A 70,804-nucleotide genomic window follows, 5' to 3' on the forward strand; every position below is an offset into this window, starting at 1 on the left:
CAAAGGATGTGAGGCCTCCGCTCGCGATGAGGTTGGGAACTAGGTCTTTCTCTGTGGTCTACACAGGTGATTCAGACATCCTTTCGTCTTGGGAGATGAAAGACGAGCCTGCATTCAAGTCACTGCAGGGATATTCGGCCTTATTTCGAGTCAGGGCATCGCGGTGTCTATTCCACTTGAGGCCGCAAACTCAGGGTCCCTCTCACATACCTAGAGCTGAGAGAAGCCTCCTCTTGAGGTGCTTGTGGTAAGGTGGTATTCCTCTGGAGTCGAAGCCAGGGACTAACCTCTCATCTCGAGTTGATTTTTGGTCCACGGAGCTCTTTCGTGTTGCTCCAGTGACCTCAGGATCCCTCTAGCCTTGAAACAGTGTTCTTGGGGTTTCTGTGGAGTGCCATCAAGGAAATCAAGGCTCCTTTCATGTGTGATGTGCAACACGCAGTTGCTCTGCATGCAGTGCAGGGGAATCGGGCCTCATCTCACGGCGAGGGGGAAGTCTCATGGTTTTTCTCGAGTTGCGGCGGGAACCTGGGGTATATTCTCGAGTTACGACTGGGATGGCCCTTCCACCCATGTGTTTGTTCAGCGACGTCAGGACTCCTGCCTAGTTGCGAGGGACAACTCGGGATTCTCCTCGAGGCTTGGCAGGGCAATTGGGACGCCTCTCCAGCTGAGGCGGGAGACCAAGGGTCCCTTTCCACGTGCCACAGGAATCCTGGGACTCCTATCAAGTTTCACGAGGAGTCAGGCATCGTCTCCTTTGGAGGCACTGATCTCCGCGTACCTCTGGAGTTTTCAAAGGATGTGAGGCCTCCGGTCGCGATGAGGTGTGGAACTAGGTCTTTCTCTGTGGTCTCCACAGGGGATTCAGACATCCTTTCGTCTTGGAAGATGCAAGACGAGCCTGCATTCAAGTCACTGCAGGGATATCCGGCCTTATTTCGAGTCAGGGCATCGCGATGTCCATTCCACTTGAGGCCACAAACTCAGGGTCCCTCTCACATACCTAAAGCTGAGAGAAGCCTCCTCTTGAGGTGCTTGTGGTAAGGTGGTATTCCTCTGGAGTCGAAGCCAGGGACTAACCTCTCATCTCGAGTTGATTTTTGGTCTATGGAGCTCTTTCGTGTTGCTATAGTGACCTCAGGATCCCTCTAGCCTTGAAACAGTGTTCTTGGGGTTTCTCTGGAGTGCCATCAAGGAAATCAAGGCTCCTTTCATGTGTGATGTGCAACACTGAGTTGCTCTGCACGCAGTGCAGGTTCATCAGGCCTCATCTCGCGGTGAGGGGGAAGTCTCAGGGTTTTTCTTGAGATGCGGCGGGAACCTGGGGTATATTCTCGAGTTACGACTGGGATGACCCTTCCACCCACGTGTTTGTTCAGCGACGTCAGGACTCCTGCCTAGTTGCGAGGGACAACTCGGGATTCTCCTCGAGGCTTGGCAGGGCAATTGGGACGCCTCTCCAGCTGAGGCGGGAGACCAAGGGTCCCTTTCCACGTGCCACAGGAATCCTGGGACTCCTATCAAGTTTCACGAGGAGTCAGGCATCGTCTCCTTTGGAGGCACTGATCTCCGCGTACCTCTGAAGTTTTCAAAGGATGTGAGGCCTCCGGTCGCGATGAGGTGGGGAACTAGGTCTTTTTCTGTGGTCTCCATGGGGGATTCGGACATCCTTTCGTCTTGGGAGTTGCAAGATGAGCCTGCATTCAAGTCACTGCAGGGATATCCGGCCTTATTTCGAGTCAGGGCATCGCGGTGTCCATTCCACTTGAGGCCGCAAACTCAGCACATAGCTAGAGCTGAGAGAAGCCTCCTCTTGAGGTGCTTGTGCTAAGGAGGTATTCCTCTGGAGTCGAAGCCAGGGACTAACCTCCCATCTCTAGTTAATTGTTGGTCCACGGAGCTCTTTCGTGTTGCTACAGTGACCTCAGGATCCCTCTAGCCTTGAAACAGTGTTCTTGGGGTTTCTCTGAAGTGCCATCAAGGAAATCAAGGCTCCTTTCATGTGTGATGTGCAACACGGAATTGCTCTGCACGCAGTGCAGGGGAATCGGGCCTCATCTCGCGGCGAGGGGGAAGTCTCATGATTTTTCTCGAGTTGCGGCGGGAACCTGGGGTATATTTTCGAGTTACGACGGGGATGGCCCTTCCACACACGTGTTTCTTCAGCGACGTCAGGACTCCTGCCTAGTTGCGAGGGACAACTCGGGATTCTCCTCAAGGCTTGGCAGGGCAATTGGGATGCCTCTCCAGCTGAGGCGGGAGACCAAGGGTCCCTTTCCACGTGCCACAGGAATCCTGGGACTCCTATCAAGTTTCACGAGGAGTCAGGCATCGTCTCCTTTGGAGGCACTCATCTCCGCGTACCTCTGGAGTTTTCAAAGGATGTGAGGCCTCCGGTCGCGATGAGGTGGGGAACTAGGTCTTTCTCTGTGGTCTCCACAGGGGATTCAGACATCCTTTCGTCTTGGGAGATGCAAGACGAGCCTGCATTCAAGTCACTGCAGGGATATCCGGCCTTATTTCGAGTCAGGGCATCGCGGTGTCCATTCCACTTGAGGCCGCAAACTCAGGGTCCCTCTCACATACCTAGAGCTGAGAGAAGCCTCCTCTTGAGGTGCTTGTGGTAAGGAGGTATTCCTCTGGAGTCGAAGCCAGGGACTAACCTCTCATCTCGAGTTGATTTTTGGTCCACGGAGCTCTTTCGTGTTGCTCCAGTGACCTCAGGATCCCTCTAGCCTTGAAACAGTGTTCTTGGGGTTTCTCTGGAGTGCCATCAAGGAAATCAAGGCTCCTTTCATGTGTGATGTGCAACACGAAATTGCTCTGCACGCAGTGCAGGGGAATCGGGCCTCATCTCGCGGCGAGGGGGAAGTCTCATGATTTTTCTCGAGTTGCGGCGGGAACCTGGGGTATATTCTCGAGTTACGACGGGGATGACCCTTCCACCCACGTGTTTGTTCAGCGATGTCAGGACTCCTGCCTAGTTGCGAGGGACAACTCGGGATTCTCCTCGAGGCTTGACAGGGCAATTGGGACGCCTCTCAAGCTGAGGCGGGAGACCAAGGGTCCCTTTCCCCGTGCCACAGGAATCCTGGGACTCCTATCAAGTTTCACGAGGAGTCAGGCATCGTCTCCTTTGGCGGCACTGATCTCCGCGTACCTCTGGAGTTTTCAAAGGATGTGAGGCCTCCGGTCGCCATGAGCTGGGGAACTAGGTCTTTCTCTGTGGTCTCCACAGGAGATTCAGACATCCTTTCATCTTGGGAGATGCAAGACGAGCCTGCATTCAAGTCACTGCAGGGATATTCGGCCTTATTTCGCATCAGGGCATCGCGGTGTCCATTCCACTTGAGGCCGCATACTCAGGGTCCCTCTCACATACCTAGAGCTGAGAGAAGCCTCCTCTTGAGGTGCTTGTGGTAAGGTGGTATTCCTCTGGAGTCGAAGCCAGGGACTAACCTCTCATCTCGAGTTGATTTGTGATCCAAGGAGCTCTTTCGTGTTGCTCCAGTGACCTCAGGATCCCTCTAGCCTTGAAACAGTGTTCTTGGGGTTTCTCTGGAGTGCCATCAAGGAAATCAAGGCTCCTTTCATGTGTGATGTGCAACACGCAGTTGCTCTGCATGCAGTGCAGGGGAATCGGGCCTCATCTCACGGCGAGGGGGAAGTCTCATGGTTTTTCTCGAGTTGCGGCGGGAACCTGGGGTATATTCTCGAGTTACGACTGGGATGGCCCTTCCACCCATGTGTTTGTTCAGCGACGTCAGGACTCCTGCCTAGTTGCGAGGGACAACTCGGGATTCTCCTCGAGGCTTGGCAGGGCAATTGGGACGCCTCTCCAGCTGAGGCGGGAGACCAAGGGTCCCTTTCCACGTGCCACAGGAATCCTCGGACTCCTATTAAGTTTCACGAGGAGTCAGGCATCGTCTCCTTTGGAGGCACTGATCTCCGCGTACCTCTGGAGTTTTCAAAGGATGTGAGGCCTCCGGTCGCGATGAGGTGTGGAACTAGGTCTTTCTCTGTGGTCTCCACAGGGGATTCAGACATCCTTTCGTCTTGGAAGATGCAAGACGAGCCTTCATTCAAGTCACTGCAGGGATATCCGGCCTTATTTCGAGTCAGGGCATCGCGATGTCCATTCCACTTGAGGCCACAAACTCAGGGTCCCTCTCACATACCTAAAGCTGAGAGAAGCCTCCTCTTGAGGTGCTTGTGGTAAGGTGGTATTCCTCTGGAGTCGAAGCCAGGGACTAACCTCTCATCTCGAGTTGATTTTTGGTCTATGGAGCTCTTTCGTGTTGCTATAGTGACCTCAGGATCCCTCTAGCCTTGAAACAGTGTTCTTGGGGTTTCTCTGGAGTGCCATCAAGGAAATCAAGGCTCCTTTCATGTGTGATGTGCAACACTGAGTTGCTCTGCACGCAGTGCAGGTTCATCAGGCCTCATCTCGCGGTGAGGGGGAAGTCTCAGGGTTTTTCTTGAGATGCGGCGGGAACCTGGGGTATATTCTCGAGGTACGACGGGGATGGCCCTTCCACACACGTGTTACTTCAGCGACGTCAGGACTCCTGCCTAGTTGCGAGGGACAACTCGGGATTCTCCTCAAGGCTTGGCAGGGCAATTGGGATGCCTCTCCAGCTGAGGCGGGAGACCAAGGGTCCCTTTCCACGTGCCACAGGAATCCTGGGACTCCTATCAAGTTTCACGAGGAGTCAGGCATCGTCTCCTTTGGAGGCACTCATCTCCGCGTACCTCTGGAGTTTTCAAAGGATGTGAGGCCTCCGGTCGCGATGAGGTGGGGAACTAGGTCTTTCTCTGTGGTCTCCACAGGGGATTCAGACATCCTTTCGTCTTGGGAGATGCAAGACGAGCCTGCATTCAAGTCACTGCAGGGATATCCGGCCTTATTTCGAGTCAGGGCATCGCGGTGTCCATTCCACTTGAGGCCGCAAACTCAACACATAGCTAGAGCTGAGAGAAGCCTCCTCTTGAGGTGCTTGTGGTAAGGAGGTATTCCTCTGGAGTCGAAGCCAGGGACTAACCTCTCATCTCGAGTTGATTTTTGGTCCACGGAGCTCTTTCGTGTTGCTCCAGTGACCTCAGGATCCCTCTAGCCTTGAAACAGTGTTCTTGGGGTTTCTCTGGAGTGCCATCAAGGAAATCAAGGCTCCTTTCATGTGTGATGTGCAACACGGAATTGCTCTGCACGCAGTGCAGGGGAATCGGGCCTCATCTCGCGGCGAGGGGGAAGTCTCATGATTTTTCTCGAGTTGCGGCGGGAACCTGGGGTATATTCTCGAGTTACGACGGGGATGACCCTTCCACACACGTGTTTGTTCAGCGACGTCAGGACTCCTGCCTAGTTGCGAGGGACAACTCGGGATTCTCCTCGAGGCTTGACAGGGCAATTGGGACGCCTCTCCAGCTGAGGCGGGAGACCAAGGGTCCCTTTCCCCGTGCCACAGGAATCCTGGGACTCCTATCAAGTTTCACGAGGAGTCAGGCATCGTCTCCTTTGGCGGCACTGATCTCCGCGTACCTCTGGAGTTTTCAAAGGATGTGAGGCCTCCGGTCGCCATGAGCTGGGGAACTAGGTCTTTCTCTGTGGTCTCCACAGGGGATTCAGACATCCTTTCATCTTGGGAGATGCAAGACGAGCCTGCATTCAAGTCACTGCAGGGATATTCGGCCTTATTTCACATCAGGGCATCGCGGTGTCCATTCCACTTGAGGCCGCATACTCAGGGTCCCTCTCACATACCTAGAGCTGAGAGAAGCCTCCTCTTGAGGTGCTTGTGGTAAGGTGGTATTCCTCTGGAGTCGAAGCCAGGGACTATCCTCTCATCTCGAGTTGATTTGTGGTCCACAGAGCTCTTTCGTGTTGCTCCAGTGACCTCAGGATCCCTCTAGCCTTGAAACAGTGTTCTTGGGGTTTCTCTGGAGTGCCATCAAGGAAATCAAGGCTCCTTTCATGTGTGATGTGCAACACGGAGTTGCTCTGCATGCAGTGCAGGGGAATCGGGCCTCATCTCACTGCGAGGGGGAAGTCTCATGGTTTTTCTCGAGTTGCGGCGGGAACCTGGGGTATATTCTCGAGTTACGACGGGGATGACCCTTCCACCCACGTGTTTGTTCAGCGACGTCAGGACTCCTGCCTAGTTGCGAGGGACAACTCGGGATTCTCCTCGAGGCTTGGCAGGGCAATTGGGACGCCTCTCCAGCTGAGGCGGGAGACCAAGGGTCCCTTTCCACGTGCCACAGGAATCCTGGGACTCCTATCAAGTTTCACGAGGAGTCAGGCATCGTCTCCTTTGGAGGCACTGATCTCCGCGTACCTCTGAAGTTTTCAAAGGATGTGAGGCCTCCGGTCGCGATGAGGTGGGGAACTAGGTCTTTGTCTGTGGTCTCCATGGGGGATTCGGACATCCTTTCGTCTTGGGAGTTGCAAGATGAGCCTGCATTCAAGTCACTGCAGGGATATCCGGCCTTATTTCGAGTCAGGGCATCGCGGTGTCCATTCCACTTGAGGCCGCAAACTCAGCACATAGCTAGAGCTGAGAGAAGCCTCCTCTTGAGGTGCTTGTGCTAAGGAGGTATTCCTCTGGAGTCGAAGCCAGGGACTAACCTCTCATCTCTAGTTAATTGTTGGTCCACGGAGCTCTTTCGTGTTGCTCCAGTGACCTCAGGATCCCTCTAGCCTTGAAACAGTGTTCTTGGGGTTTCTCTGAAGTGCCATCAAGGAAATCAAGGCTCCTTTCATGTGTGATGTGCAACACGGAATTGCTCTGCACGCAGTGCAGGGGAATCGGGCCTCATCTCGCGGCGAGGGGGAAGTCTCATGATTTTTCTCGAGTTGCGGCGGGAACCTGGGGTATATTTTCGAGTTACGACGGGGATGACCCTTCCAACCACGTGTTTGTTCAGCGACGTCAGGACTCCTGCCTAGTTGCGAGGGACAACTCGGGATTCTCCTCGAGGCTTGGCAGGGCAATTGGGACGCCTCTCCAGCTGAGGCGGGAGACCAAGGGTCCCTTTCCACGTGCCACAGGAATCCTGGGACTCCTATCAAGTTTCACGAGGAGTTAGGCATCGTCTCCTTTGGAGGCACTGATCTCCGCGTACCTCTGGAGTTTTCAAAGGATGTGAGGCCTCCAGTCGCGATGAGGTTGGGAACTAGGTCTTTCTCTGTGGTCTACACAGGTGATTCAGATATCCTTTCGTCTTGGGAGATGCAAGACGAGCCTGCATTCAAGTCACTGCAGGGATATTCGGCCTTATTTCGAGTCAGGGCATCGCGGTGTCCATTCCACTTGAGGCCGCAAACTCAGGGTCCCTCTCACATACCTAGAGCTGAGAGAAGCCTCGTCTTGTGGTGCTTGTGGTAAGGTGGTATTCCTCTGGAGTCGAAGCCAGGGACTAACCTCTCATCTCGAGTTGATTTTTGGTCCACGGAGCTCTTTCGTGTTGCTCCAGTGACCTCAGGATCCCTCTAGCCTTGAAACAGTGTTCTTGGGTTTTCTCTGTAGTGCCATCAAGGAAATCAAGGCTCCTTTCATGTGTGATGTGCAACACGGAGTTGCTCTGCACGCAGTGCAGGGGAATCGGGCCTCATCTCACGACGAGGGGGAAGTCTCATGATTTTTCTCGAGTTGCGGCGGGAACCTGGGGTATATTCTCGAGTTACGACGGGGATGGCCCTTCCACCCACGTGTTTGTTCAGCGACGTCAGGACTCCTGCCTAGTTGCGAGGGAAAACTCGGGATTCTCCTCGAGGCTTGGCAGGGCAATTGGGACGCCTCTGCAGCTGAGGCGGGAGACCAAGTGTCCCTTTCCACGTGCCACAAGAATCCTGGGACTCCTATCAAGTTTCACGAGGAGTCAGGCATCGTCTCCTTTGGAGGCACTGATCTCCGCGTACCTCTGGAGTTTTCAAAGGATGTCAGGCCTCCGGTCGCGATGAGGTGGGGACCTAGGTCTTTCTCTGTGGTCTCCACAGGGGATTCAGACATCCTTTCGTCTTGGGAAATGCAAGACGAGCCTGCATTCAAGTCACTGCAGGGATATCCGGCCTTATTTCGAGTCAGGGCATCGCGGTGTCCATTCCACTTGAGGCCGCAAACTCAGCACATAGCTAGAGCTGAGAGAAGCCTCCTCTTGAGGTACTTGTGGTAAGGAGGTATTCCTCTGGAGTCGAAGCCAGGGACTAACCACTCATCTCGAGTTGATTTTTGGTCCACGGAGCTCTTTCGTGTTGCTCCAGTGACCTCAGGATCCCTCTAGCCTTGAAACAGTGTTCTTGGGGTTACTCTGGAGTGCCATCAAGGAAATCAAGGCTCCTTTCATGTGTGATATGCAACACGGAATTGCTCTGCACGCAGTGCAGGGGAATCGGGCCTCATCTCGCGGCGAGGGGGAAGTCTCATGATTTTTCTCGAGTTGCGGCGGGAACCTGGGGTATATTCTCGAGTTACGACGGGGATGACCCTTCCACCCACGTGTTTGTTCAGCGACGTCAGGACTCCTGCCTAGTTGCGAGGGACAACTCGGGATTCTCCTCGAGGCTTGGCAGGGCAATTGGGACGCCTCTCCAGCTGAGGCGGGAGACCAAGGGTCCCTTTCCACGTGCCACAGGAATCCTGGGACTCCTATCAAGTTTCACGAGGAGTCAGGCATCATCTCCTTTGGCGGCACTGATCTCCGCGTACCTCTGGAGTTTTCAAAGGATGTGAGGACTCCGGTCGCCATGAGGTGGGGAACTAGGTCTTTCTCTGCGATCTCCACAGGGGATTCAGACATCCTTTCATCTTGGGAGATGCAAGACGAGCCTGCATTCAAGTCACTGCAGGGATATCTGGCCTTATTTCAAGTCAGGGCATCGCGGTGTCCATTCCACTTGAGGCCGCATACTCAGGGTCCCTCTCACATACCTAGAGCTGAGAGAAGCCTCCTCTTGAGGTGCTTGTGGTAAGGTGGTATTCCTCTGGAGTCGAAACCAGGGACTAACCTCTCATCTCGAGTTGATTTGTGGTCCACAGAGCTCTTTCGTGTTGCTCCAGTGACCTCAGGATCCCTCTAGCCTTGAAACAGTGTTCTTGGGGTTTCTCTGGAGTGCCATCAAGGAAATCAAGGCTCCTTTCATGTGTGATGTGCAACACGGAGTTGCTCTGCATGCAGTGCAGGGGAATCGGGCCTCATCTCACTGCGAGGGGGAAGTCTCATGGTTTTTCTCGAGTTGCGGCGGGAACCTGGGGTATATTCTCGAGTTACGACGGGGATGACCCTTCCACCCACGTGTTTGTTCAGCGACGTCAGGACTCCTGCCTAGTTGCGAGGGACAACTCGGGATTCTCCTCGAGGCTTGGCAGGGCAATTGGGATGCCTCTCCAGCTGAGGCGGTAGACCAAGGGTCCCTTTCCACGTGCCACAGGAATCCTGGGACTCTTATCAAGTTTCATGATTAGTCAGGCATCGTCTCTTTGGAGGCACTGATCTCCGCGTACCTCTGAAGTTTTCAAAGGATGTGAGGCCTCCGGTCGCGATGAGGTGGGGAACTAGGTCTTTTTCTGTGGTCTCCATGGCGGATTCGGACATCCTTTCGTCTTGGGAGATGCAAGACGAGCCTGCATTCAAGTCACTGCAGGGATATCCGGCCTTATTTCGAGTCAGGGCATCGCGGTGTCCATTCCACTTGAGGCCGCAAACTCAGCACATAGCTAGAGCTGAGAGAAGCCTCCTCTTGAGGTGCTTGTGGTAAGGAGGTATTCCTCTGGATACGAAGCCAGGGACTAACCTCTCATCTCGAGTTGATTTTTGGTCCACGGAGCTCTTTCGTGTTGCTACAGTGACCTCAGGATCCCTCTAGCCTTGAAACAGTGTTCTTGGGGTTTCTCTGGAGTGCCATCAAGGAAATCAAGGCTCCTTTCATGTGTGATGTGCAACACGGAATTGCTCTGCACGCAGTGCAGGGGAATCGGGCCTCATCTCGCGGCGAGGGGGAAGTCTCATGGTTTTTCTCGAGTTGCGGCGGTAACCTGGGGTATATTCTCGAGTTACGACGGGGATGGCCCTTCCACCCACGTGTTTCTTCAGCGACATCAGGACTCCTGCCTAGTTGCGAGGGACAACTCGGGATTCTCCTCGAGGCTTGACAGGGCAATTGGGACGCCTCTCCAGCTGAGGCGGGAGACCAAGGGTCCCTTTCCACGTGCCACAGGAATCCTGGGACTCCTATCAAGTTTCACGAGCAGTCAGGCATCGTCTCCTTTGGCGGCACTGATCTCCGCGTACCTCTGGAGTTTTCAAAGGATGTGAGGCCTCCGGTCGCCATGAGGTGGGGAACTAGGTCTTTCTCTGTGGTCTCCACAGGGGATTCAGACACCCTTTCATCTTGGGAGATGCAAGACGAGCCTGTATTCAAGTCACTGCAGGGATATCCGGCCTTATTTCAAGTCAGGGCATCGCGGTGTCCATTCCACTTGAGGCCGCATACTCAGGGTCCCTCTCACATACCTAGAGCTGAGAGAAGCCTCCTCTTGAGGTGCTTGTGGTAAGGTGGTATTCCTCTGGAGTCGAAGCCAGGGACTAACCTCTCATCTCGAGTTGATTTGTGGTCCACGGAGCTCTTTCGTGTTGCTACAGTGACCTCAGGATCCCTCTAGCCTTGAAACAGTGTTCTTGGGGTTTCTCTGGAGTGCCATCAAGGAAATCAAGGCTCCTTTCATGTGTGATGTGCAACACGGAGTTGCTCTGCATGCAGTGCAGGGGAATCGGGCCTCATCTCACGGCGAGGGGTAAGTCTCATGATTTTTCTCGAGTTGCGGCGGGAACCTGGGGTATATTCTCGAGTTACGACGGGGATGGCCCTTCCACCCACGTGTTTGTTCAGCGACGTCAGGACTCCTGCCTAGTTGCGAGGGACAACTCGGGATTCTCCTCGAGGCTTGGCAGGGCAATTGGGACGCCTCTCCAGCTGAGGCGGGAGACCAAGGGTCCCTTTCCACGTGCCACAGGAATCCTGGGACTCCTATCAAGTTTCACGAGGAGTCAGGCATCGTCTCCTTTGGAGGCACTGATCTCCGCGTACCTCTGGAGTTTTCAAAGGATGTGAGGCCTCCGGTCGCGATGAGGTGGGGAACTAGGTCTTTCTCTGTGGTCTCCACAGGGGATTCAGACATCCTTTCGTCTTGGAAGATGCAAGACGAGCCTGCATTCAAGTCACTGCAGGGATATCCGGCCTTATTTCGAGTCAGGGCATCGCGGTGTCCATTCCACTTGAGCCCGCAAAATCAGGGTCCCTCTCACATACCTAAAGCTGAGAGAAGCCTCCTCTTGAGGTGCTTGTGGTAAGGTGGTATTCCTCTGGAGTCGAATCCAGGGACTAACCTCTCATCTCGAGTTGATTTTTGGTCTATGGAGCTCTTTCGTGTTGCTACAGTGACCTCAGGATCCCTCTAGCCTAGAAACAGTGTTCTTGGAGTTTCTCTGGAGTGCCATCAAGGAAATCAAGGCTCCTTTCATGTGTGATGTGCAACACGGAATTGCTCTGCACGCAGTGCAGGGGAATAGGGCCTCATCTCGCGGCAAGGGGGAAGTCTCATGGTTTTTCTCGAGTTGCGGCGGGAACCTGGGGTATATTCTCTAGTTACGACGGGGATGGCCCTTCCACACACGTGTTTGTTCAGCGACGTCAGGACTCCTGCCTAGTTGCGAGGGACACCTCGGGATTCTCCTCGAGGTTTGGCAGGGCAATTGGGACGCCTCTCCAGCTGAGGCGGGAGACCAAGGGTCCCTTTCCACGTGCCACAGGAATCCTGGGACTCCTATCAAGTTTCACGAGGAGTCAGGCATCGTCTCCTTTGGAGGCACTGATCTCCGCGTACCTCTGGAGTTTTCAAAGGATGTGAGGCCTCCGGTCGCGATGAGGTGGGGAACTAGGTCTTTCTCTGTGGTCTCCACAGGGGATTCAGACATCCTTTCATCTTGGGAGATGCAAGACGAGCCTGCATTCAAGTCACTGCAGGGATATCCGGCCTTATTTCGAGTCAGGGCATCGCGGTGTCCATTCCACTTGAGGCCGCAAAATCAGCACATAGCTAGAGCTGAGAAAAGCCTCCTCTTGAGGTGCTTGTGGTAAGGTAGTATTCCTCTGGAGTCGAAGTTAGGGACTAACCTCTCATCTCGAGTTGATTCTTGGTCCACGGAGCTCTTTCGTGTTGCTACAGTGACCTCAGGATCCCTCTAGCCTTGAAACAGTGTTCTTGGGGTTTCTCTGGAGTTCCATCAAGGAAATCAAGGCTCCTTTCATATGTGATGTGCAACACGGAATTGCTCTGCACGCAGTGCAGGGGAATCGGGCCTCATCTCGCGGCGAGGCGGAAGTCTCATGGTTTTTCTCGAGTTGCGGCGGGAACCTGGGGTATATTCTCGAGTTACGACGGGGATGGCCCTTCCACCCACGTGTTTGTTCAGCGACGTCAGGACTCCTGCCTAGTTGCGAGGGACAACTCGCGATTCTCCTCGAGGCTTGGCAGGGCAATTGGGACACCTCTCCAGCTGAAGCGTGAGACCAAGACTCCCTTTCCACGTGCCACAGGAATCCTGGGACTCCTATCAAGTTTCCGGAGGAGTTAGGCATCGTCTCCTTTGGAGGCACTGATCTCCGCGTACCTCTGGAGTTTTCAAAGGATGTGAGGCCTCCGGTCGCGATGAGGTGGGGAACTAGGTCTTTCTCTGTGGTCTACACAGGTGATTCAGACATCCTTTCGTCTTGGGAGATGCAAGACGAGCCTGCATTCAAGTCACTGCAGGGATATTCGGCCTTATTTCGAGTCAGGGCATCGCGGTGTCCATTCCACTTGAGGCCGCAAACTCAGGGTCCCTCTCACATAGCTAGAGCTGAGAGAAGCCTCCTCTTGAGGTGCTTGTGGTAAGGTGGTATTCCTCTGGAGTCGAAGCCAGGGACTAACCTCTCATCTCGAGTTGATTTGTGGTCCACGGAGCTCTTTCGTGTTGCTACAGTGACCTCAGGATCCCTCTAGCCTTGAAACAGTGTTCTTGGGGTTTCTCTGGAGTTCCATCAAGGAAATCAAGGCTCCTTTCATGTGTGATGTGCAACACGGAATTGCTCTGCACGCAGTGCAGGGGAATCGGGCCTCATCTCGCGGCGAGGGGGAAGTCTCATGGTTTTTCTCGAGTTGCGGCGGGAACCTGGGGTATATTCTCGAGTTACGACGGGGATGGCCCTTCCACCCACGTGTTTGTTCAGCGACGTCAGGACTCCTGCCTAGTTGCGAGGGACAACTCGCGATTCTCCTCGAGGCTTGGCAGGGCAATTGGGACACCTCTCCAGCTGAAGCGGGAGACCAAGACTCCCTTTCCACGTGCCACAGGAATCCTGGGACTCCTATCAAGTTTCCGGAGGAGTTAGGCATCGTCTCCTTTGGAGGCACTGATCTCCGCGTACCTCTGGAGTTTTCAAAGGATGTGAGGCCTCCGGTCGCGATGAGGTGGGGAACTAGGTCTTTCTCTGTGGTCTACACAGGTGATTCAGACATCCTTTCGTCTTGGGAGATGCAAGACGAGCCTGCATTCAAGTCACTGCAGGGATATTCGGCCTTATTTCGAGTCAGGGCATCGCGGTGTCCATTCCACTTGAGGCCGCAAACTCAGGGTCCCTCTCACATACCTAGAGCTGAGAGAAGCCTCCTCTTGAGGTGCTTGTGGTAAGGTGGTATTCCTCTGGAGTCGAAGCCAGGGACTAACCTCTCATCTCGAGTTGATTTGTGGTCCACGGAGCTCTTTCGTGTTGCTACAGTGACCTCAGGATCCCTCTAGCCTTGAAACAGTGTTCTTGGGGTTTCTCTGTAGTGCCATCAAGGAAATCAAGGCTCCTTTCATGTGTGATGTGCAACACCGAATTGCTCTGCACGCAGTGCAGGGGAATCAGGCCTCATCTCGCGGCGAGGGGGAAGTCTCATGGTTTTTTCGAGTTGCGGCGCGAACCTGGGGTATATTCTCGAGTTACGACGGGGATGGCCCTTCCACACACGTGTTTTTACAGCGATGGCAGGACTCCTGCCTATTTGCGAGGGACAACTCGGGATTCTCCTCGAGGCTTGGCAGGGCAATTGGGACGCCTGTCCAGTTGAGGCGGGAGACCAAGGGTCCCTTTCCACGTGCCACAGTAATCCTGGGACTCCTATCAAGTTTCACGAGGAGTCAGGCATCGTCTCCTTTGGAAGCACTGATCTCCGCGTACCTCTGGAGTTTTCAAAGGATGTGAGGCCTCAGGTCGCCATGAGGTGGGGAACTAGGTCTTTCTCTGTCGTCTCCACAGGGGATTCAGACATCCTTTCATTTTGGGAGATGCAAGACGAGCCTGCATTCAAGTCACTGCAGGGATATCCGGCCTTATTTCGCGTCAGGGCATCGCAGTGTCCATTTCAATTGAGGCCGCAAAATCAGGGTCCCTCTCACATACCTAGAGCTGAGAGAAGCCTCCTCTTGAGGTGCTTGTGGTAAGGTGGTATTTCTATGGAGTCGAAGTTAGGGATTAACCTCTAATCTCGAGTTGATTTTTGGTCCACGGAGCTCTTTCGTGTTGCTACAGTGACCTCAGGATCCCTCTAGCCTTGAAACAGTGTTCTTGGGGTTTCTCTGGAGTGCCATCAAGGAAATCAAGGCTCCTTTCATGTGTGATGTGCAACACGGAATTGCTCTGCCCGCAGTGCAGGGGAACCAGGCCTCATCCCGCGGCAAGGGGGAAGTCTCATGGTTTTTCTCGAGTTGCGGCGGGAACCTGGGGTATATTCTCGAGTTACGACGGGGATGGCCCTTCTACACACGTGTTTGTTCAGCGATGGCAGGACTCCTGCCTAGTTGCGAGGGACAACTCGGGGTTCTCTTCGAGGCTTGGCAGGGCAATTGGGACGCCTCTCCAGCCGAGGAGGGAGACCAAGGGTCCCTTTCCACGTGCCACAGGAATCCTGGGACTCGTATCAAGTTTCACGAGGAGTCATGCATCGTCTCCTTTGGAGGCACTGATCTCCGCGTACCTCTGGAGTTTTCAAAGGATGTGAGGCCTCCGGTCGCGATGAGGTGGGGAACTAGGTCTTTCTCTGTGGTCTCCACAGGGGATTCAGACATCCTTTCATCTTGGGAGATGCAAGACGAGCCTGCATTCAAGTCACTGCATCGATATCCGGCCTTATTTCGCGTCAGGGCATCGCAGTGTCCATTCCACTTGAAGCCGCAAACTCAGGGTCCCTCTCACATGCCTAGAGCTGAGAGAAGCCTCCTCTTGAGGTGCTTGTGGTAAGGTGGTATTCCTCTGGAGTCGAAGTTAGGGACTAACCTCTCATCTCGAGTTGATTCCTGGTCCACGGAGCTCTTTCGTGTTGCTACAGTGACGTCAGGATCCCTCTAGCCTTGAAACAGTGTTCTTGGGGTTTCTCTGGAGTGCCATCAAGGAAATCAAGGCTCCTTTCATGTGTGATGTGCAACACGGAATTGCTCTGCACGCAGTGCAGGGGAATCGGGCATCATCTCGCGGCGAGGGGGAAGTCTCATGGTTTTTCTCGAGTTGCGGCGGGAACCTGGGGTATATTCTCGAGTTACGACGGGGATGGCCCTTCCACCCACGTGTTTGTTCAGCGACGTCAGGACTCCTGCCTAGTTGCGAGGGACAACTCGCGATTCTCCTCGAGGCTTGGCAGGGCAATTGGGACGCCTCTCCAGCTGAGGCGGGAGACCAAGGGTCCCTTTCCACGTGCCACAAGAATCCTGGGACTCCTATCAAGTTTCACGAGGAGTCAGGCATCGTCTCCTTTGGAGGCACTGATCTCCGCGTACCTCTGGAGTTTTCAAAGGATGTGAGGCCTCCGGTCGCCATGAGGTGGGGAACTAGGTCTTTCTCTGTGGTCTCCACAGGGGATTCAGACATCCTTTCGTCTTGGGAGATGCAAGACGAGCCTGCATTCAAGTCACTGCAAGGATATCCGGGCTTATTTCGAGTCAGGGCATTGCAGTGTCCATTCCCCTTGAGGCCGCAAACTCAGGGTCCCTCTCACATACCTAGAGCTGAGAGAAGCCTCCTCTTGAGGTGCTTGTGGTAAGGTGGTATTCCTCTGGAGTCGAAGCCAGGGACTAACCTCTCATGTCGAGTTGATTTTTGGTCCACGGAGCTCTTTCGTGTTGCTCCAGTGACCTCAGGATCCCTCTAGCCTTGAAACAGTGTTCTTGGGATTTCTCTGGAGTGCCATCAAGGAAATCAAGGCTCCTTTCATGTGTGATGTGCAACACGGAATTACTCTGCACGCAGTGCAGGGGAATCAGGCCTCATCCCGCAGCGAGGGGGAAGTCTCATGGTTTTTCTCGAGTTGCCGCGGCAACCTGGGGTATATTCTCGAGTTACGACGGGGATGGCCCTTCTACACACGTGTTTGTTCAGCGATGGCAGGACTCCTGCCTAGTTGCGAGGGACAACTCGGGATTCTCCTCGAGGCTTGGCAGGGCAATTGGGACGCCTCTCCAGCCGAGGAGGGAGACCAAGGGTCCCTTTCCACGTGCCACAGCAATCCTGGGACTCGTATCAAGTTTCACGAGTAGTCAGGCATCGTCTCCTTTGGAGGCACTGATCTCCGCGTACCTCTGGAGTTTTCAAAGGATGTGAGGACTCCGGTCGCCATAAGGTGGGGAACTAGGTCTTTCTCTGTGGTCTCCACAGGGGATTCAGACATCCTTTCATTTTGGGAGATGCAAGACGAGCCTGTATTCAAGTCACTGCAGGGATATCCGGCCTTATTTCGCGTCAGGGCATCGCAGTGTCCATTCCACTTGAGGCCGCAAACTCAGGGTCCCTCTCACATACCTAGAGCTGAGAGAAGCCTCCTCTTGAGGTGCTTGTGGTAAGGTGGTATTCCTCTGGAGTCGAAGTTAGGGACTAACCTCTCATCTCGAGTTGATTCTTGGTCCACGGAGCTCTTTCGTGTTGCTACAGTGACCTCAGGATCCCTCTAGCCTTGAAACAGTGTTCTTGGGGTTTCTCTGGAGTGCCATCAAGGAAATCAAGGATCCTTTCATGTGTGATGTGCAACACGGAATTGCTCTGCACGCAGTGCAGGGGAATCGGGCCTCATCTCGCGGCGAGGGGGAAGTCTCATGGTTTTTCTCGAGTTGCGGCGTGAACCTGGGGTATATTCTCGAGTTACGACGGGGATGGCCCTTCCACACACGTGTTTGTTCAGCGACGTCAGGACTCCTGCCTAGTTGCGAGGGACAACTCTGGATTCTCCTCGAGGCTTGACAGGGCAATTGGGACGCCTCTCCAGCTGAGGCGGGAGACCAAGGGTCCCTTTCCACGTGCCACAGGAATCCTGGGACTCCTATCAAGTTTCAGGAGGAGTCAGGCATCGTCTCCTTTGGCGGCACTGATCTCCGCGTACCTCTGGGGTTTTCAAAGGATGTGAGGCCTCCGGTCGCCATGAGGTGGGGAACTAGGTCTTTCTCTGTGGTCTCCACAGGGGATTCAGACATCCTTTCGTCTTGGGAGATGCAAGACGAGCCTGCATTCAAGTCACTGCAGGGATATCCGGCCTTATTTCGAGTCAGGGCATCGCGGTGTCCATTCCACTTGAGGCCGCAAACTCAGGGTCCCTCTCACATACCTAGAGCTGAGAGAAGCCACCTCTTGAGGTGCTTGTGTTAAGGTGGTATTCCTCTGGAGTCGAAGCCAGGGACTAACCTCTCATCTCGAGTTGATTTGTGGTCCACGGAGCTCTTTCGTGTTGCTACAGTGACCTCAGGATCCCTCTAGCCTTGAAACAGTGTTCTTGGGGTTTCTCTGGAGTGCCAAAAAGGAAATCAAGGCTCATTTCATGTGTGATGTGCAACACGGAATAGCTCTGCACGCAGTGCAGGGGAATCAGGCCTCATCTCGCGGCGAGGGGGAAGTCTCATGGTTTTTCTCGAGTTGGGTCGGGAACCTGGGGTATATTCACGAGTTACGACGGGGATGGCCCTTCCACACACGTGTTTCTTCAGCGACGTCAGTACTCCTGGCTAGTTGTGAGGGACAACTCGGGATTCTCCTCGAGGCTTGGCAGGGCAATTGGGACGCCTCTCCAGCTGAGGCGGGAGACCAAGGGTCCCTTTCCGTGTGCCACAGGAATCCTGGGACTCCTATCAAGTTTCACGAGGAGTCAGGCATCGTCTCCTTTGGAGGCACTGATCTCTCCGTACCTCTGGAGTTTTCAAAGTATGTGAGGCCTCCGGTCGCGATGAGGTGGGGAACTAGGTCTTTCTCTGTGGTCTCCACACGTGATTCAGACATCCTTTCGTCTTGGGAGATGCAAGACGAGCCTGCATTCAAGTCACTGCAGGTATATCCGGCCTTATTTCGAGTCAGGGCATCGTGGTGTCCATTCCACTTGAGGCCGCAAACTCAGGGTCTCTCTCACATACCTAGAGCTGAGAGAAGCCTCCTCTTGAGGTGCTTGTGGTAAGGTGGTATTCCTCTGGAGTCGAAGCCAGGGACTAATCTCTCATCTCGAGTTGATTTGTGGTCCACGGAGCTCTTTCGTGTTGCTACAGTGACCTCAGGATCCCTCTAGCCTTGAAACAGTGTTCTTGGGGTTTCTCTGGAGTGCCATCAAGGAAATCAAGGCTCCTTTCATGTGTGATGTGCAACACGGAATTGCTCTGCACGCAGTGCAGGGGAATCGGGCCTCATCTCACGGCGAGGGGGAAGTCTCATGGTATTTCTCGAGTTGCGGCGGGAACCTGGGGTATATTCTCGAGTTACGACGGGGATGGCCCTTCCACCCACGTGTTTGTTCAGCGACGTCAGGACTCCTGCCTAGTTGCGAGGGACAACTCGGGATTCTCCTCGAGGCTTGGCAGGGCAATTGGCACGCCTCTCCAGCTGAGGCAGGAGACCAAGGGTCCCTTTCCATGTGCCACAGGAATCCTGGGACTCCTATCAAGTTTCACGAGGAGTCAGGCATCGTCTCCTTTGGAGGCACTGATCTCTGCGTACCTCTGGAGTTTTCAAAGGATGTGAGGCCTCCGGTCGCCATGAGGTGGGGAACTAGGTCTTTCTCTGTGGTCTCCACAGGGGATTCAGACATCCTTTCATCTTGGGAGATGCAAGACGAGCCTGCATTCAAGTCAATGCAGGGATATCCGACCTTATTTCGAGTCAGGGCATCGCGGTGTCCATTCCACTTGAGCCCGCAAAATCAGGGTCCCTCTCACATACCTAAAGCTGAGAGAAGCCTCCTCTTGAGGTGCTTGTGGTAAGGTGGTATTCCTCTGGAGTCGAATCCAGGGACTAACCTCTCATCTCGAGTTGATTTTTGGTCTATGGAGCTCTTTCGTGTTGCTACAGTGACCTCAGGATCCCTCTAGCCTAGAAACAGTGTTCTTGGAGTTTCTCTGGAGTGCCATCAAGGAAATCAAGGCTCCTTTCATGTGTGATGTGCAACACGGAATTGCTCTGCACGCAGTGCAGGGGAATAGGGCCTCATCTCGCGGCAAGGGGGAAGTCTCATGGTTTTTCTCGAGTTGCGGCGGGAACCTGGGGTATATTCTCTAGTTACGACGGGGATGGCCCTTCCACACACGTGTTTGTTCAGCGACGTCAGGACTCCTGCCTAGTTGCGAGGGACACCTCGGGATTCTCCTCAAGGTTTGGCAGGGCAATTGGGACGCCTCTCCAGCTGAGGCGGGAGACCAAGGGTCCCTTTCCACGTGCCACAGGAATCCTGGGACTCCTATCAAGTTTCACGAGGAGTCAGGCATCGTCTCCTTTGGAGGCACTGATCTCCGCGTACCTCTGGAGTTTTCAAAGGATGTGAGGCCTCCGGTCGCGATGAGGTGGGGAACTAGGTCTTTCTCTGTGGTCTCCACAGGGGATTCAGACATCCTTTCATCTTGGGAGATGCAAGACGAGCCTGCATTCAAGTCACTGCAGGGATATCCGGCCTTATTTCGAGTCAGGGCATCGCGGTGTCCATTCCACTTGAGGCCGCAAAATCAGCACATAGCTAGAGCTGAGAAAAGCCTCCTCTTGAGGTGCTTGTGGTAAGGTAGTATTCCTCTGGAGTCGAAGTTAGGGACTAACCTCTCATCTCGAGTTGATTCTTGGTCCACGGAGCTCTTTCGTGTTGCTACAGTGACCTCAGGATCCCTCTAGCCTTGAAACAGTGTTCTTGGGGTTTCTCTGGAGTTCCATCAAGGAAATCAAGGCTCCTTTCATATGTGATGTGCAACACGGAATTGCTCTGCACGCAGTGCAGGGGAATCGGGCCTCATCTCGCGGCGAGGCGGAAGTCTCATGGTTTTTCTCGAGTTGCGGCGGGAACCTGGGGTATATTCTCGAGTTACGACGGGGATGGCCCTTCCACCCACGTGTTTGTTCAGCGACGTCAGGACTCCTGCCTAGTTGCGAGGGACAACTCGCGATTCTCCTCGAGGCTTGGCAGGGCAATTGGGACACCTCTCCAGCTGAAGCGTGAGACCAAGACTCCCTTTCCACGTGCCACAGGAATCCTGGGACTCCTATCAAGTTTCCGGAGGAGTTAGGCATCGTCTCCTTTGGAGGCACTGATCTCCGCGTACCTCTGGAGTTTTCAAAGGATGTGAGGCCTCCGGTCGCGATGAGGTGGGGAACTAGGTCTTTCTCTGTGGTCTACACAGGTGATTCAGACATCCTTTCGTCTTGGGAGATGCAAGACGAGCCTGCATTCAAGTCACTGCAGGGATATTCGGCCTTATTTCGAGTCAGGGCATCGCGGTGTCCATTCCACTTGAGGCCGCAAACTCAGGGTCCCTCTCACATACGTAGAGCTGAGAGAAGCCTCCTCTTGAGGTGCTTGTGGTAAGGTGGTATTCCTCTGGAGTCGAAGCCAGGGACTAACCTCTCATCTCGAGTTGATTTGTGGTCCACGGAGCTCTTTCGTGTTGCTACAGTGACCTCAGGATCCCTCTAGCCTTGAAACAGTGTTCTTGGGGTTTCTCTGGAGTTCCATCAAGGAAATCAAGGCTCCTTTCATGTGTGATGTGCAACACGGAATTGCTCTGCACGCAGTGCAGGGGAATCGGGCCTCATCTCGCGGCGAGGGGGAAGTCTCATGGTTTTTCTCGAGTTGCGGCGGGAACCTGGGGTATATTCTCGAGTTACGACGGGGATGGCCCTTCCACCCACGTGTTTGTTCAGCGACGTCAGGACTCCTGCCTAGTTGCGAGGGACAACTCGCGATTCTCCTCGAGGCTTGGCAGGGCAATTGGGACACCTCTCCAGCTGAAGCGGGAGACCAAGACTCCCTTTCCACGTGCCACAGGAATCCTGGGACTCCTATCAAGTTTCCGGAGGAGTTAGGCATCGTCTCCTTTGGAGGCACTGATCTCCGCGTACCTCTGGAGTTTTCAAAGGATGTGAGGCCTCCGGTCGCGATGAGGTGGGGAACTAGGTCTTTCTCTGTGGTCTACACAGGTGATTCAGACATCCTTTCGTCTTGGGAGATGCAAGACGAGCCTGCATTCAAGTCACTGCAGGGATATTCGGCCTTATTTCGAGTCAGGGCATCGCGGTGTCCATTCCACTTGAGGCCGCAAACTCAGGGTCCCTCTCACATACCTAGAGCTGAGAGAAGCCTCCTCTTGAGGTGCTTGTGGTAAGGTGGTATTCCTCTGGAGTCGAAGCCAGGGACTAACCTCTCATCTCGAGTTGATTTGTGGTCCACGGAGCTCTTTCGTGTTGCTACAGTGACCTCAGGATCCCTCTAGCCTTGAAACAGTGTTCTTGGGGTTTCTCTGTAGTGCCATCAAGGAAATCAAGGCTCCTTTCATGTGTGATGTGCAACACCGAATTGCTCTGCACGCAGTGCAGGGGAATCAGGCCTCATCTCGCGGCGAGGGGGAAGTCTCATGGTTTTTTCGAGTTGCGGCGCGAACCTGGGGTATATTCTCGAGTTACGACGGGGATGGCCCTTCCACACACGTGTTTTTACAGCGATGGCAGGACTCCTGCCTATTTGCGAGGGACAACTCGGGATTCTCCTCGAGGCTTGGCAGGGCAATTGGGACGCCTGTCCAGTTGAGGCGGGAGACCAAGGGTCCCTTTCCACGTGCCACAGTAATCCTGGGACTCCTATCAAGTTTCACGAGGAGTCAGGCATCGTCTCCTTTGGAAGCACTGATCTCCGCGTACCTCTGGAGTTTTCAAAGGATGTGAGGCCTCAGGTCGCCATGAGGTGGGGAACTAGGTCTTTCTCTGTCGTCTCCACAGGGGATTCAGACATCCTTTCATTTTGGGAGATGCAAGACGAGCCTGCATTCAAGTCACTGCAGGGATATCCGGCCTTATTTCGCGTCAGGGCATCGCAGTGTCCATTTCAATTGAGGCCGCAAAATCAGGGTCCCTCTCACATACCTAGAGCTGAGAGAAGCCTCCTCTTGAGGTGCTTGTGGTAAGGTGGTATTTCTATGGAGTCGAAGTTAGGGATTAACCTCTAATCTCGAGTTGATTTTTGGTCCACGGAGCTCTTTCGTGTTGCTACAGTGACCTCAGGATCCCTCTAGCCTTGAAACAGTGTTCTTGGGGTTTCTCTGGAGTGCCATCAAGGAAATCAAGGCTCCTTTCATGTGTGATGTGCAACACGGAATTGCTCTGCCCGCAGTGCAGGGGAACCAGGCCTCATCCCGCGGCAAGGGGGAAGTCTCATGGTTTTTCTCGAGTTGCGGCGTGAACCTGGGGTATATTCTCGAGTTACGACGGGGATGGCCCTTCCACACACGTGTTTGTTCAGCGACGTCAGGACTCCTGCCTAGTTGCGAGGGACAACTCTGGATTCTCCTCGAGGCTTGACAGGGCAATTGGGACGCCTCTCCAGCTGAGGCGGGAGACCAAGGGTCCCTTTCCACGTGCCACAGGAATCCTGGGACTCCTATCAAGTTTCAGGAGGAGTCAGGCATCGTCTCCTTTGGCGGCACTGATCTCCGCGTACCTCTGGGGTTTTCAAAGGATGTGAGGCCTCCGGTCGCCATGAGGTGGGGAACTAGGTCTTTCTCTGTGGTCTCCACAGGGGATTCAGACATCCTTTCGTCTTGGGAGATGCAAGACGAGCCTGCATTCAAGTCACTGCAGGGATATCCGGCCTTATTTCGAGTCAGGGCATCGCGGTGTCCATTCCACTTGAGGCCGCAAACTCAGGGTCCCTCTCACATACCTAGAGCTGAGAGAAGCCACCTCTTGAGGTGCTTGTGTTAAGGTGGTATTCCTCTGGAGTCGAAGCCAGGGACTAACCTCTCATCTCGAGTTGATTTGTGGTCCACGGAGCTCTTTCGTGTTGCTACAGTGACCTCAGGATCCCTCTAGCCTTGAAACAGTGTTCTTGGGGTTTCTCTGGAGTGCCAAAAAGGAAATCAAGGCTCATTTCATGTGTGATGTGCAACACGGAATAGCTCTGCACGCAGTGCAGGGGAATCAGGCCTCATCTCGCGGCGAGGGGGAAGTCTCATGGTTTTTCTCGAGTTGGGTCGGGAACCTGGGGTATATTCACGAGTTACGACGGGGATGGCCCTTCCACACACGTGTTTCTTCAGCGACGTCAGTACTCCTGGCTAGTTGTGAGGGACAACTCGGGATTCTCCTCGAGGCTTGGCAGGGCAATTGGGACGCCTCTCCAGCTGAGGCGGGAGACCAAGGGTCCCTTTCCGTGTGCCACAGGAATCCTGGGACTCCTATCAAGTTTCACGAGGAGTCAGGCATCGTCTCCTTTGGAGGCACTGATCTCTCCGTACCTCTGGAGTTTTCAAAGTATGTGAGGCCTCCGGTCGCGATGAGGTGGGGAACTAGGTCTTTCTCTGTGGTCTCCACACGTGATTCAGACATCCTTTCGTCTTGGGAGATGCAAGACGAGCCTGCATTCAAGTCACTGCAGGTATATCCGGCCTTATTTCGAGTCAGGGCATCGTGGTGTCCATTCCACTTGAGGCCGCAAACTCAGGGTCTCTCTCACATACCTAGAGCTGAGAGAAGCCTCCTCTTGAGGTGCTTGTGGTAAGGTGGTATTCCTCTGGAGTCGAAGCCAGGGACTAATCTCTCATCTCGAGTTGATTTGTGGTCCACGGAGCTCTTTCGTGTTGCTACAGTGACCTCAGGATCCCTCTAGCCTTGAAACAGTGTTCTTGGGGTTTCTCTGGAGTGCCATCAAGGAAATCAAGGCTCCTTTCATGTGTGATGTGCAACACGGAATTGCTCTGCACGCAGTGCAGGGGAATCGGGCCTCATCTCACGGCGAGGGGGAAGTCTCATGGTTTTTCTCGAGTTGCGGCGGGAACCTGGGGTATATTCTCGAGTTACGACGGGGATGGCCCTTCCACCCACGTGTTTGTTCAGCGACGTCAGGACTCCTGCCTAGTTGCGAGGGACAACTCGGGATTCTCCTCGAGGCTTGGCAGGGCAATTGGCACGCCTCTCCAGCTGAGGCAGGAGACCAAGGGTCCCTTTCCATGTGCCACAGGAATCCTGGGACTCCTATCAAGTTTCACGAGGAGTCAGGCATCGTCTCCTTTGGAGGCACTGATCTCTGCGTACCTCTGGAGTTTTCAAAGGATGTGAGGCCTCCGGTCGCCATGAGGTGGGGAACTAGGTCTTTCTCTGTGGTCTCCACAGGGGATTCAGACATCCTTTCATCTTGGGAGATGCAAGACGAGCCTGCATTCAAGTCAATGCAGGGATATCCGACCTTATTTCACGTCAGGGCATCGCGATGTCCATTCCACTTGAGGCCGCAAAATCAGGGTCCCTCTCACATACATAGAGCTGCGAGAAGCCTCCTCTTGAGGTGCTTGTGGTAAGGTGGTATTCCTCTGGAGTCGAAGCCAGGGACTAACCTCTCATCTCGAGTTGATTTGTGGTCCACGGAGCTCTTTCGTGTTGCTACAGTGACCTCAGGATCCCTCTAGCCTTGAAACAGTGTTCTTGGGGTTTCTCTGGAGTGCCATCAAGGAAATCAAGGCTCCTTTCATGTGTGATGTGCAACACGGAGTTGCTCTGCATGCAGTGCAGGGGAATCGGGCCTCATCTCACGGCGAGGGGTAAGTCTCATGGTTTTTCTCGAGTTGCGGCTGGAACCTGGGGTATATTCTCGAGTTACGACGGGGATGGCCCTTCCACCCACGTGTTTGTTCAGCGACGTCAGGACTCCTGCCTAGTTGCGAGGGACAACTCGGGATTCTCCTCGAGGCTTGGCAGGGCAATTGGGACGCCTCTCCAGCTGAGGCGGGAGACCAAGGGTCCCTTTCCACGTGCCACAGGAATCCTGGGACTCCTATCAAGTTTCACGAGGAGTCAGGCATCGTCTCCTTTGGAGGCACTGATCTCCGCGTACCTCTGGAGTTTTCAAAGGATGTGAGGCCTCCGGTCGCGATGAGGTGGGGAACTAGGTCTTTCTCTGTGGTCTCCACAGGGGATTCAGACATCCTTTCGTCTTGGAAGATGCAAGACGAGCCTGCATTCAAGTCACTGCAGGGATATCCGGCCTTATTTCGAGTCAGGGCATCGCGGTGTCCATTCCACTTGAGCCCGCAAAATCAGGGTCCCTCTCACATACCTAAAGCTGAGAGAAGCCTCCTCTTGAGGTGCTTGTGGTAAGGTGGTATTCCTCTGGAGTCGAATCCAGGGACTAACCTCTCATCTCGAGTTGATTTTTGGTCTATGGAGCTCTTTCGTGTTGCTACAGTGACCTCAGGATCCCTCTAGCCTAGAAACAGTGTTCTTGGAGTTTCTCTGGAGTGCCATCAAGGAAATCAAGGCTCCTTTCATGTGTGATGTGCAACACGGAATTGCTCTGCACGCAGTGCAGGGGAATAGGGCCTCATCTCGCGGCAAGGGGGAAGTCTCATGGTTTTTCTCGAGTTGCGGCGGGAACCTGGGGTATATTCTCTAGTTACGACGGGGATGGCCCTTCCACACACGTGTTTGTTCAGCGACGTCAGGACTCCTGCCTAGTTGCGAGGGACACCTCGGGATTCTCCTCGAGGTTTGGCAGGGCAATTGGGACGCCTCTCCAGCTGAGGCGGGAGACCAAGGGTCCCTTTCCACGTGCCACAGGAATCCTGGGACTCCTATCAAGTTTCACGAGGAGTCAGGCATCGTCTCCTTTGGAGGCACTGATCTCCGCGTACCTCTGGAGTTTTCAAAGGATGTGAGGCCTCCGGTCGCGATGAGGTGGGGAACTAGGTCTTTCTCTGTGGTCTCCACAGGGGATTCAGACATCCTTTCATCTTGGGAGATGCAAGACGAGCCTGCATTCAAGTCACTGCAGGGATATCCGGCCTTATTTCGAGTCAGGGCATCGCGGTGTCCATTCCACTTGAGGCCGCAAAATCAGCACATAGCTAGAGCTGAGAAAAGCCTCCTCTTGAGGTGCTTGTGGTAAGGTAGTATTCCTCTGGAGTCGAAGTTAGGGACTAACCTCTCATCTCGAGTTGATTCTTGGTCCACGGAGCTCTTTCGTGTTGCTACAGTGACCTCAGGATCCCTCTAGCCTTGAAACAGTGTTCTTGGGGTTTCTCTGGAGTTCCATCAAGGAAATCAAGGCTCCTTTCATATGTGATGTGCAACACGGAATTGCTCTGCACGCAGTGCAGGGGAATCGGGCCTCATCTCGCGGCGAGGCGGAAGTCTCATGGTTTTTCTCGAGTTGCGGCGGGAACCTGGGGTATATTCTCGAGTTACGACGGGGATGGCCCTTCCACCCACGTGTTTGTTCAGCGACGTCAGGACTCCTGCCTAGTTGCGAGGGACAACTCGCGATTCTCCTCGAGGCTTGGCAGGGCAATTGGGACACCTCTCCAGCTGAAGCGTGAGACCAAGACTCCCTTTCCACGTGCCACAGGAATCCTGGGACTCCTATCAAGTTTCCGGAGGAGTTAGGCATCGTCTCCTTTGGAGGCACTGATCTCCGCGTACCTCTGGAGTTTTCAAAGGATGTGAGGCCTACGGTCGCGATGAGGTGGGGAACTAGGTCTTTCTCTGTGGTCTACACAGGTGATTCAGACATCCTTTCGTCTTGGGAGATGCAAGACGAGCCTGCATTCAAGTCACTGCAGGGATATTCGGCCTTATTTCGAGTCAGGGCATCGCGGTGTCCATTCCACTTGAGGCCGCAAACTCAGGGTCCCTCTCACATACGTAGAGCTGAGAGAAGCCTCCTCTTGAGGTGCTTGTGGTAAGGTGGTATTCCTCTGGAGTCGAAGCCAGGGACTAACCTCTCATCTCGAGTTGATTTGTGGTCCACGGAGCTCTTTCGTGTTGCTACAGTGACCTCAGGATCCCTCTAGCCTTGAAACAGTGTTCTTGGGGTTTCTCTGGAGTTCCATCAAGGAAATCAAGGCTCCTTTCATGTGTGATGTGCAACACGGAATTGCTCTGCACGCAGTGCAGGGGAATCGGGCCTCATCTCGCGGCGAGGGGGAAGTCTCATGGTTTTTCTCGAGTTGCGGCGGGAACCTGGGGTATATTCTCGAGTTACGACGGGGATGGCCCTTCCACCCACGTGTTTGTTCAGCGACGTCAGGACTCCTGCCTAGTTGCGAGGGACAACTCGCGATTCTCCTCGAGGCTTGGCAGGGCAATTGGGACACCTCTCCAGCTGAAGCGGGAGACCAAGACTCCCTTTCCACGTGCCACAGGAATCCTGGGACTCCTATCAAGTTTCCGGAGGAGTTAGGCATCGTCTCCTTTGGAGGCACTGATCTCCGCGTACCTCTGGAGTTTTCAAAGGATGTGAGGCCTCCGGTCGCGATGAGGTGGGGAACTAGGTCTTTCTCTGTGGTCTACACAGGTGATTCAGACATCCTTTCGTCTTGGGAGATGCAAGACGAGCCTGCATTCAAGTCACTGCAGGGATATTCGGCCTTATTTCGAGTCAGGGCATCGCGGTGTCCATTCCACTTGAGGCCGCAAACTCAGGGTCCCTCTCACATACCTAGAGCTGAGAGAAGCCTCCTCTTGAGGTGCTTGTGGTAAGGTGGTATTCCTCTGGAGTCGAAGCCAGGGACTAACCTCTCATCTCGAGTTGATTTGTGGTCCACGGAGCTCTTTCGTGTTGCTACAGTGACCTCAGGATCCCTCTAGCCTTGAAACAGTGTTCTTGGGGTTTCTCTGTAGTGCCATCAAGGAAATCAAGGCTCCTTTCATGTGTGATGTGCAACACCGAATTGCTCTGCACGCAGTGCAGGGGAATCAGGCCTCATCTCGCGGCGAGGGGGAAGTCTCATGGTTTTTTCGAGTTGCGGCGCGAACCTGGGGTATATTCTCGAGTTACGACGGGGATGGCCCTTCCACACACGTGTTTTTACAGCGATGGCAGGACTCCTGCCTATTTGCGAGGGACAACTCGGGATTCTCCTCGAGGCTTGGCAGGGCAATTGGGACGCCTGTCCAGTTGAGGCGGGAGACCAAGGGTCCCTTTCCACGTGCCACAGTAATCCTGGGACTCCTATCAAGTTTCACGAGGAGTCAGGCATCGTCTCCTTTGGAAGCACTGATCTCCGCGTACCTCTGGAGTTTTCAAAGGATGTGAGGACTCAGGTCGCCATGAGGTGGGGAACTAGGTCTTTCTCTGTCGTCTCCACAGGGGATTCAGACATCCTTTCATTTTGGGAGATGCAAGACGAGCCTGCATTCAAGTCACTGCAGGGATATCCGGCCTTATTTCGCGTCAGGGCATCGCAGTGTCCATTTCAATTGAGGCCGCAAAATCAGGGTCCCTCTCACATACCTAGAGCTGAGAGAAGCCTCCTCTTGAGGTGCTTGTGGTAAGGTGGTATTTCTATGGAGTCGAAGTTAGGGATTAACCTCTAATCTCGAGTTGATTTTTGGTCCACGGAGCTCTTTCGTGTTGCTACAGTGACCTCAGGATCCCTCTAGCCTTGAAACAGTGTTCTTGGGGTTTCTCTGGAGTGCCATCAAGGAAATCAAGGCTCCTTTCATGTGTGATGTGCAACACGGAATTGCTCTGCCCGCAGTGCAGGGGAACCAGGCCTCATCCCGCGGCAAGGGGGAAGTCTCATGGTTTTTCTCGAGTTGCGGCGGGAACCTGGGGTATATTCTCGAGTTACGACGGGGATGGCCCTTCTACACACGTGTTTGTTCAGCGATGGCAGGACTCCTGCCTAGTTGCGAGGGACAACTCGGGGTTCTCTTCGAGGCTTGGCAGGGCAATTGGGACGCCTCTCCAGCCGAGGAGGGAGACCAAGGGTCCCTTTCCACGTGCCACAGGAATCCTGGGACTCGTATCAAGTTTCACGAGGAGTCATGCATCGTCTCCTTTGGAGGCACTGATCTCCGCGTACCTCTGGAGTTTTCAAAGGATGTGAGGCCTCCGGTCGCGATGAGGTGGGGAACTAGGTCTTTCTCTGTGGTCTCCACAGGGGATTCAGACATCCTTTCATCTTGGGAGATGCAAGACGAGCCTGCATTCAAGTCACTGCATCGATATCCGGCCTTATTTCGCGTCAGGGCATCGCAGTGTCCATTCCACTTGAAGCCGCAAACTCAGGGTCCCTCTCACATGCCTAGAGCTGAGAGAAGCCTCCTCTTGAGGTGCTTGTGGTAAGGTGGTATTCCTCTGGAGTCGAAGTTAGGGACTAACCTCTCATCTCGAGTTGATTCTTGGTCCACGGAGCTCTTTCGTGTTGCTACAGTGACGTCAGGATCCCTCTAGCCTTGAAACAGTGTTCTTGGGGTTTCTCTGGAGTGCCATCAAGGAAATCAAGGCTCCTTTCATGTGTGATGTGCAACACGGAATTACTCTGCACGCAGTGCAGGGGAATCGGGCATCATCTCGCGGCGAGGGGGAAGTCTCATGGTTTTTCTCGAGTTGCGGCGGGAACCTGGGGTATATTCTCGAGTTACGACGGGGATGGCCCTTCCACCCACGTGTTTGTTCAGCGACGTCAGGACTCCTGCCTAGTTGCGAGGGACAACTCGCGATTCTCCTCGAGGCTTGGCAGGGCAATTGGGACGCCTCTCCAGCTGAGGCGGGAGACCAAGGGTCCCTTTCCACGTGCCACAAGAATCCTGGGACTCCTATCAAGTTTCACGAGGAGTCAGGCATCGTCTCCTTTGGAGGCACTGATCTCCGCGTAGCTCTGGAGTTTTCAAAGGATGTGAGGCCTCCGGTCGCCATGAGGTGGGGAACTAGGTCTTTCTCTGTGGTCTCCACAGGGGATTCAGACATCCTTTCGTCTTGGGAGATGCAAGACGAGCCTGCATTCAAGTCACTGCAAGGATATCCGGGCTTATTTCGAGTCAGGGCATTGCAGTGTCCATTCCCCTTGAGGCCGCAAACTCAGGGTCCCTCTCACATACCTAGAGCTGAGAGAAGCCTCCTCTTGAGGTGCTTGTGGTAAGGTGGTATTCCTCTGGAGTCGAAGCCAGGGACTAACCTCTCATGTCGAGTTGATTTTTGGTCCACGGAGCTCTTTCGTGTTGCTCCAGTGACCTCAGGATCCCTCTAGCCTTGAAACAGTGTTCTTGGGATTTCTCTGGAGTGCCATCAAGGAAATCAAGGCTCCTTTCATGTGTGATGTGCAACACGGAATTACTCTGCACGCAGTGCAGGGGAATCAGGCCTCATCCCGCAGCGAGGGGGAAGTCTCATGGTTTTTCTCGAGTTGCCGCGGCAACCTGGGGTATATTCTCGAGTTACGACGGGGATGGCCCTTCTACACACGTGTTTGTTCAGCGATGGCAGGACTCCTGCCTAGTTGCGAGGGACAACTCGGGATTCTCCTCGAGGCTTGGCAGGGCAATTGGGACGCCTCTCCAGCCGAGGAGGGAGACCAAGGGTCCCTTTCCACGTGCCACAGCAATCCTGGGACTCGTATCAAGTTTCACGAGTAGTCAGGCATCGTCTCCTTTGGAGGCACTGATCTCCGCGTACCTCTGGAGTTTTCAAAGGATGTGAGGACTCCGGTCGCCATAAGGTGGGGAACTAGGTCTTTCTCTGTGGTCTCCACAGGGGATTCAGACATCCTTTCATTTTGGGAGATGCAAGACGAGCCTGTATTCAAGTCACTGCAGGGATATCCGGCCTTATTTCGCGTCAGGGCATCGCAGTGTCCATTCCACTTGAGGCCGCAAACTCAGGGTCCCTCTCACATACCTAGAGCTGAGAGAAGCCTCCTCTTGAGGTGCTTGTGGTAAGGTGGTATTCCTCTGGAGTCGAAGTTAGGGACTAACCTCTCATCTCGAGTTGATTCTTGGTCCACGGAGCTCTTTCGTGTTGCTACAGTGACCTCAGGATCCCTCTAGCCTTGAAACAGTGTTCTTGGGGTTTCTCTGGAGTGCCATCAAGGAAATCAAGGATCCTTTCATGTGTGATGTGCAACACGGAATTGCTCTGCACGCAGTGCAGGGGAATCGGGCCTCATCTCGCGGCGAGGGGGAAGTCTCATGGTTTTTCTCGAGTTGCGGCTGGAACCTGGGGTATATTCTCGAGTTACGACGGGGATGGCCCTTCCACACACGTGTTTGTTCAGCGACGTCAGGACTCCTGCCTAGTTGCGAGGGACAACTCTGGATTCTCCTCGAGGCTTGACAGGGCAATTGGGACGCCTCTCCAGCTGAGGCGGGAGACCAAGGGTCCCTTTCCACGTGCCACAGGAATCCTGGGACTCCTATCAAGTTTCAGGAGGAGTCAGGCATCGTCTCCTTTGGCGGCACTGATCTCCGCGTACCTCTGGGGTTTTCAAAGGATGTGAGGCCTCCGGTCGCCATGAGGTGGGGAACTAGGTCTTTCTCTGTGGTCTCCACAGGGGATTCAGACATCCTTTCGTCTTGGGAGATGCAAGACGAGCCTGCATTCAAGTCACTGCAGGGATATCCGGCCTTATTTCGAGTCAGGGCATCGCGGTGTCCATTCCACTTGAGGCCGCAAACTCAGGGTCCCTCTCACATACCTAGAGCTGAGAGAAGCCACCTCTTGAGGTGCTTGTGTTAAGGTGGTATTCCTCTGGAGTCGAAGCCAGGGACTAACCTCTCATCTCGAGTTGATTTTTGGTCCACGGAGCTCTTTCGTGTTGCTACAGTGACCTCAGGATCCCTCTAGCCTTGAAACAGTGTTCTTGGGGTTTCTCTGGAGTGCCAAAAAGGAAATCAAGGCTCATTTCATGTGTGATGTGCAACACGGAATAGCTCTGCACGCAGTGCAGGGGAATCAGGCCTCATCTCGCGGCGAGGGGGAAGTCTCATGGTTTTTCTCGAGTTGGGTCGGGAACCTGGGGTATATTCACGAGTTACGACGGGGATGGCCCTTCCACACACGTGTTTCTTCAGCGACGTCAGTACTCCTGGCTAGTTGTGAGGGACAACTCGGGATTCTCCTCGAGGCTTGGCAGGGCAATTGGGACGCCTCTCCAGCTGAGGCGGGAGACCAAGGGTCCCTTTCCGTGTGCCACAGGAATCCTGGGACTCCTATCAAGTTTCACGAGGAGTCAGGCATCGTCTCCTTTGGAGGCACTGATCTCTCCGTACCTCTGGAGTTTTCAAAGTATGTGAGGCCTCCGGTCGCGATGAGGTGGGGAACTAGGTCTTTCTCTGTGGTCTCCACACGTGATTCAGACATCCTTTCGTCTTGGGAGATGCAAGACGAGCCTGCATTCAAGTCACTGCAGGTATATCCGGCCTTATTTCGAGTCAGGGCATCGTGGTGTCCATTCCACTTGAGGCCGCAAACTCAGGGTCTCTCTCACATACCTAGAGCTGAGAGAAGCCTCCTCTTGAGGTGCTTGTGGTAAGGTGGTATTCCTCTGGAGTCGAAGCCAGGGACTAATCTCTCATCTCGAGTTGATTTGTGGTCCACGGAGCTCTTTCGTGTTGCTACAGTGACCTCAGGATCCCTCTAGCCTTGAAACAGTGTTCTTGGGGTTTCTCTGGAGTGCCATCAAGGAAATCAAGGCTCCTTTCATGTGTGATGTGCAACACGGAATTGCTCTGCACACAGTGCAGGGGAATCGGGCCTCATCTCACGGCGAGGGGGAAGTCTCATGGTTTTTCTCGAGTTGCGGCGGGAACCTGGGGTATATTCTCGAGTTACGACGGGGATGGCCCTTCCACCCACGTGTTTGTTCAGCGACGTCAGGACCCCTGCCTAGTTGCGAGGGACAACTCGGGATTCTCCTCGAGGCTTGGCAGGGCAATTGGCACGCCTCTCCAGCTGAGGCAGGAGACCAAGGGTCCCTTTCCATGTGCCACAGGAATCCTGGGACTCCTATCAAGTTTCACGAGGAGTCAGGCATCGTCTCCTTTGGAGGCACTGATCTCTGCGTACCTCTGGAGTTTTCAAAGGATGTGAGGCCTCCGGTCGCCATGAGGTGGGGAACTAGGTCTTTCTCTGTGGTCTCCACAGGGGATTCAGACATCCTTTCATCTTGGGAGATGCAAGACGAGCCTGCATTCAAGTCAATGCAGGGATATCCGACCTTATTTCACGTCAGGGCATCGCGATGTCCATTCCACTTGAGGCCGCAAAATCAGGGTCCCTCTCACATACATAGAGCTGCGAGAAGCCTCCTCTTGAGGTGCTTGTGGTAAGGTGGTATTCCTCTGGAGTCGAAGCCAGGGACTAACCTCTCATCTCGAGTTGATTTTTGGTCCACGGAGCTCTTTCTTGTTGCTACAGTGACCTCAGGATCCCTCTAGCCTTGAAACAGTGTTCTTGGGGATTCTCTGGAGTGCCATCAAGGAAATCGAGGCTCCTTTCATGTGTGATGTGCAACACGGAATTGCTCTGCACGCAGTGCAGGGGAATCGGGCCTCATCTCGCGGCGAGGGGGAAGTCTCATGGTTTTTCTCGAGTTGCGGCTGGAACCTGGGGTATATTCTCGAGTTACGACGGGGATGGCCCTTCCACCCACGTGTTTGTTCAGCGACGTCAGGACTCCTGCCTAGTTGCGAGGGACAACTCGGGATTCTCCTCGAGGCTTGGCAGGGCAATTGGGGCGCCTCTCCAGCTGAGGCAGGAGACCAAGGGTCCCTTTCCACGTGCCACAGGAATCCTGGGACTCCTATCAAGTTTCACGAGGAGTCAGGCATCGTCTCCTTTGGAGGCACTGATCTCCGCGTACCTCTGGAGTTTTCAAAGGATGTGAGGCCTCCGGTCGCGATGAGGTGGGGAACTAGGTCTTTCTCTGTGGTCTCCACAGGGGATTCAGACATCCTTTCGTCTTGGAAGATGCAAGACGAGCCTGCATTCAAGTCACTGCAGGGATATCCGGCCTTATTTCGAGTCAGGGCATCGCGGTGTCCATTCCACTTGAGCCCGCAAACTCAGGGTCCCTCTCACATACCTAAAGCTGAGAGAAGCCTCCTCTTGAGGTGCTTGTGGTAAGGTGGTATTCCTCTGGAGTCGAATCCAGGGACTAACCTCTCATCTCGAGTTGATTTTTGGTCTATGGAGCTCTTTCGTGTTGCTACAGTGACCTCAGGATCCCTCTAGCCTAGAAACAGTGTTCTTGGAGTTTCTCTGGAGTGCCATCAAGGAAATCAAGGCTCCTTTCATGTGTGATGTGCAACACGGAATTGCTCTGCACGCAGTGCATGGGAATAGGGCCTCATCTCGCGGTGAGGGGGAAGTCTCATGGTTTTTCTCGAGTTGCGGCGGGAACCTGGGGTATATTCTCTAGTTACGACGGGGATGGCCCTTCCACACACGTGTTTGTTCAGCGACGTCAGGACTCCTGCCTAGTTGCGAGGGACACCTCGGGATTCTCCTCGGGGTTTGGCAGGGCAATTGGGACGCCTCTCCAGCTGAGGCGGGAGACCAAGGGTCCCTTTCCACGTGCCACAGGAATCCTGGGACTCTTATCAAGATTCACGAGGAGTCAGGCATCGTCTCCTTTGGAGGCACTGATCTCCGCGTACCTCTGGAGTTTTCAAAGGATGTGAGGCCTCCGGTCGCGATGAGGTGGGGAACTAGGTCTTTCTCTGTGGTCTCCACAGGGGATTCAGACATCCTTTCATCTTGGGAGATGCAAGACGAGCCTGCATTCAAGTCACTGCAGGGATATCCGGCCTTATTTCGAGTCAGGGCATCGCGGTGTCCATTCCACTTGAGGCCGCAAAATCAGCACATAGCTAGAGCTGAGAAAAGCCTCCTCTTGAGGTGCTTGTGGTAAGGTAGTATTCCTCTGGAGTCGAAGTTAGGGACTAACCTCTCATCTCGAGTTGATTCTTGGTCCACGGAGCTCTTTCGTGTTGCTACAGTGACCTCAGGATCCCTCTAGCCTTGAAACAGTGTTCTTGGGGTTTCTCTGGAGTTCCATCAAGGAAATCAAGGCTCCTTTCATATGTGATGTGCAACACGGAATTGCTCTGCACGCAGTGCAGGGGAATCGGGCCTCATCTCGCGGCGAGGCGGAAGTCTCATGGTTTTTCTCGAGTTGCGGCGGGAACCTGGGGTATATTCTCGAGTTACGACGGGGATGGCCCTTCCACCCACGTGTTTGTTCAGCGACGTCAGGACTCCTGCCTAGTTGCGAGGGGCAACTCGCGATTCTCCTCGAGGCTTGGCAGGGCAATTGGGACACCTCTCCAGCTGAAGCGGGAGACCAAGACTCCCTTTCCACGTGCCACAGGAATCCTGGGACTCCTATCAAGTTTCCGGAGGAGTTAGGCATCGTCTCCTTTGGAGGCACTGATCTCCGCGTACCTCTGGAGTTTTCAAAGGATGTGAGGCCTCCGGTCGCCATGAGGTGGGGAACTAGGTCTTTCTCTGTGGTCTCCACAGGGGATTCAGACATCCTTTCGTCTTGGGAGATGCAAGACGGGCCTGCATTCAAGTCACTGCAGGGATATTCGGCCTTATTTTGAGTCAGGGCATCGCGGTGTCCATTCCACTTGAGGCCACAAACTCAGGGTCCCTCTCACATACCTAGAGCTGAGAGAAGCCTCCTCTTGAGGTGCTTGTGGTAAGGTGGTATTCCTCTGGAGTCGAAGCCAGGGACGAACCTCTCATCTCGAGTTGATTTTTGGTCCACGGAGCTCTTTCTTGTTGCTACAGTGACGTCAGGATCCCTCTAGCCTTGAAACAGTGTTCTTGGGGTTTCTCTGGAGTGCCATCAAGGAAATCAAGGCTCCTTTCATGTGTGATGTGCAAGACGGAATTGCTCTGCACGCAGTGCAGGGGAATCGGGCCTCATCTCGCGGCGAGGGGGAAGTCTCATGGTTTTTCTCGAGTTGCGGCGGGAACCTGGGGTATATTCTCGAGTTACGACGGGGATGGCCCTTCCACCCACGTGTTTGTTCAGCGACGTCAGGACTCCTGCCTAGTTGCGAGGGACAACTCGGGATTCTCCTCGAGGCTTGGCAGGGCAATTGGGACGCCTCTCCAGCTGAGGCGGGAGACCAAGTGTCCCTTTCCACGTGCCACAGGAATCCTGGGGCTCCTATCAAGTTTCACGAGGAGTCAGGCATCGTCTCCTTTGGAGGCACTGATCTCCGCGTACCTCTGGAATTTTCAAAGGATGTGAGGCCTCCGGTCGCGATGAGGTGGGGAACTAGGTCTTTCTCTGTGGTCTCCACAGGGGATTCAGACATCCTTTCGTCTTGGGAGATGCAAGAAGAGCCTGCATTCAAGTCACTGCAGGGATATCCGGCCTTATTTCACGTCAGTGCATCGCGGTGTCCATTCCACTTGAGGCCGCAAACTCAGGGTCCCTCTCACATACCTAGAGCTGAGAGAAGCCTCCTCTTGAGGTGCTTGGGGTTAGGTGGTATTCCTCTGGAGTCGAAGCCAGGGACTAACCTCTCATCTCGAGTTGATTTTTGGTCCACGGAGCTCTTTCGTGTTGCTACAGTGACCTCAGGATCCCTCTAGCCTTGAAACAGTGTTCTTGGGGTTTCTCTGGAGTGCCATCAAGGAAATCAAGTCTCCTTTCATGTGTGATGTGCAACACCCAATTGCTCTGCATGCAGGGCAGGGGAATCGGGCCTCATCTCGCGGCGAGGGGGAAGTCTCATGGTTTTTCTCGACTTGCGGAGGGAACCTGGGGTATATTCTCGAGTTACGACGGGGATGGCCCTTCCACACACGTGTTTTTTCAGCGACGGCAGGACTCCTGCCTAGTTGCGAGGGACAACTCGGGATTCTCCTCGAGGCTTGGCAGGGCAATTGGGACGCCTCTCCAGCTGAGGCGGGAGACCAAGTGTCCCTTTCCACGTGCCACAGGAATCCTGGGACTCCTATCAAGTTTCACGAGGAGTCAGGCATCGTTTCCTTTGGAGGCACTGATCTCCGCATACCTCTGGAGTTTTCAAAGGATGTGAGGCCTCCGGGCGCGATGAGGTGGGGAACTAGGTCTTTCTCTGTGGTCTCCACAGGGCATTCAGACAACCTTTCATCTTGGGAGATGCAAGACGAGCCTGCATTCAAGTCACTGCAGGGATATCCGGCCTTATTTCACGTCAGTGCATCGCGGTGTCCATTACACTTTAGACCGCAAACTCAGGGTCCCTCTCACATACCTAGAGCTGAGAGAAGCCTTCTCTTGAGGTGCTTGTGGTAAGGTGGTATTCCTCTGGAGTCGAAGCCAGGGACTAATCTCTCATCTCGAGTTGATTTGTGGTCCACAGAGCTCTTTCGTGTTGCTACAGTGACCTCAGGATCCCTCTAGCCTGGAAACAGTGTTCTTCCGGTTTCTGTGGAGTGCCACCATGGAAATCAAGGCTCCTTTCATGTATGATGTGCAACACGGAATTGCTCTGCACGCAGTGCAGGGGAATCGGGCCTCATCTCGCGGCGAGGGGGAAGTCTCATGGTTTTTCTCGAGTTGCGGCGGGAACCTGGGGAATATTCTCGAGTTACGACGGGGATGGCCCTTCCACACACGTGTTTCTTCAGCGACGTCAGTACTCCTGGCTAGTTGTGAGGGACAACTCGGGATTCTCCTCGAGGCTTGGCAGGGCAATTGGGACGCCTCTCCAGCTGAGGCGAGAGACCAAGGGTCCCTTTCCGTGTGCCACAGGAATCCTGGGACTCCTATAAAGTTTCACGAGGAGTCAGGCATCGTCTCCTTTGTAGGCACTGATCTCCGCGTACCTCTGGAGTTTTCAAAGGATTTGAGGCCTCCGGTCGCGATGAGGTGGGGAACTAGGTCTTTCTCTGTGGTCTCCACAGGGGATTCAGACATCCTTTCATCTTGGGAGATGCAAGACGAGCCTGCATTCAAGTCACTGCAGGGATATCCGGCCTTATTTCGAGTCAGGGCATCGCGGTGTCCATTCCACTTGAGGCCGCAAACTCAGGGTCCCTCTCACATACCTAGAGCTGAGAGAAGCCTCCTCTTGAGGTGCTTGTGGTAAGGTGGTATTCCTCTGGAGTCGAAGCCAGGGACTAACCTCTCATCTCGAGTTGATTTTTGGCCAACGGAGCTCTTTCGTGTTGCTACAGTGACGTCAGGATCCCTCTAGCCTTGAAACAGTGTTCTTGGGGTTTCTCTGGAGTGCCATCAAGGAAATCAAGGCTCCTTTCATGTGTGATGTGCAACACGGACGTGCTCTGCACGCAGATCAGGGGAATCGGGCCTCATCTCGCGGCGAGGGGGAAGTCTCATGGTTTTTCTCGAGTTGCGGCGGGAACCTGGGGTATATTCTCGAGTTACGACGGGGATGGCCCTTCCACCCACGTGTTTGTTCATCGACGGCAGGACTCCTGCCTAGTTTCGAGGGACAACTCGGGATTCTCCTCGAGGCTTGGCAGGGCAATTGGGACGCCTCTCCAGCTGAGGCGGGAGACCAAGGGTCCCTTTCCACGTGCCACAGGAATCCTGGGACTCCTATCAAGTTTCACGAGGAGTCAGGCATCGTCTCCTTTGGAGGCACTGATCTCCGCGTACCTCTGGAGTTTTCAAAGGATGGGAGGCCTCCGGTCGCGATGAGGTGGGGAAGTAGGTCTTTCTCTGTGGCCTCACAGGGGATTCAGTCATCCTTTCGTCTTGAGAGATGCAAGACGAGCCTGCATTCAAGTCACTGCAGGGATATCCGGCCTTATTTCGAGTCAGGGCATCGCGGTGTCCATTCCACTTGAGGCCGCAAACTCAGGGTCCCTCTCACATACCTAGAGCTGAGAGAAGTCTCCTCTTGAGGTGCTTGTGGTAAGGTGGTATTCCTCTGGAGTCGAAGCCAGGGACTAACCTCTCATCTTGAGTTGATTTTTGGTACACGGAGCTCTTTTGTGTTGCCACAGTGACCTCAGGATCCCTCTAGCCTTGAAACAGTGTTCTTGGGGTTTCTCTGGAGTGCCACCAAGGAAATCAAGGCTCCTTTCATGTGTGATGTGCAACACGGAATTGCTCTGCACGCAGTGCAGGGGAATCGGGCCTCATCTCGCGGCGAGGGGGAAGTCTCATGGTTTTTCTCGAGTTGCGGCGGGAACCTGGGGTATATTCTCGAGTTACGACGGGGATGGCCCTTCCACCCACGTGTTTGTTCATCGACGTCAGGACTCCTGCCTAGTTGCGAGGGACAACTCGGGATTCTCCTCGAGGCTTGGCAGGGCAATTGGGACGCCTCTCCAGCTGAGGCGGGAGACCAAGGGTCCCTTTCCACGTGCCACAGGAATCCTGGGACTCCTATCAAGTTTCACGAGGAGTCAGGCATCGTCTCCTTTGGAGACACTAATGTCCGCGTACCTCTGGAGTTTTCAAAGGATGTGAGGACTCAGGTCGCGATGAGGTGGGGAACTAGGTCTTTTTCTGTGGTCTCCACAGGGGATACAGACATCCTTTTGTCTTGGGAGATGCAACACGAGCCTGCATTCAAGTCACTGCAGGGATATCCGGCCTTATTTCGAGTCAGGGCATCGCGGTGTCCATTCCACTTGAAACCGCAAACTTAGCACATAGGTAGAGCTGAGAGAAGCCTCCTCTTGAGGTGCTTGTGGTAAGGTGGTATTCCTCTGGAGTCAAAGCCAGGGACTAATCTCTCATCTCGAGTTGATTTGTGGTCCATGGAGCTCTTTCGTGTTGCTACAGTGACATCAGGATCCCTCTAGCCTTGAAACAGTGTTCTTGGGGTTTCTCTGGAGTGCGACCATGGAATTCAAGGCTCCTTTCATGTGTGATGTGCAACACGGAATTGCTCTGCACGCAGTGCAGGGGAATCGGGCCTCATCTCACGGCGAGGGGGAAGTCTCATGGTTTTTCTCGAGTTGCGGGGGGAACCTGGGGTATATTCTCGAGTTACGACGGGGATGGCCCTTCCACACAAGTGTTTCTTCAGCGACGTCAGTACTCCTGGCTAGTTGCGAGGGACAACTCGGGATTCTCCTCGAGGCTTGGCAGGGCAATTGGGACGCCTCTCCAGCTGAGGCGGGAGACCAAGGGTCCCTTTCCATGTGCCACAGGAATCCTGGGACTCCTATCAAGTTTCACGAGGAGTCAGGCATCGTCTCCTTTGGAGGCACTGATCTCCGCGTACCTCTGGAGTTTTCAAAGGATGTGAGGCCTCCGGTCGCGATGAGGTGGGGAACTAGGTCTTTCTCTGTGGTCTCCACAGGGAATTCAGACATCCTTTCATCTTGGGAGATGCAAGACGAGCCTGCATTCAAGTCACTGCAGGGATATCCGGCCTTATTTCGAGTCAGGGCATCGCGGTGTCCATTCCCCTTGAGGCCGCAAACTCAGGGTCCCTCTCACATAGCTAGAGCTGAGAGAAGCCTCCTCTTGAGGTGCTTGTGGTAAGGTGGTATTCCTCTGGAGTCGAAGCCAGGGACTAACCTCTCATCTCGAGTTGATTTTTGGTCCACGGAGCTCTTTCGTGTTGCTACAGTGACGTCAGGATCCCTCTAGCCTTGAAACAGTGTTCTTGGGGTTTCTCTGGAGTGCCATCAAGGAAATCAAGGCTCCTTTCATGTGTGATGTGCAACACGGACGTGCTCTGCACGCAGTGCAGGGGAATCGGGCCTCATCTCGCGGCGAGGGGGAAGTCTCATGGTTTTTCTCGAGTTGCGGCGGGAACCTGGGGTATATTCTCGAGTTACGACGGGGATGGCCCTTCCACCCACGTGTTTGTTCAGCGACGTCAGGACTCCTGCCTAGTTGCGAGGGACAACTCGGGATTCTCCTCGAGGCTTGGCAGGGCAATTGGGACGCCTCTCCAGATGAGGCGGGAGACCAAGGGTCCCTTTCCACGTGCCACAGGAATCCTGGGACTCCTATCAAGTTTCACGAGGAGTCAGGCATCGTCTCCTTTGGAGGCACTGATCTCCGCGTACCTCTGGAATTTTCAAAGGATGTGAGGCCTCCGGTCGCGATGAGGTGGGGAAGTAGGTCTTTCTCTGTGGCCTCACAGGGGATTCAGTCATCCTTTCGTCTTGGGAGATGCAAGACGAGCCTGCATTCAAGTCACTGCAGGGATATCTGGCCTTATTTCGAGTCAGGGCATCGCGGTGTCCATTCCACTTGAGGCCGCAAACTCAGGGTCCCTCTCACATACCTAGAGCTGAGAGAAGTCTCCTCTTGAGGTGCTTGTGGTAAGGTGGTATTCCTCTGGAGTCGAAGCCAGGGACTAACCTCTCATCTCGAGTTGATTTTTGGTACACGGAGCACTTTTGTGTTGCTACAGTGACCTCAGGATCCCTCTAGCCTTGAAACAGTGTTCTTGGGGTTTCTCTGGAGTGCCACCAAGGAAATCAAGGCTCCTTTCATGTGTGATGTGCAACACGGAATTGCTCTGCACGCAGTGCAGGGGAATCGGGCCTCATCTCGCGGCGAGGGGGAAGTCTCATGGTTTTTCTCGAGTTGCGGCGGGAACCTGGGGTATATTCTCGAGTTACGACGGGGATGGCCCTTCCACCCACGTGTTTGTTCATCGACGTCAGGACTCCTGCCTAGTTTCGAGGGACAACTCGGGATTCTCCTCGAGGCTTGGCAGGGCAATTGGGACGCCTCTCCAGCTGAGGCGGGAGACCAAGTGTCCCTTTCCACGTGCCACAGGAATCCTGGGACTCCTATCAAGTTTCACAAGGAGTCAGGCATCGTCTCCTTTGGAGACACTAATCTCCGCGTACCTCTGGAGTTTTCAAAGGATGTGAGGACTCAGGTCGCGATGAGGTGGGGAACTAGGTCTTTTTCTGTGGTCTCCACAGGGAATTCAGACATCCTTTCGTCTTGGGAGATGCAACACGAGCCTGCATTCAAGTCACTGCAGGGATATCCGGCCTTATTTCGAGTCAGGGCATCGCGGTGTCCATTCCACTTGAAACCGCAAACTTAGCACATAGGTAGAGCTGAGAGAAGCCTCCTCTTGAGGTGCTTGTGGTAAGGTGGTATTCCTCTGGAGTCGAAGCCAGGGACTAACCTCTCATCTCGAGTTGATTGTTGGTCCACGGAGCTCTTTCGTGTTGCTACAGTGACCTCAGTATCCCGCTAGCCTTGAAACAGTGTTCTTGGGTTTTCTCTGGAGTGCCATCAAGGAAATCAAGGCTCCTTTCATGTGTGATGTGCAGCACGGAATTGCTCTGCACGCAGTGCAGGGGAATCGGGCCTCATCTCGGGGCGAGGGGGAAGTCTCATGGTTTTTCTCGAGTTGCGGCGGGAACCTGGGGTATATTCTCGAGTTACGACTGGGATGGCGCTTCTAACCACGTGTTTGTTCAGCGACGTCAGGACTCCTGCCTAGTTGCGAGGGACAACTCGGGATTCTCCTCGAGGCTTGGCAGGGCAATTGGGACGCCTCTCCATCTGAGGCGGGAGACCAAGGGTCCCTTTCCACGTGCCACAGGAATCCTGGGACTCCTATCAAGTTTCACGAGGAGTCAGGCCTCGTCTCCTTTGGAGGAACTGATCTCCGCGTACCTCTGGCATTTTCAAAGGATGTGAGGCCTCCGGTCGCGATCAGGTGGGGAACTAGGTCTTTCTCTGTGGTCTCCACAGGGGATTCAGACATCCTTTCGTCTTGGGAGATGCAACACGAGCCTGCATTCAAGTCACTGCAGGGATATCCGGCCTTATTTCCAGTCAGGGCATCGCGGTGTCCATTCCACTTGAGGCCGCAAACTCAGGGTCCCTCTCACATACCTAGAGCTGAGAGAAGCCTCCTCTTGAGGTGCTTGTGGTAAGTTGTTATTCCTCTGGAGTCGAAGCCAGGGACTAACCTCTCATCTCGCGTTGATTTTTGGTCCACGGAGCTCTTTCGTGTTGCTACAGTGACCTCAGGATCCCTCTAGCCTTGAAACAGTGTTCTTGGAGTTTCTCTGGAGTGCCATCAAGGAAATAAAGGCTCCTTTCATGTGTGATGTGCAACACGGAATTGCTCTGCACGCAGTGCAGGGGAATCGGGCCTCATCTCGCGGCGAGGGGGAAGTCTCATGGTTTTTCTCGAGTTGTGGCGGGAACCTGGGGGATATTCTCGAGTTACAATGGGGATGGCCCGTCCACCCACGTGTTTGTTCAGCGACGTCAGGACTCCTGCCTAGTTGCGAGGGACAATTCGGGATTCTCCTCGAGGCTTGGCAGGGCAATTGGGACGCCTCTCCAGCTGAGGCGGGAGACCAAGTGTCCCTTTCCACGTGCCACAGGATTCGTGTGACTCCTATCAAATTTCTCGAGGAGTCAGGCATCGTCTCCGTTGGAGGCACTGATCTCCGCGTACCTCTGGAGTTTTCAAAGGATGTGAGGCCTCCGGTCGCGATGAGGTGGGGAACTAGGTCTTTCTCTGTGGTCTCCACAGGGGATTCAGACATCCTTTCGTCTTGGGAGATGCAAGACGAGCCTGCATTCAAGTCACTGCAGGGATATCCGGCCTTATTTCGAGTCAGGGCATCGCGGTGTCCATTCCACTTGAGGGCGCAAACTCAGGGTCCGTCTCACATACCTAGAGCTGAGAGAAGCCTCCTCTTGAGGTGCTTGTGGTAAGGTGGTATTCCTCTGGAGTCGAAGCCAGGGACTAACCTCTCATCTCGACTTGATTTTTGGTCCACGGAGCTCTTTCGTGTTGCTACAGTGACCTCAGGATCCCTCTAGCCTTGAAACAGTGTTCTTGGTGTTTCTCTGGAGTGCCATCAAGGAAATCAAGGCTCCTTTCATGTGTGATGTGCAACACGGAATTGCTCTGCATGCAGTGCAGGGGAATCGGGCCTCATCTCGCGGCGAGGGGGAAGTCATGGTTTTTCTCCAGTTGCGGCGGGAACCTGGGGTATATTCTCGAGTTATGACGGGGATGGCCCTTCCACCCACGTGTTTGTTCAGCGACGGCAGAACTCCTGCCTAGTTGCGAGGGACAACTCGGGATTCTCCTCGAGGCTTGGCAGGGCACTTGGGATGCCTCTCCAGCTGAGGCGGGAGACCAAGGGTTCCTTTCCACGAGCCACAGGAATCCTGGGACTCCTATCAAGTTTCACGAGGAGTCAGGCATCGTCTCCTTTGGAGGCACTAATCTCCGCATAACTCTGGAGTTTTCAAAGGATGTGAGGCCTCCGGTTGCGATGAGGTGGGGAACTAGGTCTTTCTCTGTGGTCTCCACAGGGGATTCAGACATCCTTTCGTCTTGGGAGATGCAAGACGAGCCTGCATTCAAGTCACTGCAGGGATATATGGCCTTATTTCGAGCCAGGGCATCGCGGTGTCCACTCCACTTGAGGCCGCAAACTCAGGGTCCCTCTCACATAGCTAGAGCTGAGAGAAGCCTCCTCTTGAGGTGCTTGTGGTAAGGTGGTATTCCTCTGGAGTCGAAGACAGGGACTAACCTCTCAAATCGAGTTAATTTTTGGTCCACGGAGCTCTTTCGTGTTGCTACAGTGACCTCAGGATCCCTCTAGCCTTGAAACAGTGTTCTTGGGGTTTCTCTGGAGTGCCATCAAGGAAATCAAGGCTCCTTTCATGTGTGATGTGCAAGACGGAATTGCTCTGCACGCAGTGCAGGGGAATCGGGCCTCATCTCGCGGCGAGGGGGAAGTCTCATGGTTTTTCTCGAGTTGCGGCGGGAACCTGGGGTATATTCTCGAGTTACGACGGGGATGGCCCTTCCACCCACGTGTTTGTTCAGCAACGGCAGGACTCCTGCCTAGTTGCGACGGACAACTCGCGATTCTCCTCGAGGCTTGACAGGGCAATTGGGACGCCTCTCCAGCTGAGGCGGGAGACCAAGGGTCCCTTTCCACGTGTCACAGGAATCCTGGGACTCCTATCAAGTTTCACGAGGAGTCAGGCATCGTCTCCTTTGGAGGCACTGATCTCCGCATACCTCTGGAGTTTTCAAAGGATGTGAGGCCTCAGTTCGCCATGAGGTGGGGAACTAGGTCTTTCTCTGTGGTCTCCACAGGGGATTCAGACATCCTTTCATCTTGGGAGATGCAAGACGAGCCTGCATTCAAGTCACTGCAGGGATATCCGGCCTTATTTCGAGTCAGGGCATCGCGGTGTCCATTCCACTTGAAACCGCAAACTCAGCACATAGGTAGAGCTGAGAGAAGCCTCCTCTTGAGGTGCTTGTGGTAAGGTGGTATTCCTCTGGAGTCGAAGACAGGGACTAATCTCTCATCTCGAGTTGATTTTTGGTCCACGGAGCTCTTTCCTGTTGCTACAGTGACCTCAGGATGCCTGTAGCCTTTAAACAGTGTTCTTGGGGTTTCTCTGGAGTGCCATCAAGGAAATCAAGGCTCCTATCTTGAGTGGTGTGCACATTGAATTGCTCTGCATGCAGTGCAGGGGAATCGGGCCTCATCTCGCGGCGAGGGGGAAGTCTCATGGTTTTTCTCGAGTTGCGGCGGGTATCTTGGTATATTTCCGAGTTACGACGGGGATGGCCCTTCCACCCACTTGTTTGTTCAGCGACGTCAGGACTCCTGCCTAGTTGCGAGGGACAACTCGGGATTCCCCTCAAGGCTTGGCAGGGCAATTGGGACGCCTCTCCAGCTGAGGCGGGAGACCAAGGGTCCCTTTCCACGTGCCACAGGAATCCTGGGACTCCTATCAAGTTTCACGGGGAGTCAGGCATCGTCTCCTTTGGAGGCACTGATCTCCGCGTACCTCTGGAGTTTTCAAAGGATGTGAGGCCTCCGGTCGTGATGAGGTGGGGAACTAGGTCTTTCTCTGTGGTTTCCACAGGGGATTCAGACATCCTTTCGTCTTGGGAGATTCAACACGAGCCTGCATTCAAGTCACTGCAGGGATATCCGGTCTTATTTCGAGTCATGGCATCGTGGTTTCCATTTCACTTGAGGCCGCAAACTCAGGGTCCCTCTCACATACCTAGAGCTGAGAGAAGCCTCCTCTTGAGGTGCTTGTGGTAAGGTGGTATTCCTCTGGAGTCGAAGCCAGGGACTAACCTCTCATCTCGAGTTGATTTTTGGTCCACGGAGCTCTTTCGTGTGGCTACAGTGACCTCAGGATCCCTCTAGCCTTGAAACAGTGTTCTTGGGTTTTCTCTGGAGTGCCATTAAGGAAATCAAGGCTCCTTTCATGTGTGATGTGCAACACGGAATTGCTCTGCACGCAGTGCAGGGGAATCGGGCCTCATGTCGCGGCGAGGGGGAAGTCTCATGGTTTTTCTCGAGTTGCGGCGGGAACCTGGGGTATATTCTCGAGTTACGACGGGGATGGCCCTTCCACCCACGTGTTTGTTCAGCGACGTCAGGACTCCTGCCTAGTTGCGAGGGACAATTCAGGATTTTCCTCGAGGCTTGGCAGGGCAATTGGGACGCCTCTCCAGCTGAGGCGGGAGACCAAGGGTCCCTTTCCACGTGCCACAAGAATCCTGGGACTCCTATCAAGTTTCACGGGGAGTCAGGCATCGTCTCCTTTGGAGGCACTGATCTCCGCGTACCTCTGGAGTTTTCAAAGGATGTGAGGCCTCCGGTCGCGATGAGGTGGGGAACTAGGTCTTTCTCTGTGGTCTCCACAGGGGATTCAGACATCCTTTCGTCTTGGGAGATGCAAGACGAGCCTGCATTCAAGTCACTGCAGGGATATCCGGCCTTATTTCGAGACAGGGCATGGCGGTGTCCATTCCACTTGAGGCCGCAAACTCAGGGACCCTCTCACATACCTAGAGCTGAGAGAAGCCTCCTCTTGAGGTGCTTGTGGTAAGTTGTTATTCCTCTGGAGTCGAAGCCAGGGACTACCCTCTCATCTCGAGTTGCTTTTTGGTCCACGGAGCTCTTTCGTGTTGCTACAGTGACCTCAGGATCCCTCTAGCCTTGAAACAGTGTTCTTGGGGTTTCTCTGGAGTGCCATCAAGGAAATCAAGGCTCCTTTCATGTGTGATGTGCAACACGGAATTGCTCTGCACGCAGTGCAGGGGAATCGGGCCTCATCTCGCGGCGAGGGGGAAGTCTCACGGTTTTTCTCGAGTTGCGGCGGGAACCTGGGGTATATTCTCGAGTTTAGACGGGGATGGCCCTTCCACACACGTGCTTGTTCAGCGACGTCAGGACTCCTGCCTAGTTGCGAGGGACATCTCGGGATTCTCCTCGAGGCTTGGCAGGGCAATTGGGACCCTTCTCCACCTGAGGCGGGAGACCAAGGGTCCCTTTCCACGTGCCACAAGAATCCTGGGACTCCTATCAAGTTTCACGAGGAGTCAGGCATCGTCTCCTTTGGAGGCACTGATCTCCGCGTACCTCTGGAGTTTTCAAAGGATGTGAGGCCTCCGGTCGCGATGAGGTGGGGAACTAGGTCTTTCTCTGTGGTCTCCACAGGGGATTCAGACATCCTTTCGTCTTGGGAGATGCAAGACGAGCCTGCATTCAAGTCACTGCAGGGATATCCGGCCTTATTTCGAGTCAGGGCATGGCGGTGTCCATTCCACTTGAGGCCGCAAACTCAGGGTCCATCTCACATACCTAGAGCTGAGAGAAGCCTCCTCTTGAGGTGCTTGTGGTAAGGTGTTATTCCTCTGGACTCGAAGTCAGGGACTACCCTCTCATCTCGAGTTGCTTTTTGGTCCACGGAGCTCTTTCGTGTTGCTACAGTGACCTCAGGATCCCTCTAGCCTTGAATCAGTGTTCTTGAGGTTTCTCTGGAATGCCATCAAGGAAATCAAGGCTCCTTTCATGTGTGATGTGCAACACGGAATTGCTCTGCATGCAGTGCAGGGGAATCGGGCCTCATCTCGCGGCGAGGGGCAAGTCTCATGGTTTTTCTCGAGTTGCGGCGGGAACCTGGGGTATATTCTCGAGTTACGACGGGGATGGCGCTTCCACCCACGTGTTTGTTCAGCGACTTCAGGACTCCTGCCTAGTTGCGAGGGACAACTCGGGATTCTCCTCGAGGCTTGGCAGGGCAATTGGGACGCCTCTCCAGCTGAGGCGGGAGACCAAGGGTCCCTTTCCACGTGCCACAGAAATCCTGGGATTCCTATCAAGTTTCACGAGGAGTCAGGCATCGTCTCCTTTGGAGGCACTGATCTCCGCGTACCTCTGGAGTTTTCAAAGGATGTGAGGCCTCCGGTCGCGATGAGGTGGGGAACTAGGTCTTTCTCTGTGGTCTCCACAGGGGATTCAGACATCCTTTCGTCTTGGGAGATGCAAGACGAGCCTGCATTCAAGTCACTGCAGGGATATCCGGCCTATTTCGAGTCAGGGCATCGCGGTGTCCATTCCACTTGAGGCCGGAAACTCAGGGTCCCTCTCACATACCTAGAGCTGAGAGAAGCCTCCTCTTGAGGTGCTTGTGGTAAGGTTGTATTCCTCTGGAATCGAAGCCAGGGACTAACCTCTCATCTCGAGTTGATTTTTGGTCCACGGAGCTCTTTCTTGTTGCTACAGTGTCCTCAGGATCCCTCTAGCCTTGAAACAGTGTCCTTGGGGTTTCTCTGGAGTGCCATCAAGAAAATCAAGGGTCCTTTCATGTTTGATGTGCAGCACGGAATTGCTCTGCATGCAGTGCAGGGGAATCGGGCCTCATCTCGCGGCGAGGGAGAAGTCTCATTGTTTTTCTCGAGTTGCGGCGGGAACCTGGGGTATATTCTCGAGTTACGACGGGGATGGCCCTTCCACCTACGTGTTTGTTCAGCGACGTCAGGACTCCTGCCTAGTTGCGAGGGACAACTCGGGATTCTCCTCGAGGCTTGGCAGGGCAATTGGAACGCCTCTCCAGCTGAGGCGGGAGACCAAGGGTCCCTTTCCACGTGCCACAGGAATCCTGGGACTCCTATCAAGTTTCACGAGAAGTCAGGCATCGTCTCCTTTGGAGGCACTGATCTCCGCGTACCTCTGGAGTTTTCAAAGGATGTGAGGCCTCCAGTCGCGATGAGGTGGGGAACTAGGTCTTTCTCTGTGGTCTCCACAGGGGATTCAGACATCCTTTCGTCTTGGGAGATGCAAGACGAGCCTGCATTCAAGTCACTGCAGGGATATCCAGCCTTATTTCGAGTCAGGGCATCGCGGTGTCCATTGCACTTGAGGCCGCAAACTCAGGGTCCCTCTCACATACCTAGAGCTGAGAGAAGCCTCCTCTTGAGGTGCTTGTGGTAAGGTGGTATTCCTCTGGAGTCGAAGCCAGGGACTAACCTCTCATCTCGAGTTGATTTTTGGTCCACGGAGCTCTTTCGTGTTGCTACAGTGACCTCAGGATCCCTCTAGCCTTGAAACAGTGTTCTTGGGGTTTCTCTGGAGTGCCATCAAGGAAATCAAGGCTCCTTTCATGTGTGATGTGCAACACGGAATTGCTCTGCACGCAGTGCAGGGGAATCGGGCCTCATCTCGCGGCGAGGGGGAAGTCTCATGGTTTTTCTCGAGTTGCGGCGGGAACCTGGGGTATATTCTCGAGTTAGGACGGGGATGGCTCTTCCACACACGTGTTTGTTCAGCGACGTCAGGACTCCTGCCTAGTTGCGAGGGACAACTCGGGATTCTCCTCGAGGCTTGGCAGGGCAATTGGGACGCTTCTCCAACTGAGGCGGGAGACCAAGGGTCCCTTTCCACGTGCCACAGGAATCCTGGGACTCCTATCAAGTTTCACGAGGAGTCAGGCATCGTCTCCTTTGGAGGCACTGATCTCCGCGTACCTCTGGAGTTTTCAAAGGATGTGAGGCCTCCGGTCGTGATGAGGTGGGGAACTAGGTCTTTCTCTGTGGTCTCCACAGGGGATTCAGACATCCTTTCGTCTTGGGAGATGCAAGACGAGCCTGCATTCAAGTCACTGCAGGGATTTCCGGCCTTATTTCGAGTCAGGGCATCGCGGTGTCCATTTCACTTGAGGCCGCAAACTCAGGGTCCCTCTCACATACCTAGAGCTGAGAGAAGCCTCCTCTTGAGGTGCTTGTGGTAAGGTGGTATTCCTCTGGAATCGAAGCCAGGAACTAACCTCTCATCTCGAGTTGATTTTTGGTCCACGGAGCTCTTTCGTGTTGCTACAATGACCTCAGGATCCCTCTACCTAGAAACAGTGTTCTTGGGGTTTCTCTGGAGTGCCATCAAGGAAATCAAGGCTCCTTTCATGTTTCAAGTGCAACACGGAATTGCTCCGCATGCAGTGCAGGGGAATCGGGCCTCAACTCACGGCGAGTGGGAAGTCTCATGGTTTTTCTCGAGTTGAGGCGGGAACCTGGGGTATATTCTCGAATTACAACGGGGACGGCCCTTCCACCTACGTGTTTGCTCTGCGACATCAGGACTCCTGCCTAGTTGCGAGGGACAACTCGGGATTCTGCTCGAGGCTTGACAGGGCAATTGGGACGCCTCTCCAGCTGAGGCGGGAGACCAAGGGTCCCTTTCCACGTGCCACAGAAATCCTGGGACTCCTATCAAGTTTCACGAGGAGTCAGGCATCGTCTCCTTTGGAGGCACTGATCTCCGCGTACCTCTGGAGTTTTCAAAGGATGTGAGGCCTCCCGTCGCGATGAGGTGGGGAACTAGGTCTTTCTCTGTGGCTTCCACAGGGGATTCAGAAATCCTTTCGTCTTGGGAGATGCAAGACAAGCCTGCATTCAAGTCACTGCAGGGATATCCGGCCTTATTTCGCGTCAGGGCATCGCAGTGTTCATTCCACTTGAGGCCACAAAATCAGGGTCCCTCTCACATACCTAGAGCTGAGAGAAGCCTCCTCTTGAGGTGCTTCTGGTAAGGTGGTATTCCTCTGAATTCGAAGCAAGGGACTAACCTCTCATCTCGAGTTGATTTTCGGTCCACGGAGCTCTTTCGTGTGGCTACAGTGACCTCAGGATCCCTCTAGCCTTGAATCAGTGTTCTTGGGGTTTCTCTGGAGTGCCATCAAGGAAATCAAGGCTCCTTTCATGTGTGATGTGCAACACGGATTTGCTCTGCACGCAGTGCAGGGGAATCGGGCCTCATCTCGCGGCGAGGGGGAAGTCTCATGGTTTTTCTCGAGTTGCGGCGGGAACCTGGGGTATATTCTCGAGTTACGACGGGGATGGCGCTTCCACCTACGTGTTTGTTCAGCGACGTCAGGACTCCTGCCTAGTTGCGAGGGACAACTCGGGATTCTCCTCGAGGCTTGGCAGGGCAATTGGGACGCCTCTCCAGCTGAGGCGGGAGACCAAGGGTCCTTTTCCACGTGCCACAGAAATCCTGGGATTCCTATCAAGTTTCACGAGGAGTCAGGCATCGTCTCCTTTGGAGGCACTGATCTCCGCGTACCTCTGGAGTTTTCAAAGGATGTGAGGCCTCCGGTCGTGATGAGGTGGGGAACTAGGTCTTTCTCTGTGGTCTCCACAGGGGATTCAGACATCCTTTCGTCTTAGGAGATGCAAAACGAGCCTGCATTCAAGTCACTGCAGGGATATCCGGCCTTATTTCGAGTCAGGGCATCGCGGTGTCCATTCCACTTGAGGCCGCAAACTCAGGGTCCCTCTCACATACCTAGAGCTGAGAGAAGCCTCCTCTTGAGGTGCTTCTGGTAAGGTGGTATTCCTCTGGAGTCGAAGCCATGGACTAACCTCTCATCTCGAGTTGATTTTTGGTCCACGGAGCTCTTTCGTGTTGCTACAGTGACCTCAGGATCCCTCTCGCCTTGAAACAGTGTTCTTGGGGTTTCTCTGGAGTGCCATCAAGGAAATCAAGGCTCCTTTCATGTGTGATGTGCAACACGGAATTGCTCTGCATGCAGTGCAGGGTATCGGGCCTCATCTCGCGGCGAGGGGGAAGTCTCATGGTTTTTCTCGAGTTGCGGCGGGAACCTGGAGTATATTCTCGAGTTACGACGGGGATGGCGCTTCCACCTACGTGTTTGTTCAGCGACGTCAGGACTCCTGCCTAGTTGCGAGGGACAACTCGGGATTCTCCTCGAGGCTTGGCAGGGCAATTGGAACGCCTCTCCAGCTGAGGCTTGAGACCAAGGGTCCCTTTCCACGTGCCACAGAAATCCTGGGACTCCTATCAAGTTTCACGAGGAGTCAGGCATCGTCTCCTTTGGAGGCACTGATCTCCGCGTACCTCTGGAGTTTTCAAAGGATGTGAGGCCTCCGGTCGCGATGAGGTGGGGAACTAGGCCTTTCTCTGTGGTCTCCACAGGGGATTCAGACATCCTTTCGTCTTAGGAGATGCAAAACGAGCCTGCATTCAAGTCACTGCAGGGATATCCGGCCTTATTTCGAGTCAGGGCATCGCGGTGTCCATTCCACTTGAGGCCGGAAACTCAGGGTCCCTCTCACATACCTAGAGCTGAGAGAAGCCTCTTCTTGAGGTGCTTGTGGTAAGGTGGTATTCTTCTGGACTCGAAGCCAGGGGCTAACCCCTCATCTCGAGTTGATTTTTGGTCCACGGAGCTCTTTCGTGTTGCTACAGTGACCTCAGGATCCCTCTAGCCTTGAAACAGTGTTCTTGGGGTTTCTCTGTAGTGCCATCAAGGAAATCAAGGCTCCTTTCATGTGTGATGTGCAACTCGGAATTGCTCTGCATGCAGTGCAGGGTATCGGGCCTCATTTTGCGGCGAGGGGGAAGTCTCATGGTTTTTCTCGAGTTGCGATGGGAACATGGGGTATATTCTCGAGTTACGACGGGGATGGCCCATCCACCCACGTGTTTGTTCAGCGACGTCAGACTCCTGCCTAGTTGCAAGGGACAACTCGGGATTTTCCTCGAGGCTTGGCAGGGCAATTGGGACGCCTCTCCAGCTGAGGCGGGAGACCAAGGGTTCCTTTCCATGTGCCACAGGAATTCTGGGACTCCTATCAAGTTTCACGAGGAGTCAGGCATCGTCTCCTTTGGAGGCACTGATCTCCTTGTACCTCTGGAGTTTTCAAAGGATGTGAGGCCTCCGGTCGCGATGAAGTTGGGAACTTGGTCTTTCTCTGTGGTCTCCACAGGGGATTCAGACATCCTTTCGTCTTCGGAGATGCAAGACGAGCCTGCATTCAAGTCACTGCAGGGATATCCGGCCTTATTTCGAGTCAGGGCATCGCAGTGTCCATTCCACTTAAGGCCGCAAACTCAGGGTCCCTCTCACATACCTAGAGCTGAGAGAAGCCTCCTCTTGAGGTGCTTGTGGTAAGGTTGTATTCCTCTGGAATCGAAGCCAGGGACTAACCTCTCATCTCGAGTTGATTTTTGGTCCACGGAGCTCTTTCTTGTTGCTACAGTGTCCTCAGGATCCCTCTAGCCTTGAAACAGTGTCCTTGGGGTTTCTCTGGAGTGCCATCAAGGAAATCAAGGGTCCTTTCATGTTTGATGTGCAGCACGGAATTGCTCTGCATGCAGTGCAGGGGAATCGGGCCTCATCTCGCGGCGAGGGGGAAGTCTCATGGTTTTTCTCGAGTTGCGGCGGGAACCTGGGGTATATTCTCGAGTTACGACGGGGATGGCCCTTCCACCTACGTGTTTGTTCAGCGACGTCAGGACTCCTGCCTAGTTGCGAGGGACAACTCGGGATTCTCCTCGAGGCTTGGCAGGGCAATTGGGACGCCTCTCCAGCTGAGGCGGGAGACCAAGGGTCCCTTTCCACGTGCCACAGAAATCCTGGGACTCCTATCAAGTTTCACGAGGAGTCAGGCATCGTCTCCTTTGGAGGCACTGATCTCCGCGTACCTCTGGAGTTTTCAAAGGATGTCAGGCCTCCGGTCGCGATGAGGTGGGGAACTAGGTCTTTCTCTGTGGTCTCCACAGGGGAATCAGACATCCTTTCGTCTTAGAAGACGCAAAACGAGCCTGCATTCAAGTCACTGCAGGGATATCCGGCCTTATTTCGAGTCATGGCATCGCGGTGTCCATTCCACTTGAGGCCGCAAACTCAGGGTCCCTCTCACATACCTAGAGCTGAGAGAAGCCTCCTCTTGAGGTGCTTCTGGTAAGGTGGTATTCCTCTGGAGTCGAAGCCAGGGACTAACCTCTCATCTCGAGATGATTTTTGGTCCACGGAGCTCTTTCATGTTGCTACAGTGACCTCAGGATCCCTCTAGCCTTGAAACAGTGTTCTTGGGGTTTCTCTGGAGTGCCATCAAGGAAATCAAGGCTCCTTTCATGTTTGATGTGCAACACGGAATTGCTCTGCATGCAGTGCAGGGTATCGGGCCTCATCTCGTGGCGAGGGGGAAGTCTCATGGTTTTTCTCGAGTTGCGGCGGGAACCTGGGGTATATTCTCGAGTTACGACGGGGATGGCGCTTCCACCTACGTGTTTGTTCAGCGACGTCAGGACTCCTGCCTAGTTGCGAGGGACAACTCGGGATTCTCCTCGAGGCTTGGCAGGGCAATTGGGACGCCTCTCCAGCTGAGGCGGAAGACCAAGGGTCCCTTTCCACGTGCCACAGGAATCCTGGGACTTCTATCAACTTTCACGAGGAGTCAGGCATCGTCTCCTATGGAGGCACTGATCTCTGCGTACCTCTGGAGTTTTCAAAGGATGTGAGGCCTCCGGTCGCGATGAGGTGGGGAACTATGTCTTTCTCTTTGTTCTCCACAGGGGATTCAGACATCCTTTCGTCTTGGGAGATGCAAGACGAGCCTGCATTCAAGTCACTGCAGGGATTTCCGGCCTTATTTCGAGTCAGGGCATCGCGGTGTCCATTCCACTTGAGCCCGCAAACTCAGGGTCCCTCTCACATAGCTAGAGCTGAGAGAAGCCTCCTCTTGAGGTGCGTCTGGTAAGGTGGTATTCCTCTGGAGTCGAAGCCAGGGACTAACCTCTCATCTCGAGTTGATTTTTGGTCCACGGAGCTCTTTCGTGTTGCTACAGTGACCTCAGGATCCCTCTAGCCTTGAAACAGTGTTCTTGGGGTTTCTCTGGAGTGCCATCAAGGAAATCAAGGCTCCTTTCATGTGTGATGTGCAACACGGAATTGCTCTGCATGCAGTGCAGGGTATCGGGCCTCATTTTGCGGCGAGGGGGAAGTCTCATGGTTTTTCTCGAGTTGCGATGGGAACCTGGGGTATATTCTCGAGTTACGAGGTGATGGCCCTTCCACCCACGTGTTTGTTCAGCGACGTCAGACTCCTGCCTAGTTGCGAGGGACAACTCGGGAGTCTTTTCGAGGCTTAGCAGGGCAATTGGGACGCCTCTCCAGCTGAGGCGGGAGACCAAGGGTCCCTTACCACGTGCCACAGGAATTCTGGGACTCCTAACAAGTTTCACGAGGTGTCAGGCATCGTCTCCTTTGGAGGCACTGATCTCCACGTACCTCTCGAGTTTTCAAAGGATGTGAGGCCGCCGGTCGGGATGAGGTGGGGAACTAGGTCTTTCTCTGTGGTCTCCACAGGGGACTCAGACATCCTTTCGTCTTGGGAGATGCAAGACGAGCCTGCATTCAAGTCACTGCAGGGATATCCGGCCTTATTTCGAGTCAGGGCATCGCGGTGTCCATTCCACTTGAGGCCGCAAACTCAGGGTTCCTCTCACATACGTAGAGCTGAGAGAAGCCTCCTCTTGAGGTGCTTGTGGTAAGGTGGTATTCCTCTGGAGTCGAAGCCAGGGACTAACTTCTCATCTCGAGTTGATTTTTGGTCCACGGAGCTCTTTCGTGTTGCTACAGTGACCTCAGGATCCCTCTAGCCTTGAAACAGTGTTCTTGGGTTTTCTCTGGAGTGCCATCAAGGAAATCAAGGCTCCTTTCATGTTTGATGTGCAACACGGAATTGCTCTGCATGCAGTGCAGGGGAATCGGACCTCATCTCACGGCGAGGGGGAAGTCTCATGGTTTTTCTCGAGTTGTGGCGAGAACCTGGGGTATATTCTCGAGTTACGACGGGGATGGCCCTTCCACCCACGTGTTTATTCAGCGACCTCAGGACTCCTGCCTAGTTGCGAGGGACAACTCGGGATTCTCCTCGAGGCTTGGCAGGGCAATTGGGACACCTCTCCAGCTGAGGCGGGAGACCAAGTGTCCTGTTCCACGTGCCACAGGAATCCTGGGACTCCTATCAAGTTTCACGAGGAGTCAGGCATCGTCTCCTGTGGAGGCACTGATCTCCGCATACCTCAGGAGTTTTCAAAGGATGTGAGGCCTCCGGTCGCCATGAGGTGGGGAACTAGGTCTTTCTCTGTGGTCTCCACAGGGGATTCAGACATCCTTTCGTCTTGGGAGATGCAAGACGAGCCTGCATTCAAGTCACTGCAGGGTTATCCGGCCTTATTTCGAATCAGGGCATCGCAGTGTCCATTCCACTTGAGGCCGAAAACTCAGGGTCCCTCTCACATAGCTAGAGCTGAGAGAAGCCTCCTCTTGAGGTGCTTGTGGTAAGGTGGTATTCCTCTGGAGTCGAACCCAGGGACTAACCTCTCATCTCGAGTTGATTTTTGGTCCACGGAGCTCTTTCGTGTTGCTACAGTGACCTCAGGATCCCTCTAGCCTGGAAACAGTGTTCTTGGGGTTTCCTGGAGTGCCATCAAGGAAATCAAGGCTCCTTTCATGTTTGATGTGCAACACGGAATTGCTCTGCATGCAGTGCAGGGAAATCGGGCCTCAACTCACGGCGAGTGGGAAGTCTCATGGTTTTTCTCGAGTTGCGGCGGGAACCTGGGGTATATTCTCGAGTTACGACGGGGATGGCGCTTCCACCTACGTGTTTGTTCAGCGACGTCAGGACTCCTGCCTAGTTGCGAGGGACAACTCGGGATTCTCCTCGAGGCTTGGCAGGGCAATTGGGACGCCTCTCCAGCTGAGGCGGAAGACCAAGGGTCCCTTTCCACGTGCCACAGAAATCCTGGGACTCCTATCAACTTTCACGAGGAGTCAGGCATCGTCTCCTATGGAGGCACTGATCTCTGCGTACCTCTGGAGTTTTCAAAGGATGTGAGGCCTCCGGTCGCGATGAGGTGGGGAACTAGCTCTTTCTCTTTGTTCTCCACAGGGGATTCAGACATCCTTTCGTCTTCGGAAATGCAAGACGAGCCTGCATTCAAGTCACTGCAGGGATTTCCGGCCTTATTTCGAGTCAGGGCATCGCGGAGTCCATTCCACTTTTGGCCGCAAACTCAGGGTCCCTCTCACATACCTAGAGCTGAGAGAAGCCTCCTCTTGAAGTGCTTCTGGTAAGGTGGTATTCCTCTGGAGTCGAAGCCAGGGACTAACCTCTCATCTCGAGTTGATTTTTGGTCCACGGAGCTCTTTCGTGTTGCTACAGTGACCTCAGGATCCCTCTAGCCTTGAAACAGTGTTCTTGGGGTTTCTCTGGAGTGCCATCAAGGAAATCAAGGCTCCTTTCATGTGTGATGTGCAACACGTAATTGCTCTGCATGCAGTTCAGGGTATCGGGCCTCATTTTGTGGCGAGGGGGAAGTCTCATGGTTTTTCTCGAGTTGCGATTGGAACCTGGGGTATATTCTCGAGTTACGATGGGGATGGCCCTTCCACACACGTCTTTGTTCAGCGACGTCAGGACTCCTGCCTAGTTGCGAGGGACAACTGGGGATTCTCCTGGAGGCTTGGCAGGGCAATTGGGACGCCTCTCCAGCTGAGGCGGGAGACCAAGGGTCCCTTTCCATGTGTCACAGGAATCCTGGGACTCCTATCAAGTTTCCCGAGGAGTCAGGCATCGTCTCCTTTGGAGGCACTGATCTCCGCGTACCTCTGGAGTTTTCAAAGGATGTGAGGCCTTCGGTCGCGATGAAGTGGGGAAGTAGGTTTTCTCTGTGGTCTCCACAGGGGATTCAGACATCCTTTCTTCTTGGGAGATGCAAGACGAGCCTACATTCAAGTCACTGCAGGGATATCCGGCCTTATTTCGAGTCAGGGCATCGCGGTGTCCATTCCACTTGAGGCCGCAAACTCAGGGTCCCTCTCACATACCTAGAGCTGAGATAAGCCTGCTCTTGAGGTGCTTGTGGTAAGGTGGTATTCCTCTGGAGTCGAAGCCAGGGACTAACCTCTCATCTCGAGTTGATTTTTGGTCCACGGCGCTCTTTCGTGTTGCTACAGTGACCTCAGGATCCCTCTAGCCTTGAAACAGTGTTCTTGGGGTTTCTCTGGAGTGCCATTAAGGAAATCAAGGCTCCTTTCATGTGTGATGTGCAACACGGAATTGCTCTGCACGCAGTGCAGGGGAATCGGGCCTCATCTCGCGGCGAGGGGGAAGTCTCATGGTTTTTCTCGAGTTGCGGCGGGAACCTGGGGTATATTCTCGAGTTACGACGGGGATGGCCCTTCCACCCACGTGTTTGTTCAGCCATGTCAGGAAGCCTGCCTAGTTGCGAGGGACAACTCGGGATTCTCCTCGAAGCTTGGCAGGGCAATTGGGACGCCTCTCCAGCTGATGCGGTAAACCAAGGGTCCCTTTCCACGTGCCACAGGAATCCTGGGACTCCTATCAAGTTTCACGAGGAGTCAGGCATCGCCTCCTTTGGAGGCACTGATCTCCGCGTACCTCTGGAGTTTTCAAAGGATGTGAGGCCTCCGGTCGCGATGAGGTGGGGAACTAGGTCTTTCTCTGTGGTCTCCACAGGGGATTCAGACATCCTTTCGTCTTGGGAGATGCAAGACGAGCTTGCATTCAAGTCACTGCAGGGATATTCGGCCTTATTTCGAGTCAGGGCATCGCGGTGTCCATTCCACCTGAGGCCGCAAAATCAGGGTCCCTCTCACATACCTAGAGCTGAGAGAAGCCTCCTCTTGAGGTGCTTGTGGTAAGGTGGTATTCCTCTGGAGTCGAAGCCAGGGACTAACCTCTCATCTCGAGTTGATTCTTGGTCCACGGAGCTCTTTCGTGTTGCTACAGTGACCTCAGTTTCCCTCTAGCCTTGAAACAGTGTTCTTGGAGTTTCTCTGGAGTGCCATCAAGGAAATCAAGGCTCCTTTCATGTGTGATGTGCAACAGGGAATTTCTCTGCAGCAGTGCAGGGTATCGGGCCTCATCTCGCGGCGAGGGGGAAGTCTCATGGTTTTTCTCGAGTTGCGGCGGGAACCTGGGGTATATTCTCGAGTTACGACGGGGATGGCCCTTCCACCCACGTGTTTGTTCAGCGACGTCAGGACTCCTGCCTAGTTGCGAGGGACAACTCGGGATTCTCCTCGAGGTTTGGCAGGGCAATTGGGACGCCTCTCCAGCTGAGGCGGGAGACCAAGGGTCCCTTTCCACGTGCCACAGGAATCCTGGGACTCCTATCAAGTTTCACGAGGAGTCAGGCATCGTCTCCTTTGGAGGCACTGATCTCCGCGTACCTCTGGAGTTTTCAAAGGATGTGAGGCCTCCGGTCGCGATGAGGTGGGGAACTAGGTCTTTCTATGTGGTCTCCACAGGGGATTCAGACATCCTTTCGTCTTGGGAGATGCAAGACGAGCCTGCATTCAAGTCACTGCAGGGATATTTGGCCTTATTTCGAGTCAGGGCATCGCGGTGTCCATTCCACTTGAGGCCGCAAACTCAGGGTCCCTCTCACATATCTAGAGCTGAGAGAAGCCTCCTCTTGAGGTGCTTATGGTAAAGGGGTATTCCTCTGGAGTCGAAGCCAGGGACTAACCTCTCAACTCGAGTTGATTTTTTGTCCACGGAGCTCTTTTGTGTGGCTACAGTGACCTCAGGATCCCTCTACCTAGAAACAGTGTTCTTGGGGTTTCTCTGGAGTGCCATCAAGGAAATCAAGGCTCCTTTCATGTGTAATGTGCAACACTGAATTGCTCTGCACGCAGTGCAGGGGTATCGGCCCTCATCTCGCGGCGAGGGGGAAGTCTCATGGTTTTTCTCGAGTTGCGGCGGGAACCTGGGGTATATTCTCGAGTTACGACGGGGATGGCCCTTCCACCCACGTGTTTGTTCAGCGACGTCAGGACTCCTGCCTAGTTGCGAGGGACAACTCGGGATTCTCCTGGAGGCTTGGCAGGGCAATTGGGTCGCCTCTCCAGGTGAGGCGGGAGGCCAAGGGTCCCTTTCCATGTGCCACAGGAATCCTGGGACTCCTAACAATTTTCACGAGGAGTCAGGCATCGTCTCCTTTGGAGGCACTGATCTGCGCGTACCTCTGGAGTTTTCAAAGAATGTGAGGCCTCCGGTCGCGATGAGGTGGGGAACTAGTTCTTTTTCTGTTGTCTCCACAGGGGAGTCAGACAACCTTTCGTCTTGGGAGATGCAAGACGAGCCTGCATTCAAGTCACTGCAGGGATATCCGGCCTTATTTCGAGGCAGGGCATTGTGGTGTCCATTCCACTTGAGGCCGCAAACTCAGGGTCCCTCTCACATACCTAGAGCTGAGAGAAGCCTCCTCTTGAGGTGCTTGTGGTAAGGTGGTATTCCTCTGGAGTCGAAGCCAGGGACTAACCTCTCATCTCTAGTTGATTTTTGGTCCACGGAGCTCTTTCGTGTTGCTACAGTGACCTCAGGATCCCTCTAGCCTTGAAACACTGTTCTTGGGGTTTCGCTGGAGTGCCATCAAGGAAATCAAGGCTCCTTTCATGTGTGATGTGCAAGACGGAATTGCTCTGCACGCAGTGCAGGGGAATCAGGCCTCATTTTTCGGCGAGGGGGAAGTCTCATGGTTTTTCTCTAGTTGCGTCGGGAACCTGGGGTATATTCTCGAGTTACGACGGGGATGGCCCTTCCACACACGTGCTTGTTCAGCGACGTCAGGACTCCTGCCTAGTTGCGAGGGACAACTCGGGATTCTCCTCGAGGCTTGGCAGGGCAATTGGGACACCTCTCCAGCTGAGAGGGGAGACCAAGTGTCCCTTTCCACGTGCCACAGGAATCCTGGGACTCCTATCAGGTTTCACGAGGAGTCAGGCATCGTCTCCTTTGGAGGCACTGATCTGCGCGAACCTCTGGAGTTTTCAAAGAATGTGAGGCCTCCGGTCGCGATGAGGTGGGGAACTAGTTCTTTTTCTGTGGTCTCCACAGGGGAGTCAGACATCCTTTCGTCTTGGGAGATGTAAGACGAGCCTGCATTCAAGTCACTGCAGGGATATCCGGCCTTATTTTGCGTCAGGGCATCGCGGTGTCCATTCCACTTGAGGCCGCAAACTCAGGGTCCCTCTCACATACCTAGAGCTGAGAGAAGCCTTCTCTTGAGGTGCTTGTGGTAAGGTGGTATTCCTCTGGAGTCGAAGCCAGGAACTAACCTCTCATCTCGAGTTGATTTTTGGTCCACGGAGCTCTTTCGTGTGGCTACAGTGACCTCAGGATCCTTCTAGCCTTGGAGCAGTTTTCTTTGGGCTTCTCTGGAGTGCCATCAAGGAAAATAAGGCTCCTTTCATGTGTGATGTGCAACACGGAATTACTCTGCATGCAGTGCAGGGGAATCAGGCCTCTTCTCGCGGCGAGGGGAAGTCTCATGGTTTTTCTCGAGTTGCGGCGGGAACCTGAGGTATATTCTCGAGTTACGACGGGGATGGCCCTTCCACCCACTTTTTTGTTCAGCGAAGGCAGGACTCCTGCCTAGTTGCGAGGGACAACTCGGGATTCTCCTCGAGGCTTGGCAGGGCAATTGGGACGTCTCTCCAGCTGAGGCGGGAGACCAAGGGTCACTTTCCCCGTGCCACACGAATCCTGGGACTCCTATCAAGTTTCACGTGGAGTCAGGCATCATCTCCTTTAGAGGCACTGATCTCCGCGTACCTCTTGAGTTTTCAAAAGATCTGAGGCCTCCGGTCGCGATGAGGTGGCGAAGTAGGTCTTTCTCTGTGGTCTCCACAGGGGATTCAGACATCCTTTCATCTTGGGAGATGCAAGACGAGCCTGCATTCAAGTCACTGCAGGGATATCCGTCCTTATTTCGAGTCAGGGCATCGCGGTGTCCATTCCACTTGAGGCCGAAAACTCAGGGTCCCTCTCACATACCTAGAGCTGAGAGAAGCCTCCTCTTGAGGTGCTTGTGGTAAGGTGGTATGCGTCTGGAGTCAAAGCCAGGGACTAACATCTCATCTCGAGTTGATTTTTGGTCCACCGAGCTCTTTCTTGTTGCTACAGTGACCTCAGGATCCCTCTAGCCTTGAAACAGTGTTCTTGGGGTTTCTCTGGAGTGCCATCAAGGAAATCAAGGCTCCTTTCATGTGTGATGTGCAACACGGAATTGCTCTGCCCGCAGTGCAGGGGAATCGGGCCTCATCTCGCGGCGAGGGGGTAGTCTCATGGTTTTTCTCGAGTTGCGGCGGGAACCTGAGGTATATTCTCGAGTTACGACGGGGATGGCCCTTCCACCCACGTGTTTGTTCAGCGACGTCAGGACTCCTGCCTAGTTGCGAGGGACATCTCGGGATTCTCCTCGAGGCTTGGCAGGGAAATTGGGATGGCTCTCCAGCTGATGCGGTAGACCAAGGGTCCCTTCCCACGTGCCACAGGAATCCTGGGACTCCTATCAAGTTTCACGAGGAGTCAGGCATCGGCTCCTTTGGAGGCACTGATCTCCGCGTACCTCTGGAGTTTTCAAAGGATGTGAGGCCTCTGGTCGCGATGAGGTGGGGAAGTAGGTTTTCTCTGTGGTCTCCACAGGGGATTCAGACATCCTTTCTTCTTGGGAGATGCAAGACGAGCCTGCATTCAATTCACTGCAGGGATATTCGGCCTTATTTCGCGTCAGGGCATCGCGGTGTCCATTCCACTTGAGGCCGCAAACTCAGGGTCCCTCTCACATATCTAGAGCTGAGAGAAGCCTCCTCTTCAGGTGCTTGTGGTAAGGTGGTATTCCTCTGGAGTCGAATCCAGGGACTAACCTCTCATCTCGAGTTGATTTTTGGTCCACGGAGCTCTTTCTTGTTGCTACAGTGACCTCAGGATCCCTCTAGCCTTGAAACAGTGTTCTTGGGGTTTCTCTGGAGTGCCATCAAGGAAATCAAGGCTCCTTTCATGTGTGATGTGCAACACGGAATTGCTCTGCCCGCAGTGTAGGGGAATCGGGCCTCATCTCGCGGCGAGGGGGTAGTCTCATGGTTTTTCTCGAGTTGCGGCGGGAACCTGGGGTATATTCTCTAGGTTCGACGGGGATGGCCCTTCCACCCACGTGTTTGTTCAGCGACGTCAGGACTCCTGCCTAGTTGCGAGGGACAACTCGGGAATCTCCTCGAGGCTTGGCAGGGAAATTGGGACGCCTCTCCAGCTGAGGCGGTAGACCAAGGGTTCCTTTCCATGTGCCACAGCAATCCTGGGACTCCTATCAAGTTTCACGAGGAGTCAGGCATCGTCTCCTTTGGAGGCACTGATCTCCGCGTACCTCTGGAGTTTTCAAAGGATGTGAGGCCTCCGGTCCCGCTGAGGTGGGGAAGTAGGTTTCCTTGTGGTCTCCACATAGGTTTCAGACATCCTTTCATCTTGGGAGGTGCAAGACGAGCCTGCATTCAAGTCACTGCAGCGATATTCAGCCTTATTTCGAGTCAAGGCATCGCGGTGTCCATTCCACTTGAGGCCGCAAACTCAGGGTCACTCTCACATACCTAGAGCTGAGATAATCCTGCTCTTGAGGTGCTTGTGGTAAGGTGGTATTCCTCTGGAGTCGAAGCCAGGGACTAACCTCTCATCTCGAGTTGATTTTTGGTCCACGGAGCTCTTTCGTGTTGGTACAGTGACCTCAGGATCCCTCTAGCCTTGAAACCGTGTTCTTGGGGTTTCTCTGGAGTGCCATCAAGGAAATCAAGGCTCCTTTCATGTGTGATGTGCAACACGGAATTGCTCTGCACGCAGTGCAGGGGAATCGGGCCTCATCTCGCGGCGAGGGGGAAGTCTCATGGTTTTTCTCGAGTTGCGGCGGGAACCTGGGGTATATTCTCGAGTTACGACGGGGATGGCCCTTCCACCCACGTGTTTGTTCAGCGACGTCAGGACTCCTGCCTAGTTGCGAGGGACATCTCGGGATTCTCCTCGAGGCTTGGCATGGAAATTGGGACGGCTCTCCAGCTGATGCGGTAGACCAAGGGTCCCTTCCCACGTGCCACAGGAATCCTGGGACTCCTATCAAGTTTCACGAGGAGTCAGGCATCGGCTCCTTTGGAGGCACTGATCTCCGCGTACCTCTGGTGTTTTCAAAGGATGTGAGGCCTCTGGTCGCGATGAGGTGGGGAAGTAGGTTTTCTCTGTGGTCTCCACAGGGGATTCAGACATCCTTTCTTCTTGGGAGATGCAAGACGAGCCTGCATTCAAGTCACTGCAGGAATATTCGGCCTTATTTCAAGTCAGGGCATCGCGGTGTCCATTCCACTTGAGGCCGCAAACTCAGGGTCCCTCTCACATATCTAGAGCTGAGAGAAGCCTCCTCTTGAGGTGCTTGTGGTAAGGTGGTATTCCTCTGGAGTCGAATCCAGGGACTAACCTCTCATCTCGAGTTGATTTTTGGTCCACGGAGCTCTTTCTTGTTGCTACAGTGACCTCAGGATCCCTCTAGCCTTGAAACAGTGTTCTTGGGGTTTCTCTGGAGTGCCATCAAGGAAATCAAGGCTCCTTTCATGTGTGATGTGCAACACGGAATTGCTCTGCCCGCAGTGTAGGGGAATCGGGCCTCATCTCGCGGCGAGGGGGTAGTCTCATGGTTTTTCTAGAGTTGCGGCGGGAACCTGGGGTATATTCTCGAGTTACGACGGGGATGGCCCTTCCACCCACGTGTTTGTTCAGCGACGTCAGGACTCCTGCCTAGTTGCGAGGGACAACTGGGCATTCTCCTGGGGGCTTGGCAGGGCAATTGGGACGCCTCTCCAGCTGAGGCGGTAGACCAAGGGTCCCTTTCCATGTGCCACTGGAATCCTGGGACTCCTATCAAGTTTCACGAGGAGTCAGGCATCGTCTCCTTTGGAGGCACTGATCTCCGCGTACCTCTGGAGTTTTCAAAGGATGTGAGGCCTCCGGTTGCGATGAGGTGGGGAAGTAGGTTTTCTCTGTGGTCTCCACAGGGGATTCAGACATCCTATCGTCTTGGGAGATGCAAGACGAGCCTGCATTCAAGTCACTGCAGGGATATCCGGCCTTATTTCGAGTCAGGGCATCGCGGTGTCCATTCCAATTGAGGCCGCAAACTCAGGGTCTCTCTCACATACCTAGATCTGAGATAATCCTGCTCTTGAGGTGCTTGTGGTAAGGTGGTATTCTTCTGGAGTCGAAGCCAGGGACTAACCTCTCATCTCGAGTTGATTTTTGGTCCACGGAGCTCTTTCGTGTTGCTACAGTGACCTCAGGATCCCTCTAGCCTTGAAACAGTGTTCTTGGGGTTTCTCTGGAGTGCCATCAAGGAAATCAAGGCTCCTTTCATGTGTGATGTGCAACACGGAATTGCTCTGCACGCAGTGCAGGGGAATCGGGCCTCATCTCGCGGCGAGGGGGAAGTCTCATGGTTTTTCTCGAGTTGCGGCGGGAACCTGGGGTGTATTCTCGAGTTACGACGGGGATGGCCCTTCCACACACGTGTTTGTTCAGCGACGGCAGGACTCCTGCCTAGTTGCGAGGGACAACTCGGGATTCTCCTCGAGGCTTGGCAGGGCAATTGGGACGCCTCTCCAGCTGAGGCGGGAGACCAAGGGTCCCTTTCCATGTGCCACAGGAATCCTGGGACTCCTATCAAGTTTCACGAGGAGTCAGGCATCGTCTCCTTTGGAGGCACTGATCTCTCCGTACCTCTGGAATTTTCAAAGGATGTGAGGCCTCCGGTCGCGATGAGGTGGGGAACTCGGTCTTTCTCTGTGGTCTCCACAGGGGATTCAAACATCCTTTCGTCTTGGGAGATGCAAGACGAGCCTGCATTCAAGTCACTGCAGGGATATCCGGCCTTATTTCGAGTCAGGGCATCGCGGTGTCCATTCCACTTGAGGCCGCAAACTCAGGCTCCCTCTCACATATCTAGAGCTGAGAGAAGCCTCCTCTTGAGGTGCTTGTGGTAAGGTGGTATTCCTCTGGAGTCGAAGCCAGGGACTAACCTCTCATCTCGAGTTGATTTTTGGTCCACGGAGCTCTTTCTTGTTGCTACAGTGACCTCAGGATCCCTCTAGCCTTGAAACAGTGTTCTTGGGGTTTCTCTGGAGTGCCATCAAGGAAATCAAGGCTCCTTTCACGTGTGATGTGCAACACGGAATTGCTCTGCACGCAGTGCAGGGGAATCGGGCCTCATCTCGCGGCGAGGGGGAAGTCTCATGGTTTTTCTCGAGTTGCGGCGGGAACCTGGGGTATATTCTCGAGTTACGACGGGGATGGCCCTTCCACACACGTGTTTGTTCAGCGACGTCAGGACTCCTGCCTAGTTGCGAGGGACAACTCGGGATTCTCCTCGAGGCTTGGCAAGGCAATTGGGACGCCTCTCCAGCTGAGGCGGTAGACCAAGGGTCCCTTTCCACGTGCCACAGGAATCCTGGGACTCCTATCAAGTTTCACGAGGAGTCAGGCATCGTCTCCTTTGGAGGCACTGATCTCCGAGTACCTCTGGAGTTTTCAAAGGATGTGAGGCCTCCGGTCGCGATGAGGTGGGGAACTAGGTCTTTCTCTGTTTTCTCCACAGGGGATTCAGACATCCTTTCGTCTTGGGAGATGCAAGACGAGCCTGCATTCAAGTCACTGCAGGGATATCCGGCCTTATTTCGAGTCAGGGCATCACGGTGTCCATTCCACTTGAGGCCGCAAACTCAGGGTACCTCTCACATAGCTAGAGCTGAGAGAAGCCTCCTCTTGAGGTGCTTGTGGTAAGATGGTATTCCTCTGGAGTTGAAGCCAGGACTAACCTCTCGTCTCGAGTTGATTTTTGGTCCACGGAGCTCTTTCGTGTTGCTACAGTGACCTCAGGATCCCTCTAGCCTTGAAACAGTGTTCTTGGGGTTTCTCTGGAGTGCCATCAAGGAAATCAAGGCTCCTTTCATGTGTGATGTGCAACACGGAATTGCTCTGCACGCAGTGCAGGGGAATCGGGCCTCATCTCGCGGCGAGGGGGTAGTCTCATGGTTTTTCTCGAGTTGCGGCGGGAACCTGGGGTATATTCTCGAGTTACGACGGGGATGGCCCTTCCACCCACGTGTTTGTTCAGCGACGTCAGGACTCCTGCCTAGTTGCGAGGGACAACTCGGGATTCTCCTGGGGACTTGGCAGGGCAATTGGGACGCCTCTCCAGCTGAGGCGGTAGACCAAGGGTCCCTTTCCACGTAGCACAGGAATCTTGGGACTCCTATCAAGTTTCACGAGGAGTCAGGCATCGTCTCCTTTGGAGGCACTGATCTCCGCGTACCTCTGGAGTTTTCAAAGGATGTGAGCCCTCCGGTCGCGATGAAGTGGGGAACTATGTCTTTCTCTGTGGTCTCCACAGGGGATTCAGACATCCTTTCGTCTTGGGAGATGCAAAATGAGCCTGCATTTAAGTCACTGCAGGGATATCCGGCCTTATTTCGAGTCAGGGCATCGCAGTGTCCATTCCACTTGAGGCCGCAAAATCAGGGTCCCTCTCACATACCTAGAGCTGAGAGAAGCCTCCTCTTGAGGTGCTTGTGGTAAGGTGGTATTCCTCTGGAGTCGAAGCCAGGGACTAACCTCTCATCTCGAGTTGATTTTTGGTCCACGGAGCTCTTTCGTGTTGGTACAGTGACCTCAGGATCCCTCTAGCCTTGAAACCGTGTTCTTGGGGTTTCTCTGGAGTGCCATCAAGGAAATCAAGGCTCCTTTCATGTGTGATGTGCAACACGGAATTGCTCTGCACGCAGTGCAGGGGAATCGGGCCTCATCTCGCGGCGAGGGGGAAGTCTCATGGTTTTTCTCGAGTTGCGGCGGGAACCTGGGGTATATTCTCGAGTTACGACGGGGATGGCCCTTCCACCCACGTGTTTGTTCAGCGACGTCAGGACTCCTGCCTAGTTGCGAGGGACATCTCGGGATTCTCCTCGAGGCTTGGCATGGAAATTGGGACGGCTCTCCAGCTGATGCGGTAGACCAAGGGTCCCTTCCCACGTGCCACAGGAATCCTGGGACTCCTATCAAGTTTCACGAGGAGTCAGGCATCGGCTCCTTTGGAGGCACTGATCTCCGCGTACCTCTGGTGTTTTCAAAGGATGTGAGGCCTCTGGTCGCGATGAGGTGGGGAAGTAGGTTTTCTCTGTGGTCTCCACAGGGGATTCAGACATCCTTTCTTCTTGGGAGATGCAAGACGAGCCTGCATTCAAGTCACTGCAGGAATATTCGGCCTTATTTCAAGTCAGGGCATCGCGGTGTCCATTCCACTTGAGGCCGCAAACTCAGGGTCCCTCTCACATATCTAGAGCTGAGAGAAGCCTCCTCTTGAGGTGCTTGTGGTAAGGTGGTATTCCTCTGGAGTCGAATCCAGGGACTAACCTCTCATCTCGAGTTGATTTTTGGTCCACGGAGCTCTTTCTTGTTGCTACAGTGACCTCAGGATCCCTCTAGCCTTGAAACAGTGTTCTTGGGGTTTCTCTGGAGTGCCATCAAGGAAATCAAGGCTCCTTTCATGTGTGATGTGCAACACGGAATTGCTCTGCCCGCAGTGTAGGGGAATCGGGCCTCATCTCACGGCGAGGGGGTAGTCTCATGGTTTTTCTAGAGTTGCGGCGGGAACCTGGGGTATATTCTCGAGTTACGACGGGGATGGCCCTTCCACCCACGTGTTTGTTCAGCGACGTCAGGACTCCTGCCTAGTTGCGAGGGACAACTGGGCATTCTCCTGGGGGCTTGGCAGGGCAATTGGGACGCCTCTCCAGCTGAGGCGGTAGACCAAGGGTCCCTTTCCATGTGCCACTGGAATCCTGGGACTCCTATCAAGTTTCACGAGGAGTCAGGCATCGTCTCCTTTGGAGGCACTGATCTCCGCGTACCTCTGGAGTTTTCAAAGGATGTGAGGCCTCCGGTTGCGATGAGGTGGGGAAGTAGGTTTTCTCTGTGGTCTCCACAGGGGATTCAGACATCCTATCGTCTTGGGAGATGCAAGACGAGCCTGCATTCAAGTCACTGCAGGGATATCCGGCCTTATTTCGAGTCAGGGCATCGCGGTGTCCATTCCAATTGAGGCCGCAAACTCAGGGTCTCTCTCACATACCTAGATCTGAGATAATCCTGCTCTTGAGGTGCTTGTGGTAAGGTGGTATTCTTCTGGAGTCGAAGCCAGGGACTAACCTCTCATCTCGAGTTGATTTTTGGTCCACGGAGCTCTTTCGTGTTGCTACAGTGACCTCAGGATCCCTCTAGCCTTGAAACAGTGTTCTTGGGGTTTCTCTGGAGTGCCATCAAGGAAATCAAGGCTCCTTTCATGTGTGATGTGCAACACGGAATTGCTCTGCACGCAGTGCAGGGGAATCGGGCCTCATCTCGCGGCGAGGGGGAAGTCTCATGGTTTTTCTCGAGTTGCGGCGGGAACCTGGGGTGTATTCTCGAGTTACGACGGGGATGGCCCTTCCACACACGTGTTTGTTCAGCGACGGCAGGACTCCTGCCTAGTTGCGAGGGACAACTCGGGATTCTCCTCGAGGCTTGGCAGGGCAATTGGGACGCCTCTCCAGCTGAGGCGGGAGACCAAGGGTCCCTTTCCATGTGCCACAGGAATCCTGGGACTCCTATCAAGTTTCACGAGGAGTCAGGCATCGTCTCCTTTGGAGGCACTGATCTCTCCGTACCTCTGGAATTTTCAAAGGATGTGAGGCCTCCGGTCGCGATGAGGTGGGGAACTCGGTCTTTCTCTGTGGTCTCCACAGGGGATTCAAACATCCTTTCGTCTTGGGAGATGCAAGACGAGCCTGCATTCAAGTCACTGCAGGGATATCCGGCCTTATTTCGAGTCAGGGCATCGCGGTGTCCATTCCACTTGAGGCCGCAAACTCAGGCTCCCTCTCACATATCTAGAGCTGAGAGAAGCCTCCTCTTGAGGTGCTTGTGGTAAGGTGGTATTCCTCTGGAGTCGAAGCCAGGGACTAACCTCTCATCTCGAGTTGATTTTTGGTCCACGGAGCTCTTTCTTGTTGCTACAGTGACCTCAGGATCCCTCTAGCCTTGAAACAGTGTTCTTGGGGTTTCTCTGGAGTGCCATCAAGGAAATCAAGGCTCCTTTCACGTGTGATGTGCAACACGGAATTGCTCTGCACGCAGTGCAGGGGAATCGGGCCTCATCTCGCGGCGAGGGGGAAGTCTCATGGTTTTTCTCGAGTTGCGGCGGGAACCTGGGGTATATTCTCGAGTTACGACGGGGATGGCCCTTCCACACACGTGTTTGTTCAGCGACGTCAGGACTCCTGCCTAGTTGCGAGGGACAACTCGGGATTCTCCTCGAGGCTTGGCAAGGCAATTGGGACGCCTCTCCAGCTGAGGCGGTAGACCAAGGGTCCCTTTCCACGTGCCACAGGAATCCTGGGACTCCTATCAAGTTTCACGAGGAGTCAGGCATCGTCTCCTTTGGAGGCACTGATCTCCGAGTACCTCTGGAGTTTTCAAAGGATGTGAGGCCTCCGGTCGCGATGAGGTGGGGAACTAGGTCTTTCTCTGTTTTCTCCACAGGGGATTCAGACATCCTTTCGTCTTGGGAGATGCAAG

This window comes from Cervus elaphus, chromosome 1 (genome assembly GCF_910594005.1).
Source record: "Cervus elaphus chromosome 1, mCerEla1.1, whole genome shotgun sequence".
Taxonomy (NCBI): Eukaryota; Metazoa; Chordata; class Mammalia; order Artiodactyla; family Cervidae; genus Cervus; species Cervus elaphus.